Source organism: Zalophus californianus, chromosome 17, assembly GCF_009762305.2.
Source record: "Zalophus californianus isolate mZalCal1 chromosome 17, mZalCal1.pri.v2, whole genome shotgun sequence".
Lineage (NCBI taxonomy): Eukaryota > Metazoa > Chordata > Mammalia > Carnivora > Otariidae > Zalophus > Zalophus californianus.
In genome coordinates, this window is record NC_045611.1 from 58,273,027 (window position 1) to 58,345,115 (window position 72,089).

Consider the following 72,089-nt stretch of genomic DNA (forward strand, 5'->3'; position numbering starts at 1 on the left):
TTTGTAATAGAGATTGAATCCCGGAATTGTGATGCCACCAGCTTTGTTTTTCTTTTTTAACATTCCTCTGGCTATTCGGGGTCTTTTTCTGGTTCCATACAAATTTTAGGATTGTTCCAGCTCTGTGAAAAATGTCAATGGTATTTTGATAGGGATTGCTTTGAATGTGTAGATTGTTCTGGGCAGCATAGACATTTTTTATTGTTATGTTAATCACCATATATTACATAATTTGTTTTGGTGTAGTGTTCCATGATTCATTGTTTGTTCATAACACCCAGTGCTCCATGCAGAATGTGCCCTCTTTAATACCCATCACCAGGCTAACCCATCCCCCTACCCTCCTCCCCTCTAGAAACCTCAGTTTGTTTTTCAGAGTCCATCATCTCTCCTGGTTCGTCTCCCCCTCTGACTTACTCCCCTTCATTCTTCCTCTCCTGCTATCTTCTTCTTTTTCTTTTTTCTTAAAATGTGTTGCGTTATTTGTTTCAGATCTGTGATTCAACAGTCTTACACAATTCACAGCGCTCACCGTAGCACATATGTTCCCCAATGTCTATCACCCAGCCACCCCATCCCTCCCACCCCCCACCACTCCAGCAACCCTCAGTTTGTTCCTGAGATTAAGAATTCCTCATATCAGTGAGGTCGTATGATACATGTCTTTCTGATTGACTTATTTCACTCAGCATAACACCCTCCAGTTCCATCCACGTCGTTGCAAATGGCAAGATCTCATTCCTTTCGATGGCTGCATAATATTCCATTGTGTATATATACCACTTCTTCTTTATCCATTCATCTGTCGGTGGACATCTTGGCTCTTTCCACAGTTTGGCTATTGTGGACATTGCTGCTATAAACATTGGGGTGCACGTACCTCTTCGGGTCCCTACATTTGTATCTTTGGGGTAAATACCCAGTAGTGCAATTGCTGGATCGAATGGTAGCTCTAATTTCAACTGTTTGAGGAACCTCCATACTGTTTTCCAGAGTGGTTGCACCAGCTTGCATTCACACCAACAGTGTAGGAGGGTTCCCCTTTCTCCGCATCCCCGCCAACATCTGTCGTTTCCTGACTTGTTAATTTTAGCCATTCTGACGGGTGTGAGGTGGTATCTCATTGAGGTTTTGATTTGGATTTCCCTGATGCCGAGCGATGTTGAGCACTTTTTCATGTGCCTGTTGGCCATTTGGATGTCTTCTTTGGAAAAATGTTTGTTCATGTCTTCTGCCCATTTCTTGATTGGATTATTTGTTCTTTGGGTGTTGAGTTTGATAAGTTCTTTATAGATTTTGGATACTAGTCCCTTATCTGACATGTCATTTGCAAATATTTTCTCCCATTCTGTCGGTTGTCTTTTGGTTTTGTGGACTGTTTCTTTTGCTGTGCAAAAGCTTTTTATCTTGATGAAATCCCAATAGTTCATTTTTGCCCTGGCTTCCTGTGCCTTTGGTGATGTTTCTAGGAAGAAGTTGCTGCGGCTGAGGTCGAAGAGGTTGCTACCTGTGTTGTCCTTTAGGATTTGGATGGACTCCTGTCTCACGTTTAGGTCTTTCAACCATTTGGAGTCTATTTTTGTGTGTGGTGTAAGGAAATGGTCCAGTTTCATTCTTCTGCATGTGGCTGTCCAATTTTCCCAACACCATTTGTTGAAGAGACTGTCTTTTTTCCACTGGACATTCTTTCCTGCTTTGTCAAAGATCAGTTGACCATAGAGTTGAGGGTCCATTTCTGGGCTCTCGATTCTGTTCCATTGATCTATGTGTCTGTTTTTGTGCCAGTACCATACTGTCTTGATGATGACAGCTTTGTAATAGAGCTGGAAGTCCGGAATTGTGATGCCGCCAGCTTTGCTTTTCTTTTTCAATATTCCTCTGGCTATTCGGGGTCTCTTCTGGTTCCATACAAATTTTAGGATTATTTGTTCCATTTCTTTGAAAAAAGTGAATGGTATTTTGATGGGGATTGCATTGAATGTGTAGATTGCTCTAGGTAGCATTGACATCTTCACAATGTTGGTTCTCCCAATCCATGAGCATGGAACGTTTTTCCATTTCTTTGTGTCTTCTTCAATTTCTTTCCTGAGTATTTTATAGTTTTCTGAGTATAGATCCTTTGCCTCTTTGGTTAAATTTATTCCTAGGTATCTAATGGTTTTGGGTGCAATTGTGAATGGGATCAACTCCTTGATTTGTCTCTCTTCTGTCTTGTTGTTGGTGTATAGGAATGCCACTGATTTCTGTGCATTGATTTTATAGCCTGCTACTTGACTGAATTCCTGTATGAGTTCTAGCAGTTTGGGGGTGGAGTCTTTTGGGTTTTCCACATAAAGTATCATATCATCTGCAAAGAGTGAGAGTTTGACTTCCTCTTTGCCGATTTGGATGCCTTTGATTTCTTTTTGTTGTTTGATTGCTGTGGCTAGGACTTCTAATACTATGTGGAATAGCAGTGGTGAGAGTGGACATCCCTGCCGCGTTCCTGACCTTAGGGGAAAAGCTCTCAGCCTTTCCCCATTGAGAATGATATTCGCTGTAGGTTTTTCATAGATGGCTTTTATGATATTGAGGTATGTACCCTCTATCCCTATACTCTGAAGAGTTTTGATCAAGAAAGGATGCTGTACTTTGTCAAATGCTTTTTCTGCATCTATTGAGAGGATCATATGATTCTTGTTCTTTCTTTTGTTAATGTATTGTATCACGTTGATTGATTTGCGGATGTTGAACCAGCCTTGCAGCCCAGGGATAAATCCCACTTGGTCGTGGTGAATAATCCTTTTAATGTACTGTTGGATCCTATTGGCTAGTATTTTGGTGAGAATTTTTGCATCCATGTTCATCAAGGATATTGGTCTGTAATTCTCCTTTTTGATGGGATCTTTGGTTTTGGGATCAAGGTAATGGTGGCCTCATAAAATGAATTTGGAAGTTTTCCTTCCATTTCTATTTTTTGGAACAGTTTCAGGAGAATAGGTATTAATTCTTCTTGAAATGTCTGATAGAATTCCCCTGGGAAGCCATCTGGCCCTGGGCTTTTGTTTGTTGGGAGATTTTTGATGACTGCTTCAATTTCCTTAGTGGTTATAGGTCTCTTCAGGTTTTCTATTTCTTCCTGGTTCAATTTTGGTAATTGATACATCTCTAGGAATGCACCCATTTCTTCCAGGTTATCTAATTTGCTGGCATAGAGTTGCTCATAATATGTTTGTATAATTGTTTGTATTTCTTTGGTGTTGGTTGTGATCTCTCCTCTTTCATTCATGATTTTGTTGATTTGGGTCATTTCTCTTTTCTTTTTGATAAGTCTGGCCAGGGGTTTATCAATCTTGTTAATTCTTTCAAAGAACCAGCTCCTAATTTCGTTGATCTGTTCTACTGTTCTTTTGGTTTCTATTTCATTGATTTCTGCTCTGATCCTTATTATTTCTCTTCTCCTGCTGGGTTTAGGCTTTATTTGCTGTTCTTTCTCCAGCTCCTTTAGGTGTAGGGTTAGATTGTGTATTTGAGACCTTTCTTGTTTCTTGAGAAGGGCTTGTATTGCTATATACTTTCCTCTCAGGACTGCCTTTGCTGTATCCCAAAGATTTTGGACAGTTGTTTTGATTTTCATTGGTTTCCATGAATTTTTTTAATTCTTCTTTAATTTCCTGGTTGACCCATTCATTCTTTAGTAGGATGCTCTGTAGCCTCCATGTATTTGAGTTCCTTCCGACTTTCCTCTTGTGATTGAGTTCTAGTTTCAAAGCATTTTGGTCTGAAAATATGCAGGAAATGATCCCAGTCTTTTGGTACCGGTTGAGACCTGATTTGTGACCTAGGATGTGATCAATTCTGGAAAATGTTCCATGGGCACTAGAGAAGAATGTGTATTCCGTTGCTTTGGGATGGAATGTTCTGAATATGTCTGTGAAGTCCATTTGGTCCAGTGTGTCATTTAAAGTCTTTATTTCCTTGTTGATCTTTTGCTTAGATGATCTGTCCATTTCCGTCAGGGGGATGTTAAAGTCCCCCACTATTATTGTATTGTTGCCAATGTGTTTCTTTGCTTTTGTTATTAATTGCCTTATATATTTGGCTGCTCCCATGTTCGGGGCATAGATATTTACAATTGTTAGATCTTCTTGTTGGATAGACCCTTTAAGTAGGATATAGTGTCCTTCCTCATCTCTTATTACAGTCTTTGTTTTAAAATCTAGTTTGTCTGATATAAGGATTGCCACCCCAGCTTTCTTTTGGTGTCCATTAGCATGGTAAATGGTTTTCCACCCCCTCACTTTCAATCTGGGGGTGTCTTTGGGTCTAAAATGAGTCTCCTGCAAACAGCACATGGATGGGTCTTGTTTTTTAATCCAATCTGATAGCCTGTGTCTTTTGATTGGGGCATTGAGCCCATTTACATTCAGGGTAACTATTGAAAGGTATGAATTTAGTGCCATTGTATTGCCTGTAAGGTGACTGTTACTGTATGTTGTCCCTGTTTCTTTCTAATCTTTGCTGCTTTTAGGTTCTCTCTTTGCTTAGAGGACCCCTTTCAATATTTCTTGGAGGGCTGGTTTTGTGTTTGCAAATTCCTTTAGTTTTTGTTTGTTCTGGAAGCTTTTTATCTCTCCTTCTATTTTCAATGACAGCCTAGCTGGATATAGTATTCTTGGCTGCATATTTTTCTCGTTTAGTGCTCTGAAGATATCTTGCCAGTCCTTTCTGGCCTGCCAGGTCTCTGTGGATAGGTCTGTTGCCAATCTAATATTTTTACCATTGTAGGTTACATATCTCTTCTCCCGAGCTGCTTTCAGGATTTTCTTTGTCTCTGAGACTCGTAAGTTTTACTATTAGATGTCGGGGTGTTGACCTATTTTTATTGATTTTGAGAGGGGTTCTCTGTGCCTCCTGGATTTTGATGCCTGTTTCCTTCCTCACATTAGGGAAGTTCTCTGCTATTATTTGCTCCAATATACCTTCTGCCCCTCTCTCTCTTTCTTCTTCTGGGATCCCAATTATTCTAATGTTGTTTCGTCTTATCAAAGGGCAGCATAGACATTTTAACAATATTCTTCCAATCCATGAGCATGGGCTGTTTTTCCATTTCTTTGTGTCTTCCTCCATTTCCTTCATAAGTGTTCTGTAGTTTTTAGAGTACAGATATTTTACCTCTTCGATTAGGTTTATTCCTAGGTATCTTATGGTTTTGGGTGCAATTGTAAATGAGATTGACTCCTTAATTTCTCTTTCTTCTGTTTCATTATTAGTGTACAGGAATGCAACTGATTTCTGTGCATTGATTCCATATCCTTTTATTTTATTTATGTTAATCACCATACATTACATCATTAGTTTTGGATGTAGTGTTCCATGATTCATTGTTTGTGCATAACACCCAGTGCTCCATGCAGAATGTGCCCTCTTTAATACCCATTACCAGGCTAACCCATCCCCCCACCCTCCTCCCCTCTAGAACCCTCAGTTTGTTTCTCAGAGTCCACAGTCTCTCATGGTTAGTCTCCCCATCCGATTTCCTCCCCTTCATTTTTCCCTTATTGCTATCACGTGGCTGAATTCCTGTATGAGTTCTAGCCATTTTGGGGTGGGTCTTTTGGGTTTTCCCCATAAAGTATCATGTCAGCTGCAAAGAGTGAGAGTGACTTCTTTGCCTATTCAGATGCCTTTTATTTCTTTTTGTCGTCTGATTGCGAGGCTGGGACGTCTAGTACTATGTTGAACAGCAGAGGTGAGAGTGGGCATCCCTGCCACGTTCCTTGTTCGTTTATTTCTACCCACGAGAATTCCATCCCGTTTCTTGTTTTCTGCCGTATCCTAGGAACCTAGCACAATGCCTGAAGTACAGTAGACAGTACTAGGTAGTTGAAGGTACAGTGGTCAGCAAAGTCCTCATTAAAGAGGTGAACTTTAAGAGACAGGCTGATGAAGTGAGATAGCTAACTACGCAGATATCTGGGGAAAACGTGTTAAGCAGAGATGAGGGCAAGAGCACAGGTGCTAAAGCAGGAATGTGCTTGGAGGATTTGAGGAAGACTGAAGAGATTAGGGAGGATGGTATAGAGTGAGCCACGAGTAGCAAGTTGGACAAAGTCAGGAAGTCAAGGGCCAGGTCATGTGGGGCATCAGAGGCTGTAGGAAAACGAAGTCATTGCAAGTGTGACGGCAAGCGCGGTTGTCTTGATCAGGTGGGTCGCCTGACGCCTGACTTAGATCTGTGACACACGGTAATGAGTGCTGGTGAAGGTGGGTCCACTCACAACCCTTCCTGAATCTTCACATGGACCCACATGTGACCTTTGAGAACTGGAGTAGGGCAGGATCAGAAGCATGGAGACCCATTTATTGCCTGTTTTAAGTAGTTGTCCTCTGACTTGGTTGGGTCTAGTTTTACCTAAAAGAGGGACGGCTTGAAAACCTGGGCATCCTCAATTTGCATGACTGCCTCTTACGCTGGGAGGTGTGAGTTGCAAGCTAGTGCGTGTGAAGAAATTGCCTCACTCCCCTCCTGAGCAGCAAGACACTGGAAAAAGTGACCTTCTGTAAGAACCTACTGAGCAATGATGTGATGAAAATACTGTGTGATGCTTTGCTCCATCCAGATTTTTTTCTTGAGTCACGGGTGCAAGTCGGTTTAGACAAGCCTGTCATATAGAAGTTTTGACCTGAGTATGTTGTCAAAACACACCTGAAGGGGAAAGTACAGCAAAGCATAATAGCTGAAGGCATGGTATTTGGAGTCAGATACATCTGGGTTATTATTCTGGACGGACAACTTTTGCCCCACAATGGTGGCCCAATTCTCTAGATTTTTTTCAACTTGTATTTCACAGTCTGGGGAATGAGGTCATAACACTCTCAACCTTATGGTTTTGAGTTAAATATGGAAGTTCCAGACTCATCTGGGCCAGAGCGACTGACTCGATAAGAGCAAGGAACTTCTAATTACTTTAACAATAAGCAGCTATGCTAGGTGTCATGTCAGATGTGATGTTCTTGAGAACACAAGGAAAAAAATCTCAGAAAAGGAGGTTTACTACTCATGTTTTCTGGTCTACTTCTTTCAAGATGGCAGACGATGAGTTCTTGTATCTCTATTTCTCATTTGTTCCAATGATATAAGATCTTTTTCACCATTCTGGAGAATTTGCTAGAAAAACAGTATTTCAGATGGTTGAGATATGGCAAAAGATGGGGATATATATCAAAAGTAAGGCATAAAACTACAAAAAGGTGGAGATGGGCAGAAATAGTCAGAAAAAACAAAGTAGCTCAATATACGATTGAAGACTGTAGTTTTTTTAGAACTCGATAAATTTCAACACATGACAACTAGAACTAAAACAACTCTTTATAGTCTATTCATATATTTTTCTGTAGAAATATTCATTGTAATACTAACCCCCTTAGTATTACATAAAATTCTATTCTAGAATTGTCTGTAAAATCTCAAGTTGTTCTGGGATATATCTGGCCCCAGAGGAATCCAGTAAGCGATTGCCAGCATGAACAAAGTTTATATTCTAGAAGAAGGAGTCATGAAAAAAGGGGTAGGGAGGAACATCCATACTATTTTCTAGAGTGGCTATACCAGTTTGCATACCCACCCAACAGTGTAAGAGGGCTCCCCTTTCTCCGCATCCTCACCAACACCTGTTGTTTCCTGTGGTGTTAATTCTAGCCATTCTGACTGGTGGGAGGTGACATCTCATTGTAGTTTTGATTTGTATTTTTTCCCTGATAATCAGTGATGTTGAGCATCTTGTCTTGTGTCTGGAACCATCTGTATGTCTTTTTTGGAAAATGTGTATTCATGTCTTCTGCCCATTTGTTAACTGGAATATTTGTTTTGGGGGTGTTAAGTTTTAGAAGTTCTTTATATATTTTGGATATTAACCCTTTATCAGATAGGTCATTTGCAAATATCTTCTCCCATTCTGTAGGTTGCCTTTTGGTTTTGTTGATTGTTTCCTTCACGGTGCAGAAGCTTTTCATTTACATATATATGATGGAATATTATTTAACCACAAAAAGGAATGAAAGCTTGCCATTTGCAATGACATGGATAGAGCTATAAAGTACTGTGCTAAGTGAGATAAGTCAGAGAAAGACGAATACCATATGATTTTACTCATATGTGGAATTTAAGAAACAAAACAAATGAACATGGTGGGGGGGAGAGGCAAACGAAGAACTCTTTCATTTGCCCAAGATTGCACAGCTGGAGTGGCAGAGCCAGCATCCAAGGACAGAAGGGTCTGGTAGCAACTAGTAAACATAGAAGGAATGATGGAATTAGAATATCATCAATTGTCAACCACCATAGAAAAAAATGATTTCATAGTGGTTTTTTTTTTTTCTAATTCTCTGACATTTTCTTGTGGCCAGATCTAGAAGGATCCATTTTACTTCAGCCCCAAAGTAGTTTTTGGTGGGAGTTCATTTCAGCCCTCACATCTGGCCATCCAATGGCCAAGACAGTTTCTGCCCTGACTTCCACCCCCTCCCGTATCCCACACTTTCCAATCCACAGAACACACAGCTTTGAACCATCCAAGGACAGGTCTTGGGCTCAGCATTTTCATGTGGCTGTGATGGGCAGGGTCCTCTTGGTTCCACACACAATTTTACTGGAACAAGAGGTCTTAACTCCAGATTCTTCTAGTTTTGGCACTTGAGAGAACCTCCAAGTTCAAACACCTGTGAGCCCTCTAGGGGAAGTGTACATGGAGATCACCAAATCTTTGGCACGAGTAAATGATTGGATAATAAGTCTCTGCAACTGACACCAAATCCTATCTCCGTAAGTAATTGGCTCTGTAGAAGGAAAATGTGATGAGCGTAGCTCTCTGGAAAGCAAGCGAAGGGAACTAAGGGAGATGGTGGGTCTGACCACATCAAATGTTACCACAGGCAAAAGGACATCTGCAGAACCGAAATCATTGCTATTGACCCAGATAAGCACAGGTCCACAATTATTGGGGAAATTGTTCTTGTTATAGTGACTGTAACAGATTACCCATATGTTTCTCCTTTTTATTAAAGCATACAAATTTACCTCTGGGCTATGAGATCTTACGTTCCTGACAGTAAAATACACAATCCGTTAGGTCATTCAACATTTTATGAATCAGAGCAGAGATCCAACCACATCAACCACGGTGCCATTTTCTAACATTTCTGCTTTATTCATGCTCTCAAATGATCATTATCTTCTTTATAATGCTTGTACTTGATGCTTAATTAGTTTCCCTGTACAATTGGAGTGAGGAGGTTTGAAGTGGTCGACTGGGACATTCCAAAAGGCAACATAGAAGCGATGATGTGACACTCCTATGGTGAGCTCTCCCCAGTTGTTCATTCCTCTTTGAATGCATTAACTGATAAAGGTTTTCATCCCATGAATGCATCATCATAGCGATGTCTGTTAACAGGAACAGCCAAGAGAGTATAATCATTCTCCAGGGGAAGGAAATATAAGGGAGATACAGATGAAACTAGATCTGCTCAGTGTAAATGATGGTTTAAGTAGACAAGGTGTTCCTGAAGGGTGTGTGTGTAAGGGGAGGTTGTGATACCATTGTCTACAGTTTTGCGTGCTTGAAAACGTCCATTAAAATTTGTATTTTATTTTTTTAAATGTATTAATTTTGTCCATTTTTGCCATTCTAACTGGTGTAAGGTGGTATCTCAATGGGGTTTTGATTTGAATTTCCCTGATGGCTAATGATGATGAACATTTTTTCCTGTGTCTGTTAGGTATTTATATGTCTTTTGAGAAGTGTCTGGTCATGTCTTCTGTTGGAGAGGTTGTGGAGAAAGGGGAACCCTCTTACACTGTTGGTGGGAATGCAACTTGGTACAGCCACTTTGGAAAACTGTGGAGGTTCCTCAAAAAAGTCAATTATCATATGGTTTCACTTCTTTGCGGAACATAAGGAATAGCAAGGAGGACATAAGGAGAAGGAAGGGAAAAATGAAGGGGGGGAAATCGGAGGGGGAGACGAACCATGAGAGACTATGGACTCTGAGAAACAAACTGAGGATTTTAGAGGGGAGGGTGGTGGGGAGATGGGTTAGCCCGGTGATGGGTATTAAGGAGGGCACGTACTGCATGGAGCACTGGGTGTTATAAGAAAACAATCATGGATCACTACATCAAAAACTAATGATGTACTTGCTATATGGTGACTAACATAACATAATAAAATTAAATTTAAAGATAATTCTTTTTAGAAGACAAAAAACAGTGTTTTAATTTTTAAAAAATATTTAAGTAGGCACCTGGGTGGCTCAGTTGTGTCTGCTTCGGCTCAGGTCATGGTCCCTGGGTCCTGGGATCGAGCCCTGCATCGGGCTCCCTGCTCGGCGGGAAGCCTGCTTCTCCCTCTCCCACTCCCCCTGCTTGTGTTCCCTCTCTTGCTGTGTCTCTCACTGTCAAATAAATAAATAAAATGTTAAAAATATATATTTAAGTAATCTCTACACCCAATGTGGGGCTTGAACGCCCGACCCCAAGATCAAGAGTTGCAAGTTCCTCCGACTGAGCCAGCCAGGGGTCCCTAAAATTTGTATTTTGTTTTATTTTATTTTATTTTTTAAAGATTTATTATTTATTTGAGAGAGACTGAGAGAAAGACCACGAGCAGGGGGAGGGGCAGAGGGAGAGGGAGAAGCAGACTCCCCGCTGAGCAGGGAGCCTGATGCGGGGCTGGATCCCAGGACCCTGAGATCATGACCTGAGCCAAAGGCAGCCGCTTAACCGACTGAGCCATCCAGGTTCCCCTAAAATTTATATTTTAATGGACAAATGTTAGTGTTTGAAATTATAAATGTTCAAACTGATATAAAATATTGTGGGTGAAATATAGTATTAAAGAATTAGCCCTAAAAGTAGAATAAAAAAACATGAGGTAAGCAGGGAGCCTGATGGGGGACTTGATCCCAGGACCCCAGAATCACAATCTGAGCCAAAGGCAGACGCTTAATCTAGACTCATCCAGGCACACCCCCTTCTCCTTTTAAAAAATATTTCATTTATTGATTTGAGAGACAGAGAGCAAGAGCTAGAGAGAGAGCATGAGCGGAGTGGTCACATCTTGTTCCCCGAGTCCTTGAGGTGCCTTTCCGTGTCCCTTTAACTCCTGATTACAACTTTGATTCTGAATATGGTTTTCCACAGGGAGCTAGAAAACATTTTTATGCCAGCTCTTTGGCTACCCCCACCCCAATCTTCTTGTTAATTGCCAACAACTGTCCTTAATCATCTGAAGAGAGTGATGGTGATTTGCACTGGGGATTAAATTAGCTCCTCACTGGAGATGCCCCAGGCTCTCCATGCAGAGGGTCACCAAGTCTACAGCTGACATGGTAAGGGCATCTCTGTGGGGAGATTGGGTCCAGGAACCCTGTCCCTGTAACTGTGGCTCGTTGTGATTGACACTTCCCTGCACAGAGCTCTGGAGCAAAGACCAGCCAGGTGAGTGGTTCCTTCTGTTCAGGGCAAAACCCAGGAGAGCAGGAACTTGGGGATGTGGTTGGGCACCAACATGGATTGGGCAGGATGCACGCCAACACTGCCTCACTCTGAGCAGCTGCATCTATGCCACAGCTGGGTGGAGGTGTGAATTAGGGAGCACAGAGTAGGGTTTCTAGAGGAGTCATAGGAGGACTTACTGCATGAGACTCAAGTCAAAACTTTTGCCAGTAAGGAAGGTTCCATGGGATCCGTTGAGGCTACAGTAAAACCCAGCACCCTGGAGTGCCAGGGTGCCAGGGAATTTGCAGGTCATTATAATTCAAAGGAGAGACCAGCATAACCTTGCTGTATTTCCTCCTGCTGTTGTTGGAGGTGATACGGAACAGTAGGAGGTGCTGTTTGCTCCCTGTGTCCAGACACTATGGCTGAAGTATCTACCAGTGGATCAGGAGACGACTCCTCACCCAGCTCAGTGTAGGGGGAAGAGAAAAGCTGTAGGAGTAAAGAAACAAACAGGGATATGATGATGGAGAATGGCGGTCAGGCGTCTGTGAGCAGGTGCAGCTGGGTGGGCTGGAGCTGGAGAAGGTGTGAGACATGGGAGGTGATGGGAGGAGGGGCTTCCAGGAGGAGAATGAACGTGGGTTGTGTGATGACGTGAAAACACGTCTCTGGTTCTTTGTAGGGAAGTGAATTCAGCTGACTATAGGAATGGATGGGAGAGGAGTGGGAAACGCAGTTGGCTGCCTGACCGTGGATGTCCCGCCTCACGCTCCTGCCAGTGGTGAGTAGAGAAATGAGAATCTCTTCCAAAAGCCAGCTCTTTTGGGTTGCACCAACCGTTTCTATTTTTCTGGTTTGTTTCATTATTTCTGCTCTGACATTTGTTACTTCCCTCTAAGTACTGTGGGCTGAGTTCTTTTTTTATTCCTTGAGGTATAAACTGAGGTGGTTTGTTGAGATCATTGTTTCTTCTCCCCTTCCTCCTCCTCCTCTTTTTTTTTTTTTTTGGTAAAGATTTTAAGTAATCAATACACCCAACACAGGGCTCGAACTTACACACTGGAGACCAAGTGTTGTGTGCTCCACCGTCTAAGCCAGCCAGGTGCAGATATCTTTCTTCTTTCTTAAGGTAGGTGTTTATCGCTGTAAACATTCCTCTTAGAATGGTTTTTGCTGAATCCCCTACGTTTAGTGTGTTGTGTTTCCCCTTAAGCTTGTCTCAGAGTATTTCGTGGTTTCCCTTTGATTTCTTCTTTGCCCCATGGGTTGTTCAGGAGTGTGTTGTTGAATCTGTGCATGTTTGTGAATTTTCCGGTTTTCCTGCTGTTACCGATCACTAGTTTCATGCCATTGTGGCCAGAAGATACTCGATATGATGTCAGTCTTCGTAAATCTGTTAAGACGTGTTTTGGGACCTAACCTATGATCTTTCCTGTACTCTGTGTGTGCGTGGAAGCAGGTGTACTCTGCCACTGTTGGACGTATGGTCAGGATGTCTGTAGGTCGAGGGGGTCTATTGTGCGTTTTGGGGGCAATGCTTCCTTACTGAAACTCTGTCTGATGATCTGTCCAGTGTTGAAAGTTGGGGTATTGCTCATACTTTAAATAAGTAGAAAAGGGCCCTTCTATTTTTGTTTAACTTCATGCAGCAAGTGCAGAGAGAAAATTTTAGTAAGATGAACTCTGGTTCATTTTCAAGGCACACAAAATAGTGTGAGTGTTGGAATGCAGCTAGCCTGTTCTTCCCATTTTACGTGTCATCATTCTTCCCTTTAATCCCTGGTAGTGGCAGGTAATCAAAACAAGGCAACAACCCCTATCATACAAATAATTCTTCTCACCACTTAATGAGAACTTTGTTCTAGCCATTGTGATCAATAATCGACATGAAATCCACCGTGCGTATCCACATGAGGTTTGAGTGGTGTTCCATATTAAAGCAAACTTTACTTTTCAATGAGAAGACAGATGCACAGAGTGGTGACTGACGCTCCCCAGGTGGGACTAAGCTTGTAAGTGGATGATTGTAACCCACAGTAAGAGCTTTCAGGATGCAGAGGATGGAATCTTCGTCTGCTCAAGGATTAAGCCTCTGACCCACGGTTCCACTGTCATTGCCATGTCACAAATGAGAGAACAGGTTCTCAGAGCTCAAGGATGTGTCCTAATGTCCCAGCACCATTAATTATCATTGAAGAGTGGGGAATACGAAACAAAACCCGTACTGGGTGAGTCCAGAGCCGATGGTCACAAGGTACTCACTGTGCTGTTTCCTGTCTTGTCTACACAACAGTCGCCTAACATGGACCCAGTTTTCCCAAAGAGCAAGAAACTCGGAGATGTTTTGCTCAATATCATTTATTTTTCCTTTCTCACTGTGGCTTCTGATTCCTACAGTAACAGTTAGGGTTATTGCCTTTGGAAGGCTTCACACCTTTTACCAGAATAGGTCCGTCTTTCTCTTGTATGTCACAGAACCTTCTTTTTCACTCATAAGGGCTCAGAGCAGTCTTTATTTTAATGGTCCACCCAAATGTGCTATGGTTGCTTTTGAGCTAAGGTATCTAGTTTAATTGGTTCTGGATTCTATAAATGAGAATCAAAGACTCAGAAAATGTAGAAACTCAAAAGCTCAAAGAGATGTAACTCAATCTGTGCAATGCTTTAATGATAGACCAGTTTTACTAGCTTTATTGAGGTGTAATTGACTAGTAAAATTGTTTATAGTGAAGGTGTACAACTTGATAGGTTTTTAAAAAAAATTGTTACTTCACATACAGTGTAATACTGGTTTCAGGAGTAGAATTCAGTCATCACTTACATACAACACCCAGTGCTCATCACAAGAAGTGCTCTCTTTCCTTCTTTCTTTCTTTCTTTTTTTTTTTTTTTTGAGGCAATTCAGTAGGTTATTTTTTCTCATGGAAATAGAAGTTGATTTTTTTTCTTTTTAAAATTATCTTATGTTAGTCACCATACAGTACCTCATTAGTTTTTGATGTAGTGTTCCATGATTCATTGTTTGTGCATAACACCCAGTGCTCCACGCAGAACATGCCCTCTTTAGTACCCATCACCAGGCTAACCCATCCCCTCACCCCCCTCCCCTCCAGAACCCTCAGTTTGTTTCTCAGAGTCCATAGTCTCTCATGGTTCGTCTCCCCCTCCGATTTCCCCCCTTCATTCTTCCCTTCCTGCTATCTTTTTTTTTGACATATAATGTATTGTTTGTTTCAGAAGTACAAGTCTGTGATTCAACAGTCTTACACAATTCACAGCGCTCACCATAGCACATACCTCCCCAATGTCTGTCACCCAGCCACACCATCCCTCCCACCCCCCCCCAACTCCAGAAACCCTCAGTTTGTTTCCTGAGATTAAGAATTCCTCATATCTGTGAGGTCATATAATACATGTCTTTCTCTGATTGACTTATTTCGCTCAGCATAATACCCTCCAGTTTCATCCACGTTGTTGCAAATGGCAAGACTTCATTCCTTTTGATGGCTGCATACTATTCTATTGTATATATATACACCACATCTTCTTTATGCATTCATCTGTCCTTGGACATCTTGGCTCTTTCCATAGTTTGGCTATTGTGGACATTGCTGCTATAAACATCGGGGTGCACGTACCCCTTCGTATCCCTACATTTGTATCTTTGGGGTAAATACCCAGGAGTGCAATTGCTGGGTCATATGGTAGCTCTATTTTCAACTTTTTGAGGAACCTCCATACTGTTTGTTGGATGTAGTGATCCATGATTCATTGTTTGCACATAACACCCAGTGGTCCATGCAGTACGTGCCCTCCTTAATACCCATCACAGGGCTCACACATCCCGCCAGCCCCCTTCCCTCTAAAACCCTCAGTTTGTTTCTCAGAGTCCATAGTCTCTCATGGTTCATCTCCCCCTCCGATTTCCCCCCCTTCATTTTCCCTTCCTTCTCCTAATGTCCTCCCTGCTATTCCTGATGTTCCACAAATAAGTGAAACCATATGATCATTGACTTTCTCTGCTTGACTTATTTCACTTAGCATCATCCCCTCCAGTTCCATCCATGTGGATGTACAAGTTGGGAATTCATCCTTTCTGACGGCTGAGTAATATTCCATTGTATATATGGACCATATCTTCTTTATCCATTCGTCTGTTGAAGGGCATCTCGGCTCTTTCCAGAGTTTGGCTGTTGCGGACATTGCTGCTATGAACACTGGGGAGCGTATGGCCCTTCTTTTCACTACATTTGTGTCTTTGGGGTAAATACCCAGGAGTGCAATTGCTGGGTCATAGGGTAGCTCTATTTTTAACTTTTTGAGGAACCTCCACACTGTTTTCCAAAGTAAGAAGTGCCCTCTTTAGTACCTGTCTTGATTGGTGGTTTTGAGTAGTGTTTACTTTTTTGTGTGGCCTGAGGTGGGTGGGAGACCACTTTGAAAAACCTCTCTGGGAACTGACTTCTCAACAAGTTACAGTCTGTGGAATTATTAATAAATGGAATTCTTTGGCCAGTAGGGATATTTTCTCTACTGAATGGAATATCTGAACACATTGGAGGGGCATGTTGTGTATTGAAATGGCTACTGATTTTTTGAAAAGCGTTTTGTGTCCTGTCACTCTAATATATAATATCGAGTCCTCAGGAGCAGAGAGATTAGAGGCAAGGTAGTTAAGAGGTATTGCCATAATGAAAGCAAATTGACTTAAAAATAGCAATCAAATGGAGATGTGAGAGATAATGGAAAAGGATGAATCAAGGATAATTATCTGGCTTAAGTAAATGAGTAGATGGTGACACCATTTACAGGACAGATTCAAATGGAGGATCAGATTTGGGGATGTCATACAAGTCCGGTAGGAGGAGGGTAATACAGGGTGCATTCAGTTCAGGTATATTGGGTTTAAAACGCCGGTGGGATGTAAGGAGGTAAAGATGTATGCAGTTGAATATATAGGTCTAGAACTGAGAGCTATAGGTAGGGCTTTGGGAATTACCAGTCTTTCCTTGTGACCTAGCAATAGGATGTGCACTTCCAGTCGATGTGCTAAGTGTAAATAAAGAGGAATATCCATAATTCAAAAGTTGAATATGTATTCCTTGCAATATTAGTTAATCTTATAACATGTGTGTTGTTTTTTGCATTTCCATATAACTTTATTAATGCGTTATAATGGCAGACAGGATGGCAATGAATTATAAAGAGGGTACACTGTATTATTGTCTCCTTCCACATATTCATTTATAAAATACATATTCATTTTATACCCATTATGTGTCAACTGTATTTTTGACCAAGACAGGCGTGCTTCCTAAGTTCGTGGACTTCATATTCTGATGGGGAGTCAGAACATAAAAGTCAATAGAAATACAAAATAATAATATGAAATTTGTGTCCACGACGTGCTCTCCGAGTCGAGTCTCCTGTGGAATGTGACTGTTTCTCCCTTTTCAGAAGAAAAGGTCCTAGAACTAAGAAGAGTCCTTATGCTGGGACTAACAGCCTACTCTTCACTCCAGGCCCCTCTGAAGCCCTTTTCAGAACAACGCCCTAAGAACCACAGGGGAAGAGGCTCTGAAAATGGTCTTGTTCGTACAGATTGGGGTTGGGTCTTTGCCAGTGTCCTCTTCTCCCGTAAGGTCCCTCCAGTCTGGCACGGACACAAGCAGAGGCTCTTCAACATGATGCTCACCCACATGGCTGTAGCCAATCTCTTGGTTCTTCTCTCCACTGAGATTCCATTCCACTCACAGTGGCGGCTTTTGTCTTTAGGCAACCCCTGTCCACTCTTGGGTGTACACTTGTCCATTACATCCACCAAATGGCTTGCAGCACCACCTTGTGCTCCACCGGTGTCCTGAGCACCTTTCAGTATGTTGTTGTCTTCCCCAGGACAGCGGGAGGGATGAACCCCCAAGGTCATTGGTCCTTCCTGATCATCTGGTGGATCTCCAGTGTCTTGATTAATATCTATGTTCCTGTGAAAGTTACTGGTCTACAGGACACATACAACCATACCCAAGGCAAATGGTTTTGCTCATCCTTAGGTCCTAATACAAGTCTTGTCTTCTTGTGGTGCATCTCTGATGCCATGTTTATTGGCCTCATGGTCTGATCCAGTGGTCCCACGGTGCTGCTCCTGCACAGGCACCACCAGAGAGCGCCGTGTATTCACACCCCCAATGGTTACTGCAAATTCCCCCAGAGACCAGAGCTACCCATACCGTCCTGATGCTGGAGACCACATGTGTTGTCTTCTACATGCTGAATTCCGTTTTTGCTTTTTATGTCATTACTTTAATAGGCTCTTATTTATGGTTGATGCATACCTCTTATATTTTAGCTTCATGTTTTCCTACTGTTGGTCTCTACTGCTGATCCTTAGGGATTCTATAGCTCCCAATTTTGCTTTTGAAATTTTTAAAAAAATTTTATTATGTTAGTCACCATAAAACTCATCATTACTTTTTGAGGTGTTGATCCATGATACACTGTTTTCGTATAACACCCAGTGCTCCATGCAGTACGTGCCCTCCTTAATACCCATCACCGGGCTAACCCATCCCCCTACCCCCTCCCCTCTAGAACCCACAGTTTGTTCCTCAGAGTCCATAGTCTCTCATGGTTCATCTCTCCCTCCACTTCCCCCCCAACTTTTCCCTTCCTTCTCCTAATGTCCTCCCTGCTATTCCTGATGTTCCACAAATAAGTGAAACCATATGATAATTGACTTTCTCTGCTTGACTTACTTCACGTAGCATCATCTCCTCCAGTCCCATCCATGTTGATGTAGAAGTGGGGTATTCATCCTTTCTGATGGCTGAGTAATATTCCATTGTATATATGGACCACATCTTCTTTATCCATTCATCTGTTGAAGGGCATCTCGGCTCTTTCCACAGTTTGGCTATTGAGGACATTGCTGCTATGAACATTGGGGTGCATATGGCCCTTCTTTTCACTACGTCTGTGTCTTTGGGGTAAATACCCAGGAGTGCAAGTGCTGGGTCATAGGGTAGCTCTATTATTAACTTTTGAAGGAACCTCCACACTTTTCCAAAATGGCTGTACCAACTTGCATTCCCACCAACAGTGTAAGAGGGTTCCCCTTTCTCCCCAACCTCTCCAACATTTGTTGTTTCTTTCCCTGTCCATTTTTGCCATTCTAACGGGTGTAAGGTGGTATCTCAATGTGGTTTTGATTTGAAATTCCCTGATGGCTAATGATAATTAACATTTTTTCATGTATCTGTTAGCTATTTGTATGTCTTCTTTGGAGAAGTGTCGGTTCATATCCTCTGCCCATGTTTTGACTTGAATATTTGTTTTTTGGGTTTTGAGTTTGAGAAATTCTTTATAGGTCTTGAATACCTGCCCTTTATCTGTGGTGTCATTTGCAAATATCTTCTCCCATTCTGTGGGTTGCCTCTTTGTTTTGTTGACTGTTTCCTTTGCTGTGCAAAAGCTTTTTATCTTGACGAAGTCCCAAAAGTTCCATATTTGCTTTTGTTTCACTAGCTTTTGGAGATGTATCTTGAAAGAAGTTGCTGTGGCCGATGTCAAAGAGGCTACTGCCTATGTTCCCTTCTAGGATTTTGATAGAGTCCTGTCTCACATTAAAGTCTTTCATCCATTTTATCTTTGTGGATGGTGATAGAGAATGGTCGAGTTTCCTTCTTCTCCGTGTGGCTGTCCAGTTTTCCCAGCACCATTTATTGAAGAGGCTTTTTTCCATTGCATGTTTTTTCCTGCTTTGTCAAAGATTATTTGACCATAGAGTTGAGGGTCCATATCTGGGCTCTCTATTCTGTTCCACTGGTCTATATGTCTGTTTTTGTGTGAGTACCATGCTGTCTTCGTGATCACAGCTTTGTAATATAGCTTGAAATCGGGCAACATGATGCCCCCAGCTTTGTTTTTCTTTTTCAACATTTCTTGGTGATTCAGGGTCTTTTCTGATTCCATACAAATTTTAGGATTGTTTGTTCCAGCACTTTGAAAAATGTCAGTGGAAGTTTGATCGGGATGGCATTGAAGGTATAGATTGCTCTGGGTAGCATAGACATTTTAACAATGTTTCTTCTTCCGATCCATGAGCATGGAATATTTTTCCATCTTTTTGTGTCTTCAGTTTCTTTCATGAGTGTTCTGTAGCTCCTAGAGTAGAGATCCTTTACCTCTTTGGTTAGGTTTATTCTGAGGTATCTTATGGTTTTTGGTGCTATTGTAAACGGAATCGTTTCTCAAATTTCTCTTTTTACAGTTGCATTGTTAATGTATAAGAAAGCAACTGATTTCTGTGCATTGATTCTGTATCCTGTCACATTACTGAATTGCTGTATAAGTTCTAGTAATTTGGGGGTGGAGTCTTTTGGGTTTTCTGCATAAAGTATCATGTCTGCGAAAAGAGAGAGTTTGACTTCTTCTTTGCCAGTTTGAATACCTTTTATTTCTTTTTGTTGTCTGATTGCTGTTGCTAGGACTTCTAGTACTCTGTTGAACAATAATGGCGAGAGTGGTCATCCTTGAAGTGTTCCTGATCTTAATGGAAAGGCTCTCAGCTTTTCCCCATTAAGGATGATATTCGCTGTGGGTTTTTCATAGATGGATGTTATGAACTTGAGGAATGTTCCCTCTATCCGTATACTCTGAAGAGTTTTAATCAGGAAAGGATGTTGTATTTTGTCAAATGCTTTTTCTGCATCAATTGAGAGGACCATATGGTTCTTCTCCCTCCTCTTATTAACGTGATCTATCACACTGATTGATTTGCGAATGTTGAACCACCCTTGCATCCCAGGGATAAATCCCACTCGGTCATGGTGGGTCATCCTTTTAATGTATTGTGGGATCCTATTAGCTAGGATTTTGCTGAGGATTTTGGAATCCATATTCATCACGGTTATTGGTCTGAAATTCTCCTTTTTGATGGGGTCTTTGCCTGGTTTGGGGATTAAGGTAACGCTGGCCTCATAGAATGAGTTTGGAAGTTTTCCCTGTTTCTATTTTTTGAAACAGCTTCAGTAGAATAGGTATTATTTCTTCTTTGAATGTTTGGTAGAATTCCCCAGGAAATCCGTCAGGCCCTGGACTCTTGTTTTTTGGGGAGGTTTTTGATCACTGTTTCAATCTCGTTGCTGGTTATTGGCCTGTTCAGGTTGTCAGTTTCTTCCTGTTTCAGTCTTGGCAGCTTATAGGTTTCCAGGAAGGCATCCATTTTATCCAGATTGCTCAGTTTATTGACATATAGTTGTTGATAATAATTTCTAATAATTTTTTTTCTATTTCCTTCGTGTAAGATATGATCTCTCCCCTTTCATTCATAATTTTATTAATTTGGGTCCTTTTTTGGATAAGTCTGGCTGGTGGTTTATCGATCTTATTCTTTCAAAGAACCGACTTCTAGTTTCGTTGAGCTGATCTACTGTTTCTGGTTTCTAATTCATTGACCTCTGCTCTAATTTTATTATTTCTCTTCTAATGTGTGGCTTAGGCATTGTTTGTTCCTTTTTCTCTAGTTCTTTAAGTTGTAGAGTTGGTGAATTTGGGATTTTTCTGTTTTTTTGAGTGAGGCTTGGATGGCTATATATTTCCCCCTTAGGACCGCCTTTGCAGTATCACACAGGTTTTGGACCAATGTGTTTTTGTTCTCATTGATTTCCATGAATTGTTTAAGTTCTTTGATTTCCTGGTTGGCCCAAACATTCTTGAGCAGAGTGGTCTTTAGCTTCCAAGTGTTTAAATTTCTGCCAAATTTTTTCTTGTGATTGAGTTCCAGTTTTAAAGCATTGTGGTCTGAGAATAGGCAGGGAATAATCTCCATCTTTTGGTATTGGTTGAGACCTGATTTGTGACCCAGGAGGTGGTCTATTCTGGAGAAAGTTCCATGTGCGCTCGAGAAGAATGAGTATTCTGTTGTTTTAGGGTGGAATGTTCAGTATATATCTATGAGGCCCATCTGGTCCAGTGTGTCATTCAAAGGTCTTGTTTCCTTGTTGATTTTCTGCTTAGATGATCTGTCCATTGCTGAGAGTGGAGTATTGAGGTCTCCTACAATTAACGTATTGTTATCAATATGACTCTATTTTTTTTTTAAGATTTTATTTATTTATCTGACAGAGACACGGTGAGAGAGGGAACACAAGCAGGGGGAGTGGGAGAGGGAGAAGCAGGCTTCCCACGCAGCAGGGAGCCTGATGTTCGGCTTGATCCCAGGACCCTGGGATCATAACCTGAGCCGAAGGCAGACACTTAACGACTGAGCCACCCAGGCGCCCCAATATGACTCTTTATTTTAACAGTTGGCTTATGTAGATGGCTGCTCCCATGTTAGGGGCATAGATATTTACAATTGTTTAATCTTCTTGTTGGATAGACCCTTTAAGAATGATATAGTGTCCTTCTGTGTCTCTAATACAGACTTCAGTTTAAAATCTAATTTGTCTGATAGAAGAATTGCTACCCCAGCTTTCTTTTGAGGTCCGCTGGCATGGAAGATGAATCTCCATCTCTTTACTTTCAGTCTGGATGTATCTTTAGGTTCCAAATGGGTCTCTTGTAGACAGCATATGGATGGGTCCTCTCTTTTTATCCAATCTGCAACCCTGTGCCATTTTATGGGAGCATTTAGGCCATTCATTCATGTTCAAGTGGTTATTGAAAGATATGAATTGTCATCATGTTGCCTGTGAAGACGTTGTTTTTATAGATTGTCCCTATAAATTTCTGTTGTATATCACTCTTGGAGTCTTTCTTCTTTTATAGAACCCCCCTTAATATTTCTTGGAGGGCCGGCCTAATGGTCACATATTCTTTCAGTTTCTGCTGGTCTTGGAAGCTCTGCATCTCTTCATCCATTCTAAATGACAGCCTTGCCAGATAAAGTATTCTTAGCTGCATGTTCTTCTCGTTTAGTACCCTGAATATGTCTTGCCAGGCCTTCTGGCAAGACATATTCTCTCTCTGTACTGCCTCTGTACTGAAGGAATCCCTTCCCCCTAACTGCCCGTAAGATGGTTTCCTTGGTTCTAAGATTTGCAAGTTTTACTATCACATGCCGGGGTGTTGGTCTGTTTTCCTTGATCTTGGGAGGGGTGCTCTCTGCCTCTAGGATGCAAATGTTTTTTTCATTCCCCAGATTAGGGAAGTTCTCAGCTATGATTTGCTCAAGTACATCTTCTAGTCCTCTCTCTCTCTCTCTCCACTCCCTCCGGGATTCCAGTTTTTCTGACATTGGAACTCTTCATGGTGTCGCTTATTTCTTTGATTCCATTTTCATCGATTCTGAGTTGTTTTTCCCTGGCGTACTCTTTTCCCTTTTTATCTATTAAATTGTCTTCCAGGTTGCTTATTCGTTCTTCTGCCTCACTTACCCTAGCTGTTAGATTATCTAGATTGGATTGGATCTCACTGAAAGCATTTTTAAGTTCTGCCAATTCAGCTTTCATTTCTACCCTTAGAGACTCTATGTTGGCATTAATCGATTTCTCCATTCTAGCTATTGTCTTCACAATTGCTAGCCTGAATTCCATCTCTGACATCTTGGTTATAGCTGCATCCATTTGTAAATCTGCGGCATAGGTCATAATCTCTGAGTCTTTTCTATTTTGGGGGTTCCTCCTCCTAGTCATTCTGTTGATGGGTGGTTGAGGGAATGTATAGAGTCCAAATTATTGACCAGAACCCAAGTAAGATGCACCTGGTTTCTAGGGACCTTAGGGTTGCTGGCCTCTTGTTTTCCCAGCCTGTCTTCTGGGGGAAGGGCCTGCCGTGCTGTTACTCAGGCAACCCTGTTTGGGCAGAGTTGCCCTGCCCCCCCTGTGGTGGGGAATGGGCTCAGTGGGAATCAGTTTTTTGGGGCTTTTGTACTCTGGTGCCCTTCCCTGGCGGCTTTCCACGTCTCTTCTGAGAGAGCAGAATAGACCGTTTCCAACTCTCTGCCTCAGAACAGAGAGATCTCAGTCTGTTCTTCAGGGAGCTCTCCAGGCCACACTGTCTCCGTTTCTGTCTGTGCTGCTATAAACTGCAGCGTTCTGGGTTGTGCGCCCCTCCACAGCGCTCCCAGTTCTCACCTCCAGGTCGGGGCATGTCTCTGCCCTTTGTGCTTCTAAAACCACCAGCCACTATGGTCAAATAATCTTTGACAAAGCAGGAAAAAACATACAATGGAAAAGAGACAGTCTCTTCAATAAATGGGTGTTGGAAAATTGGACAGCCACATGCAGAAGAATGAAACTCGACCATTCTCTGTCACCATCCACAAAGATAAACTCAAAATGGGTGAAAGACCTCAATGTGAGACAGGAATCCATCAAAATCCTAGAGGAGAACATAGGCAGTAACCTCTTTGACATCGGCCACAGCAACTTCTTTCAAGATACTTCTCCAAAAGGTAGTGAAACAAAAGCAAAAATGAGCTTTTGGGACTTCATCAAGATAAAAAGCTTCTGCACAGCAAAGGAAACAGTCAACAAAAGAAAGAGGCAACCCACAGAATGGGAGAAGATATTTGCAAATGACACTACAGATAAAGGGCTGGTATCCAAGATCTATAAAGAACTTCTCAAACTCAACACCCCAAAAACAAGTCAAAAAGTGGGCAGAAGATATGAAAAGACACTTCTCTGAAGAAGACATACGAATGGCTAACAGACACATGAAAAAATGTTCATCATCATTAGCCATCAGGGAATTTGAAATCAAAACCACATTGAGATACCACCTTACCCCCGTTAGAATGGCAAAAATGGACAGGGCAAGAAACAACAAATGTTAGAGAGGTTGTGGAGAAAAGGGAACCCTCTTACACTGTTGGTGGGAATGAAAGTTGGTTCAGCCACTTTGGAAGAGTGGAGGTTCCTCAAAAAGTTAAAAATAGAGCTACCCTATGACCTAGCACTTGCACTCCTGGGTATTTACCCCAAAGACAGAGATGTAGTGAAAAGAAGGGCCATATGCTCCCCAATGTTCATAGCAGCAATGTCTGCAATAGCCAAACTGTGTAAGGAACCGAGATGCCCTTCAACAGAAGAATGGATAAAGAAGATGTGGTCCATATATACGATGGAATATTAGCCATCAGGACGGTGAATACCCACCTTTTACATCCACATGGATGGGACTGGAGGAGATGATGCTAAGTGAAATAAGTCAAGCAGAGAAAGTCAATTATCACATGGTTTCACTTATATGTGGAACATAAGGAATAGCAGGGAGGACATTAGGAGAAGGAAGGGAAAAATGAAGGGGGGGAAATCGGAGGGAAAGATGAACCATGAGAGACTTGGACTCTGAGAAACAGTGTTTTAGAGGGGAGGTGGGGGGGGGATGGGTTAGCCCGGTGATGGGTATTAAGGAGGGCACGTACTGCATGGCGCATGGGTGTTTTATGAAAACAATGGATCATGGATCACCACATCAAAAACTAATGATGTATGGTGACTAACATAATAAAATTTTAAAAAAGAATTAAAAAATAAAAATAAAACGAACAGCCACTCCCAGTCCGCACGCGCTACCTCGCCGCTCCAGGTTCCGCCCTGAGGGCTGCCCTAAAGTCCTTTCCGCGCTGCTACCGGTCTGTGAGTCTGTGCCCCGTCCCCAACGCGCAAGACTGTCGCTCACTGGCGTTGTAGGATCCCCACGGCCAGGCTCCCCCCCACTGCCATTTAGCCTCCGATATCTCCCTGCAGACTCACAGCTCCCCGCTTCATACCTCCAAACCAACAGTCCACGATATTCTGTTTGTAGAGATCCAGATCTTCTTAGATCTCAGGCTGATTTCGTGGGTGCTCAGAGTGTCTGGTAGATATCCAGCTCAATTCTGGGGACCAGTTGAAATAGGGTCCCCTACTCCTCCGCCATCTTTTCTTCTCTGCTTTTGAATGTTGAAAATGACTGTTAAGAACCTAAATTTATAGAAGTCAGCTTCGACAGTAGCCATGATTATACTGTTCAGTAATCATTCACTGAATACCAATTTTTTTAGAGGAAATACACAATGATTTTTTTTTACATCTTTATTTGAAATTGACATATAACATTATGTGAGTATAAGGTGTGCAACATGTTAATTTGATATATTTACATATTGTAATATGATTAGCATTAGCTAACACCTCTATCACATCATGTAATTATAACTAAAAGTTTGTACCTTTTGACCCCCTCCCCACCTACCAACCACCACTATGTTACATCTGTTCTCTGTATGAGCTCATTTTTATTTATTTATTTTTTATTTTTATTTTTTAAAAATCTATTTTATTTATTTATTTGACAGAGAGACACAGCAAGAGCAGGAACACAGCAGGGGGAGTGGGAGAGGGAGAAGCAGGCTCCCCGCCGAGCAGGGAGCCCGATGCAGGACTCGATCCCAGGATCCCGGGATCATGACCTGAGCCGAAGGCAGACGCTTAACGACTGAGCCACCTAGGTTCCCTGAGCTCATTTTTATTTTAAAATTCTACATATGAGTTCATACAATTTCTTTTGTCTTTGACATATTTCATTTAGTACAATAACCTCAAAATTCATCCATGTTGTTGCATATGGATAAACTGCTTTTTAAAAAAATTTTATTTATTTATTTGACAGAGACAGAGTGAGAGAGGGAACACAGCAGGCGGAGTGGGAGTGGGAGAGCAAGAAACAGGCTTTCTGCTGAGCAGGGAGTCCAGTGCAGGGCTCGATCCCAGGATCCTGGGATCGTGACCCGAGCCCAAGGCAGATGCTTAACAGCTGAGCCACACAGGCGCCCCACACAATTGCTTTTTTGACCAAATAATATTCCATTGTATATACATACCACATCTTGTCTGTCCATTTGCCCATGGACACTTAGGTTATTTCCATATCGTGGCTTTGGTATCAGGGTACATCTCACCTCATAAAAGGGGTTTGGATGTGTTCCTTCCCCTTTAGTTTTTTGGAAGAGTTTGAGAAGTGTTGGTATTCATTTTTTAAACAATTGAAAGAATTCAGCAGTTGTGTCATCTTGTTGTGGGCTTTTCACTTTTAGATCTTTGATTACTGATTTAATCCTCTTGCTAGTTATAGATATGTTCAAACTTTCTTTTGAAGTAAGTCTTGTAGGTCTCTAGGAAATTATTCATTTCTTCTCGGTTATCCAATTTTTTTGGCAAGCAATTGTTCCTTCTATTTTCTTGTGATCCTTTTTATTTCTGTGACATCAGTTGTAATGTCCTCACTTTAATTTCTGATTTTACTTACCTTTCCAAAAAACCCACTCTCATTGTTGGTTTTTCTATTTTTCTCTTCTCTGATTTGTTTATATCTGCTCTCATCTTTATTTTCTTCCTCCTGCTAAATTTGAATTTATTTTATTTATTATGTTAATCACCATACATTGCATCATTAGTTTTTGATGTAGTGTTCCATGATTCATTGTTTGCATATAACACCCAGTGCTCCATGCAGAATGTACCCTCTTTAATACCCATCACCAGGCTAACCCATTCCCCTATCCCCCTCCCCTCTAGAACCCTCAGTTTGTTACTCAGAGTCCATAGTCTCTCATGGTTCGTCTCCCCCTCCAATTCCCCCCCCTTTCATTTTCCCTTCCTACAATCTTCTTTTTTTTAACATATAATGTATTGTTTGTTTCAGAGGTACAGGTCTGTGATTCAACACTCTTACACAATTCACAGTGCTCACCATAGCACGTACTGTCCCCAATGTCTATCACCCAGCCACCCCATGCCTACCACTCCCCCACCACTCCAGCAACTGTTTGTTTCCTAAGATTAAGAATTCCTCATATCAGTGAGATCATATGATACATGTCTTTCTCTGATTGACTTATTTCGCTCAGCATAATCCTCCAGTTCCATCCACATCATTGCAAATGGCAAACTTTCATTCCTTTTGATGGCTGCATAATATTACATTGTGTGTGTGTGTGTGTGTGTATCACATCTTTATCCATTCGTCTGTTGATGGACATCTTGGCTCTTTCCGTAGTTTGGCTATTGTGGACATTGCTGCTATAAACACCAGGGTGCACATTCCCCTTTGGATCCCTACATTTGTATCTTTGGGGTAAATACCCAGTAGTGCAATTGCTGGTCGCATGGTAGCTCTATTTTCAACTTTTTGAGGAACCTCCATACTGGTTTCCAGAGTGGCTGCACCAGCTTGCGTTCCCACCAACAGTGTAGGAGGGCTCCCCTTTCTCCACATCCTTGCCAACATCTGTCATTTCCTGACTTGTTAATTTTAGCCATTCTGACTGGTGTGAGGTGGTGTATCATTGCGGTTTTGATTTGGATTTCCCTGATGCTTAGTGATGTTGAGCACTTATTCATGAGTCTGTTGGCCATTTGGATTTCTTCTTTGGAAAACTGTTCATGTCTTCTGCCCATTTCTTGATTGAATTACTTGTTCTTTGGGTGTTGAGTTTGATAAGTTCTTTATAGATTTTGGATACTAGCCCTTTATCTGATATGTCATGATCGTCACCACCACAGTGTGGTACTGGCACAAAAACAGACACATAGATCAATGGAACAGAATACAGAGCCCAGAAATGGACCCTTAACTCTATGGTCAACTAATCTTCGAAAAAGCAGGAAAGAAAAAAAATAATAAAAATAAAAATAAAAAAAAGAAAAAACAGGAAAGAATGTCCAATGGAAAAAAGACAGTCTCTTCAAAAAATGGTGCTGGGAAAATTGGACAGCCACATGCAGAAGAATGAAACTGGACCATTTCCTTACACCACACACAAAAATAGACTCAAAGTGGTTGAAAGAACTAAATGTGAGCTAGGAGTCCATCAAAATCCTAAATTTGAATTTAGTTGTAATTTTTATAATCCCTTGAGGTGTAAAGTTAGATTATTTATCGATTTCTTTCTCTTTTTTAATGTAGGTGATTATCATTATAAACTTGCCTCTTAGCACTGCTTTTACTATATCCCATAAGGTTTTTTTTTTAGAGATTTTGTTTATTTGAGAGAGAGAGAAAGCACAAGCAGGGGGAGCAGTGGGCAGAGGGGGAGGGAGAAGCAGACTCCCTGCTGAGCAAGGAGCCCAACCTGGGACTCGATCCCAGGACCCTGGGATCATAACCTGAGCTGAAGGCAGATGTTTAACCGACTGAGCCACCCAGGTGCCCCTGCAGCATCCCATAAATTTTGATATGTGGTGTTTTCGTTTTCTTTCTTTTTAAATTTTTATTTAAATTCTAGCGAGTTAGCGTACAGTGCAGTATTGGTCTCAGGAGTAGAATTCAGTGATTTATCACTTACATCCAACACCCAGTGCTCATCACAAGTGACCGTCCTTAATCTCTGTCACCCATCTAGCCCATCCCCAGTGATTTCGTTTTCATTTGTCTTACGATATTTAAGAAAATTCTCTTAGCTTTTGTTTGACGTTTTTGTTCAAGAGTGCGTTGTTTAGGGGGCGCCTGGGTGGCTCAGTCATTAAGCGTCTGCCTTCAGCTCAGGTCATGATCCCAGGGTCCTCAGAATGAGCCCAACTTCGGGCTCACTGCTCAGCGGGAAGCCTGCTTCTCCCTCTCCCACTCCCCCTGCTTGTGCTCCTGCTCTCGCTGTCTCTGTCAAATAAATAAATAAAACCTTAAAAAAAAAAAAAAAGAGTGTTGTTTAATTTCCCCATATTTGTGAATTCTGGAGCTTTCCTTCTGTTATTGATTCCTAGTTTTATTCCACTGTGGTCAGAAAAGATACTTGGTAGGATTTCAATCCTCCTAAATGTTTCATACTTGCTTTGTGATATAATATGGGATCCGTCATGGAGACTGTTCTGTGTACAGTGGAGAAGTGTCTTTTGCTATTGGGCAAAGTGTTCTACGTTGGCTCCACTTGGTCTATAGTGTTGTGCAAGTTTGCTGTTTCCTTACTGATGTTCTGTCTGGATGTTCTATCCGTTATTGAAAGTGGAATACTGAAGTCACTAATATTCTGTTGCTATATATTTCTTCATTCAGATCTGTCAGTGTTTGCTTTATATATCTAAGCCCTCTGGTGTTGGGTGCATATACGTTTATAATTGTAATATCTTCCTAGCAGATTGACCCTATTACTATGTAATCAACTTCTTTGTCTACTATGACCATTAGTGAATTTAAAATCTATATTATCTGATAAAAATATAACCACCTCTTCTCTCTTTGTTACCACTTGGATGGAGTATCTTTTTCCATGCCTTCACTCGCAGCCTACGTGTGTCTTTAAATCTATAGTGCGACTCTTGAACACAGCATATAGTTGGATCTTATTTTATTTTGTATTTTTGACTGATGTGGGTCTCTTTATCGGCACAGGGGCCTACGGAACCCTCCCTCTCCCTCTCCACCCTCTTCCCTGTACAAATAAACTCTATCTTTCCCCCCCCTGCTCTGTCTGTTTTTCTGCTTGGGCCAGGGAGGCTCAGTCAGCCCCTAAGACTTGTGCCCCAGGACACAAAGAACCAGCATCCCCTATGCATACACACCATACACACTCGCCTATGAGTCGAGGGAAACTAGGAGGCAGCAGGAGGGCTTGTAGAGGCCCTCAGGCTTCCACTAAGAGCTGAGCACAGTTGGTCAGTGAAGGTTGACTGCAGTATTGGGAGGAGCAGTGTGAGGAGCATGGGGTCGGGGGGCAGCTCCTAAAGGTGGGGCTGAAAGGAGCTGAGTCCACTGAGTGGGCCTCGGGGAGAAGTAGGGGAGGCAACCACCCAGGCCCTGTGTGGTCAGAGTGGGCAGGACAGGAACCCCCAAAGCCACCAAATTAAGTGATCTTAGGGCTGGAAGAGGCAGACTCCTTCCTGTGGGAGCTGGTTCCCCCGCCCAGCCCCCTCCAGGCAGGGTGACCTGGAAGGATGTGACAGTGAATGGTGGGGGCTCTGCTGGAGGTAGGGGTACACCCAAAGCAGAGGGACGATGTGGTGTTTGAGGGCAGACCAGGACTTGCATCACCTATGGTGTGGGGGGTTGGACCCACCCAGCTGTCATTTGCCTTCTCTAATCCTGGAACAACTAACCCTGCTGGGCAAGCTGCCCCAGGTCCTGGCAACAGCCAGCCATTTCTCCTCAGCCCCAGGTCTACCACCCCTCATACAGCCTCCTGGGTTCATGGGGGAGCCAACAGTGCAGCTGAAGTCCTGCAGGAAGTCATGGGATTTGGAGAGGGTGCCTAGCACAAGTGGTCACTCACCAGCCCCTCGTGAGAACTCTCAGGTGTGCAGACTGAGCACCACACCTGAGCAGATCCACAAAGAAGAGCTGGTGATGGGCAGGCCCTACGCTGGGCAAGCACGGCTCCTCCTGGTGCTTTCTCAGCCACGCTTTGAAAGTGTTACAGGCAGCCTCAAGCTCCCTGTTGTTAGTGATGTTCTCCCCCAACAGCTGGTGGCCGGTGAGCCTCTCCCAGTTGACCGGGTACTGGCTGTACATACCGCTCCTCCATGCAGGATTCTGAAATGCTGCCCGTGATTCATTCTGCCACAGGTTCCCTTCCTTGTCGTATTCACGCCCTGGGTCATCAGAGGTGTCAGTCATGGCCCATCACCATGCCAACGACACCAAAGTTCAGGTCCTTGGGGTGGTTATGGGTGTAGAAGGGGACCTGCAGGATGCTGGCAAGGAAGACGATTTCATTCTTGGTAGGAAGGTAGTAGGCATTCACTGTCTGGGAGGTCATGCTCCACTGGGCCTGGATGGGAGTCTTGCTGAGCTGATCGGCCATTACTTTAGCAGAAAAATGGTGCAAATTCCACACATTCTGGAAGAAGGACTCTTCAGAGACTTCCTACCCGTCATAAACATCATGCAGATCTTTAGGCTCCAGGATGAAGTTCAGGAAGCCAATTCTGTCAAAGATGGTGTCTACTTTCTCCTTGGCTTCCTGATCGGTCTTCTCATCCATCCAAACCTGCTGTCCCAGGGCCTCCTCAAGGTGGTCCAGATGCTCACTGATCATCTCTTTAGCAATTTCCTTGCTTTGCCAGTCAAATGAGGCTTTCACAAGAAGGAGCCTGAAGCGAAGCCAAGTGCAGCATCCATGTTGGAGACACAGGTCTGCTCCTTGAAGGACTTCTTGGTGCCATGGAGCAGCTTCTCTTGTGTAGACTCAAAGCAATGTCCAGGCTCCAGGCTGTCTTCTGTCCCAGATTCCAAATTAGGTAACTGTTAGGATGCTTGGCTCTGTGAGATTGAGGAGCTCTGACACTTGCTGCAAATAATCTGTCCCAGGGGCGCCTGGGTGGCTCAATCGTTAAGTGTCTGCCTTCGGCTCAGGTCATGGTCCCAGGGTCCTGGGATCGAGCCCCGCGTCAGGCTCCCTGCTCAGCGGGAAGCCTGGTTCTCCCTCTCCCACTCCCCCTGCTTGTGTTCCCTCTCCCGTTGTGTCTCTTTCTGTCAAATAAATAAATAAAAAATCTTAAAAAAAAATAATCTGTCCCATACACCACCATGGGCTCAGAGTCCCCCAACTCCAGTGGTGAAAGCAAGAAAGGCAGAAACTCCTGCCAGTCTGTGGAGGGTGCCAGACGTGTAGCTATTCCTTAAGTTCCACATATGTGTGAAACCATATGATAATTGATTTTCTCTGCTTGACTTATTTCACTTAGCATCATCTCCTCCAGTCCCATCCATGTTGAGGCAAAAGTTGGGTATTCATCCTTTCTGATGGCTGAGTAATATTCCATTGTATATATGGACCACATCTTCTTTATCCATTCATCTGTGGAAACACATCTCAGCTCTTTCCATAGTTTGGCTGTTGCGGACATTGCTGCTATGAACATTGGGGTGCATATGGCCCTTTTCAGTACATCTGTTTTTGGGGTAAATACCCAGGAGTGCAATTGCTTGGTCATAGGGTAGCTATTTTTTTAAATTTTATTTTATTATGTTACGTTAGTCACCATACATTACATCATTCATTTTTGATGTAGTGTTCCACGATTCATTCCCTGTGTATACGTGCCCTCTTTAATACCCATCACCAGGTTAACCCATACCCCCACACCCCTCCTCTCCAAAACCCTCAGTTTGTTTCTCAGAGTCCATAGTCTCTCATGGTTTGTCTCCCATTCCAATTCCCCCCCTTCATTTTTCCCTTCGTGCTTTTTTTTTTTTTTTTTTAACATATAATGTATTATTTGTTTCAGAGGTACAGGTCTGTGATTCATGAGTCCTATACAATTCACGGAGCTCACCATAGCACATACCCTCCCCAATGTCTATCACCCAGCCACCCCATCCCTCCCACCCCTCACCACTCCAGCAACCCTCAGTTTGTGTCCTGAGGTTAAGAATTCCTCATCAGTGAGATCATATACATGTCTTTCTCTGATTGACTTATTTTGCTTAGCATAATATGCTTTAGTTCCATCTACATCATTGCAAATGGCAAGATTTCAGGGGTTTTTGATGGCTGCATAATATTCCATTGTATATATATACCACTTCTTTATCCACTCATCTGATGATGGACATAGTGGCTCTTTCCATAGTTTGGCTATTGTGAACGTTGCTGCTATAAACATTGGGGTGCACGTACTCCTTCAGATCCCTACATTTGTATCTTTGGGGTAAATACCCAGGAGTGCAATTGCTAGGTAGTAGGGTAGCTCTATTTTCAACTTTTGAGGGACCTCCATACTGGTTTCCAGAGTGGCTGCACAAGCTTGCATTCCCACCAACAGTGTAGGAGGGTTCCCCTTTCTCCACATCCTCACCAACATCTGTCGTTTCCTGACTTGTTAATTTTAGCCATTCTGACTGGTGTGAGGTGGTATCTCATTGAGGTTTTGATTTGGATTTCCCTGATGCTGAGGGATGTTGAGCACTTTTTCATAAGTCTGTTGGCCATTTGAATGTTCTTTGGAAAAATGTCTGTTCGTGTATTCTGCCCATTTCTTAGTTGGATTATTTGTTCTTTAGGTATTGAGTTTGATAAGTTCTTTATAGATGTTGGATACTAGCCCTTTATCTGATATGTCATTTGCAAATATTTTCTCTCATTCTGTCGACTGTCTTTGGTTTTGTTGACTGTTTCCTTTGTTATTCAAAAGCTTTTTATCTTGATGAAGTCCCAATAATTCATTTTGCCCTTGCGTCCCTTCCCTTTGGCGATGTTTCTAGGAAGAAGTTGCTGTGCCTGAGGTCGAAGAAGTTGAGGGTAGCTCTATTTGTAATTTTTTGAGGAACCTCCACACTGTTTTCCAAAGTGGCGGTACCAACTTGCATTCCCACCAACAGTGTAAGAGGGTTCCCTTTTCTCCACAACCTCTCCAACATTTGTTGTTTCTTCCCGTGTCAATTCTAACTGGTGTAAAGTAGTATCTCGATGTGGTTTTGATTTGAATTTCCCTGATGGCTAATGATGATGAACATTGTTTTCATGTGTCTGTTAGCCATTTATATGTCTTCTTTGGAGAAGTGTCTGTTCATGTCTTCTGCCCATTTTTTGACTTGATTATTTGTTTTTTGGGTGTTGAACTTGACAAGTTCTTTATAGATCTTGGATATCAGCCCTTTATCTGTAGTGTCATTTGCAAGTATATTCTCCCATTCTGTGGGTTGCCCCTTTGTTTTATTGACTGTTTCCATTGCTGTGCAGAAGCTTTTTATTTTGATGAAGTTCCAAAAGTTCATTTTTGCTTTTGTTTCACTAGACAAGAGATGTATCTTGAAAGAAGTTGCTGTGGCCAATGTCGAAGGGGTTACTGCCTATGTTCTCTTCTAGGATTTTGATGGATTCCTGTCTCACATTGAGGTCTTTCATCCATTTTGAGTTTATCTTTGTGGATGGTGATAGAGAATGGTCAAGTTTCATTCTTCTGCATGTGGCTGTCCAATTTTCCCAACACCCATTTATTGAAGAGACTGTCTTTTATCCATTGCATATTTTTTCCTGCTTTGTCAAAGATTATTTGACCATAGAGTTGAGGGTCCATATTTGGGTTCTCTATTCTGTCCATTGGTCAATGCTGTCTTGGTGATCACAGCTTTGTAATATAGCTTGAAATTGGGCAACGTGATGCCCCCAGCTTTCTCTTTTTCAACATTTCCTTGGTGATTCAGGGTCTTTTCTGATTCCATACAAATTTTAGGATTGTTTGTTCCAGCACTTTGAAAAATGTCATTGGAATTTTGATCGGGATGTCGTTGAAGGTATAGATTGCTCTGGGCAGCATAGACATTTTAACAATGTTTATTCTTATCCATGAGCATGGAATGTTTTTCCATCTTTTTGTGTCTTCTTCAATTTCTTTCATGAGCGTTCTGTAGTTCCTAGAGTATAGATCCTTTACCTCTTTGGTTAGGTTTATTCTGAGGTATCTTGTGGTTTTTGGTACTACTGTAAATGGAATCGATTGTCTAATTTCTCTTTCTATAGTTGCCTTCTTAGTGTATAAGAAAGCAACTGACTTCTGTGCATTGATTTTGTATCCTGCCATATTACTGAATTGTTGTATGAGTTCTAGTAATTTGGGGGTGGAGTCTTTGGGGTTTTCCACATTAAGTATCATGTCATCTGCAAAGAGCGAGTTTGACTTCTTCTTTGCCTATTTGAATACCTTTTATTTCTTGTTGTCTGATTGCTGTTTCTAGGACTTCTACTACTATGTTGAACAATAGTGGCGAGAGTGGGTATTCTTGTCGTGTTCCTGATCTTAAGGGAAAAGCTCTCAGCTTTTCCCCATTGAGGATGATATTTGCTGTGGGTTTTTCATAGATGGATTTTATGAACTTGGGGAATGTTCCCTCTATCCCTATACTCTGAGGAGTTTTAATTAGGAAAGGATGTTGTATTTTGTCAAATGCTTTTTCTGCATCAATTGAGAGGACCATATGGTTCTCTCTCCTTATTAATATGTTCTATCACATTGATTGATTTCCGAATGCTGAACTACCCTTGCATCCCAGGGATGAATCCCACTTGGTCATGGTGGATGACCCTTTTAATGTATTGTTGGATCCTATTAGCTAGAATTTTGTTGAGGATTTTGGAATCCATATTCATCAGGGATTTCGGTCTGAAATTCTCCTTTTTGATGGGGTCTTTGCCTGGTTTGGGGATTAAGGTAATGCTGGCCTCATAGAATGAGTCTGGAAGCACTCCTGTTTCTGTTTTTTTAAACAACTTCAGGAGAATAGGTATTATTTCTTCTTTGAACGTTTGGAAGAATTCCCCCAGGAAATCCATCAGGCCCTGGACTCTTGTTTTTTGGGAGGTTTTTGATCACTGCTTCAATCTCATTGCTGGTTATTGGCCTATTCAGGTTGTCAATTTCTTCCTGTTTCAGCCTTGGGATTTTATATGTTTCCAGGAAGGCATCCATTTCTTCCAGGTTGCTTAATTTATTAGCATATTGTTGTTGATAATAATTTCTGATAATTGTTTCTATTTCCTTGGTGTTAGTCGTGATCTCTCCCCTTCATTCATAATTTTATTAATTTGGGTCCTTTCTCTTTTCTTTTGGATAAGTCTGGCCAGTTGTTTATCGATCTTATTCTTTCAAAGAACCAGCTTCTAGCTTTGTTTGTGTGTTCTACTGTATTTCTGGTTTCTAATTTATTGATCTCTGATCTTAATTATTTCCCTTGTGCATGGGTTAGGCTTAATTTGTTGATTCTCCATTTTTTAATTTTTTTTTATTTTTTATTGTTATGTTAATCACTATATTACATAATTTGTTTTGGTGTAGTGTTCCTGATTCTCCATTTTTTAAGGTGAAGTATAGTTTGTATATTCAGGATTTTTCTATTATTATTATTATTTTTTTTGAATGAGGCTTGGATGGCTCTGTATTTCCCCCTTAGGGCAACCTTTGCCCTATCCCATACGTTTTGAAGCAATGTGTTTTCATTCTCATTGGTTTCCATGAATTGTTTAAGTTCTTCTTTGATTTCCTGGTTGACCCAAACATTCTGGAGCAGGATGGTCTTTATCTTCCAAGTGTTTGAATTTCTGCCAAACTTTTTCTTGTGATTGAGTTCCAGTTTCAAAGCACTGTGGTCTGAAAATATGCAGGGAATAATCTCAACCTTTTGGTATCGGTTGAGACCTGATTTGTGACCCAGTATGTGGTCTATTCTGGAGACAATTCCACGTGTGTTCGAGAAGAAGGAGTATTCTATTGTTTTAGGGTGGGATGTTTTGTATATATCTATGAGGTCAATCTGGTCTAGTGTGTCATTCAAAGCTCTTGTTTTTGTTGATTTTCTGCTTAGATGATCTGTCCATTGCTGAGAGTGGAGTGTTGAGGTCTCCTACTATTAGCATATTATCAATATGTCTCTTTATTTGGTTAACAGTTGGCTTATGTAGTTGGCTGCTCCTATGTTAGGGGGGCATAGATATTTACAATTGTTAGATCCTCTTGTTGGATAGACCTTTTAAGAATGATATAGTGTTGGGCGCCTGGCTGGCTCAGTTGGTTAAGTGACTGCCTTTGGCTCAGGTCATGATCCTGGAGTCCCAGGATCAAGTCCTGTGTCGGGCTCCCTGCTCAGCAGGGAGTCTGCTTCTCCCTCTGACCCTCTTCCCTCTCGTGCTCTCTATCTCTCATTCTCTCTGAAATAAATAAATAAAATCTTAAAAAAAAAGAATGATATAGTGTCCTTCTGTGTCTCTAACTATAGTCTTTACCTTAAAATCTAATTTGTCTGATCGAGAATTGCTACCCCAGCTTTCTTTTGAGGTCCATTGACATGAAAGATGGTTCTTCATCCCTTCACTTTCAGTCTGGATGTATCTTTAGGTTCCAAATGAGTCTCTTGTAGATAGCATATGGATGGGTCCTGTCTTTTTATCCAATCTGCAACTCTGTGCCATTTTATGGGAGCATTTAGGCCATTCACGTTGAGAGTGATTATTGAAAGATATGAATTTATTGTCATCATGTTGCCTGTGAAGTCCATGTTTCTGTAGATTGTCTCTGTAAATTTCTGTTCTATATCACTCTTGGGGTCTTTCTCCTTTAGAACCCCTCCCCCTTAATATTTCTTGCAGGGCTGGCTTAGTGGTCACATATTCTTTCAGTTTCTGCCAGTCTTGGAAGCTCTGCTTCTCTCCATCCATTCTAAATGACAGCCTTGCTGGATAAAGTATTCTTGGCTGCATGTTCTTCTCATTTATTACCCTGAATATGTCTTGCCAGCCGTTTCTGGCTTGCCAGGTCTCTGTGGACAGGTCTGATGTTTTTTGGTTGTTCCCCCCTCTGTATGTAAGGAATCTCTTCCCCCTAACTGCCCTTAAGGTGGTTTCCTTGGTTCTAAGATTTGTGAGTTTTATTATTACATGCCAGGGCGTTGGGGTCTGGTCTCCTCGATCTTGGGAGGGGTCCTCTCTGCCTCTAGGACATGAATGCTTATTTCATTCTCCAGATTAGGGAACTTCTCAACTACAGTTTGCTGAAATATATCTTCTGGTTCTCTCTCTCTCTCTCTCTCTCTCTCTCTCTCTCTCTCTCTCTCTCTCTCTCTCTCTCTCTCTCTCTCTCTCCACCCCCTCAGGGCTCCCAATAATTCTGACATTGGAATGTTTCATGGCGTCATTTATTTCTCTAATTCTGTTTTCATGGATATTAAGCTGTTTGTTCCAGGCCTCCTCCTGTTCCTTCTTTTCCATCAGTTTGTCTTCTAGATCATTAATTTGTTCCTCTGTCTCGTTTATCCTAGCTGTTAGAGTATCTAGATTAGATTGGATCTTATTGATAGCGTTTTTAAGTTCTGCCAGATCAGCTCTCACTTATGCCCTTAGAGACTCTATGTTGCCATTAATTGTTTTCTCCATCCTAGCTATCATCTTCATAACTGTTACCCTGAAGTCTATTTCTGACATCTTGCTTATATCCATATCCATTGGTTCTGTGGCAGAAGTCACAGTCTGTGTCTTTCCTATTTTGGGGGTTCCTCCTCTTATTACATTCTGTTGAGGGGTGGTTGAGGGAATGTACAGAGTCCAAATTATTGACCACAACCCACGCAAGATGTACCTGTTTTATAGGGATCTTAGGGTTGTTGGCCTCTTGTTCTTCCAGCCTGTCCCTAACCCTAACCCTGTCTTCGGGGGGAGGTGCCTGTCGCACTGTTACTCAGGCAACCCTGTTTGGGCAGAGTTGCCCTGTCCCCTGTGGGGGGGTGGTGATAGGCTCAGTGAAAACCGGTTTTTGGGGGCTTTTTTTCTCTCCCAGCTTTCCCTGGCAGCTTTCTGCATCTCTTTTTCTCTTCCGAGAGTCAGAGCAGAAGTGACTGTATCCAAACCTCTGCCTCAGAACAGATCACAGTCTGTTCTTCAGTGAGCTGTCCAGGCCACACTGTCTCCGTTTCTATCCGTGCTGCTATAAACTGCAGCGTCCTGTGTTGTGTGCCCCTCAGCAGGGCTCCCAGCCCTTACTTCCAGGTCCAGGCATGTCTCTGCCCTTTGTGCTTCTAAAACTGCTAGCCACCCCCAATTCGTATTCCTGCCCCGGCAGCTCGAAGTTTCAGTCTGGGGGGGCTGCCCTAAACTTTCCCCGCTGCTACCTGCAAGTCTGTGCCCAGTCCCCAGTGCTGATGCTTTTGCAGGATCCCAGAGTCTCCCTCCCGCTTCCGTTTATCTTCTGATACCTGCCTGCGGAATCATGGCTCCCCGCTTCATACCTCGAAACCAACCACCGGGGATATTCTGTTTGTAGAGATCCAGATATATCTTCTTACATCCAGGCTGATTTCATGGGTGTTCAGAGTGGTCTGGTAGATATCCAGCTCAATTCAGGGGAACGGCTGAAATAGGGTCCACTACTCCTCTACCATCTTTTTTCTTCTCCTATCCTCCATTTTTTTTTAAAGATTTTATTTATTTATTTGACAGAGACATAGCGAGAGAGGGAACACAAGCAGGGGGAGTGTGAGAGGGAGAAGCAGGCTTCCCGCGGAGCAGGGAGCCCAATGTGGGGCTCGATCCCAGGACACTGCGATCATGACCTGAGCTTACCTAGATATTTATTTTCTTACCTAGATATTTATCTCAGAACTCTTACAGTTTAAATAAAAAACTTCCGTGCTTGGAACCCCACAATAAGCTCTTTTCCCTTATCTTCTCCAAATGATACTTTCCCATAAATATGGATATTAAGTGATTCTTTAAGATACAAAGAAAGGTCCACTCAAACACTGCAAACTCCCTATATCCCTTTATGCTCTTTATTTTTCCCTAAAGCTTTTCTCATCTTATAATATACCATATAATTTTTCTGCCTGTTGTCTCATTCCACTAGAATATAACCCCATGATGGCAGAGATTTTTTCCCTTCAAAGTTGTATCCTAATACCTATGTACTCAATAAAAGTAAATTGGAGATATTTGTCTTTCAGATTTATTTCACTTAGCACAATACCCTCTAGGTTCATCCATCTTGTCACAAATGGTACAATCTCATGCTTTTTTATGGCTGAGTAACATCCATTACATCCATTTTTATTTTTATATATTTTTGTGTTTCTATTTATGTATTTTTGTACATTTTATGTATGTGTATGTATGTTTTTTGTGTATGTGTATTGTGTCTATGTTTATATTTATTAAATATATATATACACACACACAAATACACACACACACACACACACACACACACCACATCTTTATCCATTCATCTATCAATGGACCTTGGGTTGCTTCCATATCTTGGCTGTTTTAAATAATGTTGCAATGAACGTGGGGATGGATGCGTATGTCTTTTTGAATGGGTGTTTCTGTTTAAGTAAATATCCAGTAGTGGAATTATTGGATCATATGGTATTTGTATTTTTAATTTTTTGAGGAAACTCTAAACTGTTTTTCACAGCGGCTGTACCAATTTACATTTTCACCAACAGTAAACGAGGGTTCCCTTTTCTCCACATCCTTGCCAGTGCTTTTGTCTTTCTGATTCCAGTCATTCTGACAGGTGTAAGGTAATACCTCATTGTAGTTTCAATTTGCATTTCCCTGATGATAAGTGATGTTGAGCACCTTTTCATGTATCTGTTGGGCATTTGTATGTCATTTTTTGAGAAATGTCTATTCAGGTCCTTTGCCCATTTTTAAATTAGTTTATTTGGGGGGTTTTTTTGCTACTGAGTTGGAGTTCTTTATATCTATTTTGGATATTAACCCTTTATCAAATACATGGTTTGCAAATATTTTCTTCCATTCCGTAGGTTGCCTTTTCACTCTGTTCATTGTTCCCTTGGCTGTGCAAAAGCTTTTTTAGTTTGCACTCCCATTGTTTGTTTTTCCTTTTGTTGCCTGTGCTTTTGGTGTCATAACCAAAAAATCATTGCCAAGACCAGTGTCAAGGAGCTTTTATCCCCTATGTTTTTTTCTAGTAGTTCTACAGTTTCAGGTCTTACATTTAAGTCTTTAAACCATTTTGAGTTGACTTTTGTATGTGGTGTGAAATAAAGAGTCCAATTTCATTTTTCCATTTTCCCATCACCATTTATTGAGGAGACAACCCTTCCTCTACTGTGTGTTCTTGGTGCTCTTGTGGAAAATCAGTCCCATAAATGTGTGGCTTTATTTTCTGGGCTCTATATTCTGTTCCATTGGTCTTGTAGGTCTGTTTTAATGTCTGTACCATACTGTTTTAATTGTAGTAGCTTTGTAATATCTTTTGAAATGAAGTGTGATGACTGCAGCTTTGTTCTATATTGATTGCTTGGGCTCTTCAGGGTCTTTTATAGTATCACACCAATTTTAGGATTGTTTTTTCTATTTCTGTAAAGAATGCCATTGAGTGTTTTTTGTTGGTTGGTTTTTACAGTTTACAGGGAATCTTTGATCACATTGGGTAGTATGGAAATTAAAAATATTCTTCCAATCAATGAATATAGAATGTCTTTCCATTTACCTTCATTAGTGTTTTATAATTTTCAGTGTACAAATCATTCACTTCCTGGTTAAGTTTATTCCTAAGTATTTTTTTCTCACTAGGGTGAATGGGGTTGTTGTGTTAATTTCCTTTTTGGAGAGTTCATTGTGTATAGAATTGAAACTGACTTTTGTATGTTGGTTTTGTGTTGTGCAATTTTATTGAATTCACTTTAGTTTTTTTTTAATTTTTAAAATTTTATTATGTTAGTCACCATACAATACATCATTAGTTTTTGATGTGGTGATCCATGATCCATTGTTTTCGTATAACACCCAGTGCTCCATGCAGTATGTGCCCTCCTTAATACCCATCACTAGGCTAACCCATCCCCCTCCCCTCTAAAACCCTTTTTGTTTCTCGGAGTCCATAGTTTGTTTCTCATGGTTCGTCTCTCCCTCCGATATCCCCCCCTTCATTCTTCCCTTCCTTCTCCTAATGTCCTCCCTGCTATTCCTTATGTTCCACAAATAAGTGAAATCATATGATAATTGTCTTTCTCTACTTGACTTATTTCACTTAGCATAATCTCCTCCAGTCCCATCCATATTGATGCAAAAGTTGGGTATTCATCCTTTCTGATGGCTGAGTAATATTCCATTGTATATATGGACCACGTCTTCTTTATCCCTTCATCTGTTGAAGGGCATCTCAGTTCTTTCCAGTTTGGCTATTGCAGACATTGCTGCTATGAACATTGGGGTGCATATGGCCCTTCTTTTCACTACATCTGTGTCTTTGGGGTAGATACCCAGGAGTGCAATTGCTGGGTCATAGGGTAGCTCTATTTTTAACATCTTTAGGCAGCTCCACACTGTTTTCCAAAGTGGCTGTACCAGCTTGCATTCCCACCAACAGTGTAAGAGGGTTCCCCTTTCTCCACAACCTCTCCAACATTTGTTGTTTCTTTCCCTGTCCATTTTTGCCATTCTAACTTGTGTAAGGTGGTATCTCAATGTGGTTTTGATTTAAATTTCCCTGATGGCTAGTGATGATGAACATTTTTTCATGTGTCTGTTAGCCATTTGTATGTCTTTTTCAGAGAAGTGTCTTTTCATGTCTTCTGCCCATTTTTTGACTTATTTGTTTTTTGGGTGTTGAGTTTGAGGAGTTCTTTATAGATCTTGGATACCAGCCCCTGGTCTGTAGTGTCATTTGCAAATATCTTCTCCCATTCTGTGGGTTGCCTCTTTGTTTTGTGGATTGTTTCCTTTGCTGTGCAGAAGCTTTTTATCTTGATGAAGTCCAAAAAGTTCATTTTTGCTTTTGTTTCACTAGCTTTCGGAGACGTATCTTGAAAGAAGTTGCTGTGGCCGATGTCAAAGAGGTTACTGCCTACGTTCTCCTCTAGGATTTTGATGGATTCCTGTCTCACATCGAGGTCTTTCATCCATTTTGAGTTTATCTTTGTGGATGGTGTTAGAGAATGGTCGAGTTTCATTCTTCTGCATTATGGCTGTCCAATTTTCCCAGCACCATTTATTGAAGAGACTGTCAGGTTTTGAGTCTTCAGAGTTTTCTATATGTATGATCTTGTCATCTGCAAACAGAGATAATTTTACTTCTTTCCAATTTGGGTGCCTTTTCTTTTTCTTGTCCAATTGCTCTGTCTAGGACTTCTAGGAATTCCAGGACTGTGTTGAAGTGGTAAGGGTGTGCATTTTTGCCTATACTAGAACTAGAGGAAAATAAAACCACTAGACACTGGTTATGATAGCTTTGGGCTTTTAATATATGTCTTTGATTGAAATTTTGAGCGTTTTTATCATTAATGGATGCTGAATTTTTGGGAAATGCTTTTTCTGCATCTATTGAGATGATCACGTGCTTTTAAATCTTTCATTTTGTTAATGTGGTGCATCACAGCGATTGGTTCATGTTGAACCATCCTTGCATCCCAGGGTTAAATCCCACTTGGTTATGGTGTATAATCCTTTTAATATGCTATTAGATTTAGTTTTTTTAGTATTGAGGATTTTTGCATTTGTAGTCACTAGAGCTATAGGTTTTAAGATTTTTTTTGCTTGTAATGTCTCTATTTGGCTTTGGTATCCGGGTGATGCTGGCATCATCACATGAGTATCGAAGTATTTCCTCTTTCATATGTTGGATGTGTGTAAGAAAGATTGGTATTGATTCTTCTTTGAATGTTTGGTAGAATTCACCCATGAAGCCATTTGGTCCTGGGATTGTCTTTCTTGGGAAGTTTCAATTACTGATTCAGTCTCTTTATTGGTTGTTTGACTCTTCAGACTTTCTATTTCTTTTTTCAGTCAGTCTTGGTATGTTATATTTTTAGGAATTTATCCATTTTTTTCTAGGTTATCCAATTTGTTAGCATATAATTGTTCACAATAGTTTCTTATGATCCTTTTTATATCTGAGGCATCTATTGCAATGTCTCCTTTTTCATTTTATTTTTTTTTTAAGATTTTATTTATTTATTTGAGAGAGAGTGAGAGTGAATAAGTGACAAGCAGGGGGAGCTGCAGAGGGTGAGGTAGAAGCAGGTTCCCCACTGAGCAGGGAGCCCTACATGGGGCTTGATCCCTGGACTTTGGGATCATGACCTGAGCTGAAGGCAGAAACTTAACCAACCGAGCCACCCAGACGCCCCCTCTCCTTTTTCATTTCTGATTTTGAGTCTTTCCTCATTTTCTTAGTCGAAGGGTTTATCTTTTCAAAACACAATTCTCAGTTTTGTGGGGGTTTTTTTCTGATTTTTAAAATGTAAGATTTTTTTAATGCTGTGCCGTACATATCACATAAATGGAATCAAAGTGTTACTAGCTTCTCATTGATAATGAAGTTGAGGTTAAACCAAGTTAAATCTCTTGTCCAAGAATGTACAGCATGTTCATGAAGGGATAGGAAGTTTAAAGTTTTTCCATCCTACCATGGTGCTTTTCAGTAAAACCAACTAGTGGTGGTGGCACAATATGTTTTTATGTACCTACTATATATAGAAACTAACAGATGAATGAGATACTTGATATTTTCCCATGTTAAGATTGACAAAATTTAAGTGCGGAGAGCAGGTCACTTGTCCGAGGCTCGTCATTTTGGAATGATATAACAGTTCTTTTTGTATTGGGAAAATTCTCAATCCTGTCTTTAAGGTACTTTAAGGTACTTTCAGGCAAAACCAGAATTGAGACCTTGTTTGTCAGATGTCTCACTAGCCAAAGTAGGTAGAGAAGCAGAGATTCAAAGTTGTATCTGTTCTTAACCACTACATACATTTACACTTGATATGGTTTGGGGAAAAGTATTCTCTACCATCACTGGGGCTATAGACGTGAGGTCACAACAGAGGAAATACAGAAGACCATGTTTCTCAGTAGAAAATAGAATGTGTACTTTTGGTGCCAGGTCTTCCTGGAAGTAGTTGAAACAAGGGTTTCTAGGACTTGGGGACAATGTCTCTATTCATTGTGAGTGCCCCTAAGACAAGAAGGTGGAATTGATTGTCTTAAAGCTATGGATGTATGGAAAAAATCTGTCTTTTCTGTAGGGAGGAATCCAGGCTTGACTCTGTTGACAAATCTGTGTCAGGCACTGTTATCGGTGCTTTGCAGTCCTTGCCAACAAAGGTAGTCTTTCTGGGGCACCTGGGTGGCTCAGTTGTTAAGCGTCTGCCTTCGGCTCAGGCCATGGTCCCAGGGTCTTGGGATCGAGCCCCGCATCCGGCTCCCTCCTCGGCGGGAGGCCTGCTTCTCCCTCTCCACTCCCCCTGCTTGTGTTCCCTCTCTCGCTGTCTCTCTTTGTCAAATAAATAAATAAAACCTCAAAGGCAGTCTTTCTGCAAAGCCCTATTCCTTAACTTCAAAACATTCTGGTTTGAGGGCTTGGCATCTCAAAGGCAAAAAGAAACCACTGGACTGTAGATTCCTGAGCTAGATCCAGGCTTGGGGAATAGGTCCATGAATTTGGGGATTTGTTATGAAGAAGCTTTCAGCTTTTAACTGTGGGATCTAAATCAAGGCCTCTCAACCTCAGTACTATTGACACTTGTGACAAGATCATTTTTTGTTGCGGGAGGATGTCCTGTGCATTGTGGGATGTTGAGCATCCCTGCCTTTTACCCTGCCTTTTACCCACTAGATGCCAGTAGCAGCAACCCTTCCTCCAGTTGTGACAACTAAAAATATCTTCAGACAGGGCCAGATGTCCCCTGGGGGATAAAATCAACCACTGGCCTAGAAATGGCATTGCATACCCAGTGTCAGCAGTGTGAGCTGAGGTGTCTACAACCAGGAGCAGTGGGTTTTCTGTGGGTGTAATTGAGAAAGGATCTGCATGTAAGATGACTCTAGGTAAGTATTAGTTGGATAAGTGAGTGGAGAATTCCAACAAAGGCTGAAAAGATTTGTCTCTTTCACCTTGTCAAAGGGGTATGTTAAACCAATTAAGCTTGGGGGGCATTATGTTAAAATGCTGTATGTCACAGAAATAACTAAATTTACTTGTCAAATGAACTCTCATTGGATCTTTAATCTTGGCCATTTTGCATCTTTTGTCATCCACAGATTGTTTTACTCTGAATTTTTTTAAAGATTTTATTTATTTTGACAGCGAGAGAGGGAACACAGGCAGGGGAAGTGGGAGAGGGAGAAGCAGTCTTCCCAGTGAGCAGAGAGCCCGATGCAGGGCTCAATCCCAGGACCCTGGGATCATGACCTGAGCCGAAGGCAGATGCTTGACGACTGAGCCACCCAGGCGCCCCTGATTCTTTACTGAAAACATTTAAAATTGGTTCCAGGAAAGCATGCTCCATAATGGCATTGCTTGAACATCTTAGAGACCAAGCCAGTGGACTGAGAATTTTCAGAACTAATGAAGAAGCTGATGGATTCAAAATAACTGCTAACCCAAGACTAAGCAGAAGAATTAATTACATGGGACAGATGAGGATGATTGTAACTTTTATGACTCTGTTTGAAACACTGCTGGTTATTTAATGTTTTGATTTCCAGATAAAAAAAACCTTTTTCTTTTAAGCTATCTACAACTTAGAGCAATTTGATAAATTATTCATTGTAAACAGATGTGAAGCATTTATCTTTTCTCCCTACCTGATTCCGTCCAGAATTTGGAAACTGAGTGAGTATTCTAATTTTCATGGCAACACAGTTATTTGCAAAAGTTCAATAAAAAAATCTCTTCTCCTTGGAACCGGACATAATGGGAAACCAACTGGTTAAAGTACCAAGGCTTTGACTAGAATGTCGTATTAGAGAATGATGTGCATCGAATCAGATATGGCCAGACAACTTGAAGGAAACAAAGCTGACTTTAAGGAGGCAATGCTTATAAAGTCCTGCTTGGAAAAACCAGCTTCTGCCTGGTTAATGGGGTTCCCTGCCTTACGGGTCAGTAAGGAACCTCAGGATATTTGGAAACCTTGAGAAAAGAGGAATTCACCGAAATCTATAGGTGAAGTCTCATGGCAAATTCTTGATTTGGCTTCCTAGCCTTGAAAGGCTATTAAAAATCCAATTTGAGGGGCACCTGAGTGGCTTAGTTGGTTAAGCATCTGCCTTCTGCTCAGTCTTGATCCCAGGGTCCTGGGATTGGACCCCACGGGTCGGGCTCCCTGCTCAATGGGCAGCCTGCTTCTCCCTCTGCCCCTCCCCCCACTTGGGCTCTCTCCCTCCCTCCCTCTCTCTCTCTGATAAATAAAATCTTAAGAAACAACCAATCTGAGATTCCTACGAAAACTTCCAGCAGAGCAAACTCAAAAAAAAAAAAAAAAAAGTTATATGATTCACTCTTCTTGTTGCACTTACGTAAATAATCAGTTAAAGTTTTCTGAAACCAGACTTACTTTGCAAACAAACTAGACTAACCTCGATTATCTTCGATAGAAACACAGGTATTTGTAGAGAGAGGTTCTGCTTTGTTTTGTTTAATGGAAAGCAGTAATGCCTCCCTGTGGGTTCTGTCTGGAGCATTCTGCCAGTCCTTACCAAATCCTGAATTCTAGTTTTCCCCAATATCCAGCTACAACTCTGTTCTGAGGACTAAAGTATTTTTCAGGCAAAACCAGAGCTGAAACGCTGTTTTTCAGGTCTGAGTTTTTAATGTCTCTTTTTCCTTTTTGTCTTAGAATTATGAGAACTAAAACTGTTCTTTTTCTGAAGTTCTGCATGTTTAAGCTCAACAACTTAATATAAACTTAAAAATTACTACCACGGCTTACGTATGGGCAAGCTTCCTGCTGCCCACTGTATGAACTGCTCAGAAAGTTCATCGGAATATAGAACGGCATCAGGAGACACTCTAAATGCAAACCAGGAAAATTCTTTAGATGGCCACTGCCATCCCCACTGCACCATTTGAAGATGTGTCAAGCTTGTTTAAAAATCTCACTGGCTGCCCTGTGGACTCAGAAACTGGGTTTTTTGTTAATCTTTTATGGTCCTAGAAACTCCCCTCATTAAAAATGCCTGACTGTTAGTAGCATCCAGGAAATATCCTCTATTACCCAGTCCCAGCAGATGGTTCAGCTGGTCCTTAACAGAAGATAACTGAATGAGAAACTGGACTCTCTTTTTTCAGAGGAAAGAATATTTTTTTTTCCTTGAACAAGAGGGGGGACTGACAAAGATTCTTTGACCTTTTCAAGCTCCTGAACCTCCTCCTATACCCTTCTTGTAAATTCTTAACAAGAACCCCCACTCTGGGTATCTTGATCACCTTCATACCTGATCACCTTCATACCTGTACTAACCCCCCATCATCTTCCAGGTGATGTCTGACCAACCTTGCCTGCCTTCAACAAGAATCTTATTTAGTAGGTTTAGTCAGAACCCCTCTTACCACAGATCTTTCCACTTAGTAATTTCTACCTACTTCTCCCCCACCCCCACCCCGGGCCCCTTGGCTGTACATACCCACTTGCTTGTGTTGTATGCAGAGTTCAGATCAATCTCTCCCCCCCACTGCAAAATCCCATTCCAGTGGTACCTCTACCCACCGTGAGGGTCCTGATCAAAGCCTGCTTTACCATCTTTAACGAATGTCATCAAATATGTCTTTCTTCAACAGATCTGCTGGCAGTGAATTCCCTCGGTTTCTGTTGGAGCAGTGGATGTGCACCGATGCCCCAAGGTCAGTCGTGGTGCCCCTCTCCCCAAGATCAAGGGTTTGTTTTTTTCTTCCCTTAGTTGAGCTAGAAAAGAACGATAGGATTTTTCTGTGATAAATCATTATGGTTCAAAGGAAAGTGAAAGAAAATAAACATCTCGGTAGCCCAGTCTTGTGTTTCTCACCGGAGCACAGATGCAGCTACTCCTTCCGGTCCACTGGCCACAGGGGGCACGACTGGGAAAACTGGGAAGAGATACTTCCCTCAGCAGATGCTGCCAGAAGCTGCTGTCCCCTCATCAGCCTTGCTTACCTGGGTCAGGGCCATTCTGGAGGGGAGAGAGAGCTGGTGAGGTGCACTCTGAGTAGGAGGTAGCTGTGCGTCCACTAACCACGTCCACAGGCGGGTCTTCCAAGATTCGATCTCCACCCGACCACACTCGGACGCCGGGGCTTCTGAGATTCGATCTTCATCCCGAAGCCCATCCTACGTGACTGCTGTTTCCATCCCCCAGGGGGTACCACAAAGGACACTTCTTAGGGCTCTCCTAGTTCTTTTCCATGGGTTTCTGGTGGGGTTTTGTGGAGAATAAGCCTGAAGCCAGGGGTAGACTTCATTTTTCCATTCCCAACACGCACCCCCAGGGTTTTCGCATCACCCACCAGTCCGTACGCTCTGCCTTCACAGGTTGGTTAGCTGTTCTAGCTTCGCTCTCCTAACAGGTACCCAGTTGTGTTGACCCAGGTGAGTGCATTTTGACATCCCTTCTTCCCTTTCAGACGAGGTCCCCTTAGATTTTGGATTAGTTGTTTACTCTGCAACCCCAGCTCTCTGATGGGTTCCAAAAAGGAATGAAATTTGAAGTTTGTACAGCTTTTTCATCACAAGGGAGGGGGTGGGAGCAATGTTCTTTCTACTGCTCTATAATGCAGAGCTAAAGCCAGAAGTCCCAGAACTCCTGTATCTATGAGGTAGCAATCAACCATTTTGAACTCTTACTGCACCAGAAATACCCTACCATGGGGGCTGGGAGAAGACAAGGCAGAGGGGGCATCAGGGAGGCTCTGCCAGTGCTCCCAACCTGCAGAGAGGTCCAAGAGAGTCTCCCTTGGAGAGATCATTGTTTTCCTCTATTGGAAAACACTCTCTCTCCTCCCTCACATGCTTTCCCCTGTCCTTAGTCCAGTTACACACACCCCTTTTTATTTCTCTTTCCATTTTTCAAGGCTTGTCCAAGTCTAAGTGCTTGGCTGTCTGTCAAGCTTCCTCCACCTTAGTACCCACTCTTGAGTTAAGACCTGCTCTGAGGTGCAAAAGACTGCACTTTACCCTTAGTTGCTAAGCTGAGCTGTTCTGGCAACTTCTATGGTTAATTTAAAGGGATCATTCCATCCAAATTCCAGACTCGAAGCCAGCAGTCTGGGAAGCTTCACTGAAAAACAGGACTGTGTTGAGATGTCTGGTCCACCCTTATTCGAGGGGATCCAAGCACACTCCAGTTATACCAATATGGAGTCTTTGTGCTTTGCCTGGCATGAGTTCTTGGTGAGATATGATGATGCCTTTATGTCCAGCTACCTCAGATCAGGTAGGAAGAGTGTATATGTGTGAGGGTAGGCACATGTGTGCGCTTGTATGTGTTCTTGAAGTGAGGCTGTTCTTATGGGGTCCTCTTATGTATTTCATGCAGGAAAATATCTTTCTGCAGAAACCAGAAGATGATGATCGTGATATTATCTCTGATAATAAGTAACAGGTTATACCTGCCTAGATCTTGAAATGTATAAAGAACTGTTTTGAGGTCTTTATATGCTTTATGTAATTCAGTCCTTACATGAAATGGATGAAATTACTAACAATAAACTAAGAAAAAAATTAAGACAAGAAAGTTAATATTTTTAAAAAAGTTAATATTTTTCCAAATTCTGAAAAGTAGGGATTTTTCTATGATTATGCTAACATAATAAAAAGTATTTTATAAAAATTTTCCTCAAGCACATAAGAAAACCGATTAAAACTCCAATTGTTTTCAAATGAGAATGACCTTCATGAATTTACATAATGGCAATTGTTTGATATTACAGTAATCAGATGAATCAAAATTAAAGCACTACAGTATTCTCACATTATTTTTAAAAAGATTTTATTTATTTTTTGAGAGAGAACATGCAGAGGGGAGAGGGAGAAGGAGAAGCAGACTCCCTGCTGAGCAGGGACCCTGATGTGGGACTTAATCCCAGGACCCTGGGATCATGACCTGAGCAGAAGGAAGATGCTTAACTGACTGAGCCACCCAGGCTCCCCTCACATAAATTTTGATATGCCTTTCAGGACAATTGCTTAAGTGTCTGATGCTGAAGACTGAGAAGGCACATCGGTATCTGGAATACAGGTGTTGCATATATTAATAAAAGTAAGTATGGTCACCCAAGGGATGCATATGGAAAGAAGAATAACTGTTTCTCCTGTTATGAAAATCATACCATTAAAGACAGGGCCTGTGTCATAATCATTTTTCTATATTCAGCTCAGAAATAAAGGGGTGGATTAAACAGAAGGGGATCAGTGTGGGATATGTATGGGGCATGTAATCTGTGAGCTTGGAGAGCAATTGGATGTGCATGAGGGTGAGAGCTAAGAGGAGGTGAAGACAGTGCACTAATCTGATAAGTACTATGTCTACTTGGGTGGAGATTTGAAAAGCAGCAGGCACAGAGAAAAACTGATTTTGGTTTTACACACAGTGAGCTAGTGGGACTCACTAATGAAAAAATTCTAAGGGTCTAAATTTTATTTTTAAATCAATTAGTCAACATGTACATCATAAATTTCAGATGTAGTGTTCAATGATGCATCAGTTTTGTATAACACCCAGTGCTCATCACATCACCCAGTTACCCATCCCCCCACTCACCTCCCCTCCCGCAACCGTTTCCCAGAGTCTCTCATGGTTTGTCTCCCTCTCTGATTTCTTCCCATTCAGTTTTCCCTCCCTTCCCCTGTGGTCCTCCATGCTGTTTCTTATGTTTCACACAAAAGTGAAACCATATGATAATTGACTTTCTCTGCTTGACTTATTTCACTTAGCATCATCCCCTCCAGTTCCATCCATGTCGATGTAAAAGTTGGGTATTCATCCTTTCTGACGGCTGAGTAATATTCCATTGTACATATGGACCACATCTTCTTTATCCAGTCATCTGTTGAAGGGCATCTCGGCTCCTTCCAGTTTGGCTATTGCAGACATTGCTGCTATGAACTGAAAAACAGTATGGAGGTTCCGCAAGATGTAAAAAATAGAGCTACCCTACAACCCAGCAATTACACTACTAGGTATTTACCCCAAAGATACAGATGTAGTGAAAAGAAGCTTTTATCTGGATGAGGTCCCAATAGTTCATTTTTCCTTTTGTTTCTAAGGGTCTAACTTTGAACTTAGAAAACCAAAGCACAGGGAGTACCTGGCCTGGAGGTAGGGATTTTGGATTCTTCAACTTTCCGGTGTCTTTCAGCTAAAAACTGCGTCACCCTGGAGGTGGAGTGTGCAGGGAGAAGAGAACAGAGAACAGATATTATAGAAATGATAGTCAAGATTATAGTGGCCCATCTCAGATTAATGAATTCTGGGCACTTGTGAAACATCTTCACCATGTTAAGGTAACGCACAAAAACTGATTGTCCCCTTTATTTCACAACCAGGAGCACAATGAGTGACTGAGATTGTCCATTTGATGAACACTGTGGGGGAGGCTAGTTGGGGCCGTACTGTCCCAAACTTTGCCAGGTCCCCATGGATAGAGTCTACATCTTGGCAGAGAGTCCAAAGGGACCGGGATGGACCATATCTCATGATTACAGAAATCTTCCCCAAGTCCTAGTTCACCTCCAATGCCAAGGTGAGATGGTGCTCGTCGCTTTGAAGGAAGCTGAGGATGTTCTATCATTTGAAAAAATGATGAATCTAACAAGTATCCCAGGTGCACAGCACAGCTGCCACTCTTCCCTGCTCCTCCATCCGTGGCAGCCATGACTGACTGATCATGACATTTTATCTTGTGAACACAGAGGGCAGCTCAGAATTGTTAATGTAGTGAAACATGGCAGCCATTACCAATCAACAAAACTTACCCGAGGATCAATTTACCAACCTTAAAAGTAAAGGAGATGGTGTAGGGGGAGGAGAGCTTGCACTGAAGGAATAGATCGACAGTGAGGATTCACGTTTTCTAACCCCACTTGCGTCTGAACAAATGAGCAGTTTGTGGGAATGAGGAAATGTGCAGCCCTGAGAAGAGCAGAGACAAATGTCGATATTGCATGTTCATAAAATCCCTTTTTGTTTCAGATCATTTATATCCTCAGGAATCCAAGAGATCCTGACACCTTATCACTTATTGCATGGATTACCCACTCAGAGGACACCAGAAGATTTTGAATGAATAACTGGTTTATGCAAGGTGATGGTGAGAGAAATCTAGACCTCTTATTTTTAAATTTGGAATGAAAACAATTATGGTATATCAGAAATTCAACTCATGTCTGCATTTTTTTAAAAGAGTAAATCTATGATCCATGATTGTTTAACATTTGCCTAATGTCACAAAAAGAGTTTAGTGGGAAGGCAGAGATAATCTCATTCTCATTTAATTTTTATTCAAAGAATCATTGCATATGTGAAGGGCTTACTTTAAATGACTGAATGAACATATATTTTTCTATATTTTTCAATTCTTTGTGGTCTCATCTTCTCCCTGAACTTTTATATGCCTGACTTGAATTCTTTCTTCATAGATGTCATTGCTTTATAAAAGTTTTTTATTCAGGACTTATTAAATTTTGCCCTTCTCTTTGGCATTTTTCTGTTGAGAAGTTGTCAGAGGCCATTAATTACCCTGGTTTTCTTTTTATTTTGGATAACTGTGTAGTTCTGGGGCTGGTTTGTTTTTGACCATTGGGGTGGAAAGAGGCTTTTTGTCATCTAGATCTATCAGAAGGTTTTCATAAGGGCCTGGAAGCTGTGTTCTTATGACTGGAGGATTTCTGTAAAAGTTGTTAGCCTTTATCCACAGCCAGTTTCCTTAATGGGTAGTTCAAAATTCAAGGGGACTCTTCTCTTTGACACACTACCCCTTATACAGAGTGCTTCCTGCAAATATGATTGACCTGTGTGTTTCTTTGTTCAGCTAGGACTCCTTTATTTTTGGAAATCACTGTAGAATGCCTCTACCACCATCAATCATGTTGCCTCTGTTGCCAGCAAGGCGTTATGGCTTTGTTTCTCAGGTGTGGATTTCACCCTCAATAAATGTAATTTGCTAATTTTTTTCTGTTAGTCACCATGCAGTACATCATTAGTTTTTAATATAGTGTTCCATGATTCATTGTTTGCGTATAATACACAGTGCTAATGTTTCTTATTTTTTACATTTCTGGAATATTTTCAGACACAAATTTGTAATTGAATACCCAGATAAAGCAAATATTAACATATTTCATAAGGATATGATGATCATAGAAATTAACATTTAAATATGGATACCATGCTATTATCTAAAGACTACTCATTTTACCAATTTACACTAATGCTCTATTTCTAATGGATCCAGTCCAAGATCCTACATTGTATTTATTCTGTCTCTGTAGCACTCTTTAATCTGAAATAGGGCTTGTTTTTTTAGCATCTTGACACTTTTACAGGGTACTATCTAGTTATGTTGTAGAATGTCCCTCAATCTGGGTGTCTCTGATAATTCCTCAGTGAAATTCAAGATAGGCCCTTTTGGCAAGATGTGAGTATGTTCTTAATGTCTATTTTACTCCTTACAAGTGAAGTTAACTGTTCATTTGGTTAAGATGTTACCTGTGATGTTTCTCCACTATTAAGATTGTCTGTTTTAAGATTAATGTGTCTGATGCAGAGTTACTTTGTCACTATCTTGTCACTATTAGAATCTGTTGAAGTTTCTTCTCTAAAACAATTATGACCATGATGTATGCCTAATGGTTCTAGACCCATTATTCATATAAATATCCTTTATTTCCTATTTATATCAGTATTAGTTTTGTTTATAAATTTGTCTCATTTGGCATTTTCATCAGTAACGTGTGAGGGTGCTCATTTTCCCCTATCTTGCTACCCGAATGTGGTTTTGTTTGTTTTGAATCAGTCTGATAGGTCAATAATGGTATCCTTTAGAGGTGGCGGAGGGACAGTAAAAATGTCCTCCAGAGTGAGAAGACACTTGGATACCGAAAGATGATACACGCTACTCCATACTATTTACAGAGTTTTATTTATTTAAATTCAATTAGCCAAGGTATAATACATCGTTTTTTGATATATTGAACTGATATATCATTGAACATTATAACACCCAGTGCTCATCGAATCACATGCCCTTAATGCCCATCACCCAGTCATCCCATCCCCCCACTCATCTGCCCTCCTCGACCCTCACTTTGTTTCCCTGGAGTCAAGACTCTCATATGGTTTGTCTCTCTGATTTCTTCCCATTTGGTTTTTCCTCCCTTCCCCTATTGTCCTATGCACTCTTCCTTATATTCCACAAATGAGTGAAACCATATGATAATTGTCTTTCTCTGCTTGACTTATTTCACTTAGCATAATCTCCTCCAGTTCTATCCATGTCGATGTAAATGGTGGGTCTTCATCTTTTCTGATGGCTGAGGAATATTCCATTGTATCATTGTATACATGGACCACATCTTCTTTATCCATTCATCTGTCGATGGACATCTTGGCTTTTTCCATAGTTTGGCTATTGTGGACATTGCTGCTATAAACATTGGGGTGCACGTGCCCCTTTGGATCCCTACATTTGTATCTTTGGGTAAATACCCAGTAGTGTAATTGCTAGGTCATAGGGTACCTCTATTTTCAACTTTTTGAGGAACCTCCATACTGTTTTCCAGAGTGGCTGCACCAGCTTGCATTCCCACCAACAGAGCAGGAGGGTTCCCCTTTCTCTGCATCCTCGCCAACATCTGTCATTTCCTGAGTGTTAATTTTAGCCATTCTGACCAATGTGAGGTGGTATCTCATTGTGGTTTTGATCTGTATTTCCCTGATGCCAAGTGATGTGGAGCATTTTTTCATGTGTCTGTTAGCCATTTGTAGGTGGTCTTTGGAGAAGTGTCTGTTCATGTTTTCTGCCCATTTTTTGACTTTTTCTCAGTGTTGAATTTGAGAAGTTCTTTATAGATCTTGGATACCAGCCCTTTATCTGAAATGTCCTTTGCAGATATCTTCTCCTATTCCATGGGTTGCCTCTTAATTGACTGTTTCCTTTGCTGTGCAGAAGTTTTTTATCTTGATGAAGTCCCAAAAGTTCATTTTTGCTTTTGTTTCCCTTGCCTTTGGAGACGTGTCTTGAAGTTGCTGTGGCCAATGTCGAAGAGGTTACTATGTTCTCCTCTAGGATTTTGATGGATTCCTGTCTCCCGCTGAGGTCTTTCATCCATTTTGAGTTTATCTTTGTGTATGGTGTAAGAGAAAGGCCCAATTTCATTCTTCTGCATGCAGCTGTCCAATTACCCTAGCACCATTTATTGAAGACACCGTTTTTTTTTTCCATTGGATATTCTTTCCTGCTTTGTCAAAGATTAGTTGACCATAGAGTTGAGGGTCCATTTCTGGAGTCTCTATACAGTTCCATTGATCTAGGTGTCAGTTTTTGTGCCAGTACCATGCTGTCTTGATGATCACAGCTCTGTAATATAGCTTGAAGTAGGGGATTTTGATGCCCCAGCTTTGTTTTTCTTTTCCAACATTCCCCTGGCGATTTGGGGCCCTTTCTGGTTCCATACACATTTTAGGATTGTTTGTTCCACCTCTGAAAAATGTCAATGGTATTTTGATAGGGATTGCATTGAATGTGTAGATTGCTCTGGGCAGCAAACATTTTAATGATGTTTATTCTTCCAGTCACGTTGTGTATAGAAATGCAACTGATTTCTGTGCATTGATTTTGTATCCTGCCACGTTGCTGAATTGCTGTATGAGTTCTAGCCATTTTGGGGTGGAGTCTTTTGGATTTTCCACACAAAGTGTCATGTCATCTGCGAAGAGAGAGTTTGACTTCTTTGCCAATTTGAATGCCTTTTATTTCTTTTTCTGATTGCTGTTGTTAGGACTTCTAGTACTATGTTGAACCACAGTGGTAAGAGTGGGCATCCTTGTCATGTTCCTGACCTTAAGGGAAAAGCTCTGTTTTTCCCCATTGAGAATGATACTTGCTGTGGGCTTTTCACAGATGGCTTTTAAGATTTTGAGGTATGTTCCTCTATCCCCATACTTTGAAGAGTTTTAATCAGGAAGGGATGCTGTATTTTATCAAATGCTTTTTCTGCATAATTGAGAGGATCATATGGTTCTTGTCTTTTATTAACGTGCTCTATCACATCGAGTTTGCAAATGTTGAACCATCCTTGCACCCTAGGAATAAAGCCCACCTGGTCGTGGTGAATAATCCTTTTAATGTACTGTTGGAGCCTAAGGCTAGGATCTTGTTGAGTATCTTGGCCTCCATGTTCAGCAGGGATATGGGTCTGTAATTCTTTTTGATGGGGTCTTTGTGTGGGTTCGGGGTCAAGGTAATGCCTCATAGGACGAGTTTGGAAGTTTTGAAACAATTAGTATTTCTTCAAATGTCTGGTAGAATTCCCCTGGGAAGCCATCTGGCCCTGGACTCCTGTTTTTTGGGGGAGGGTTTTTTAATTACTGCTTCAATTTCCTTGCTGGTTATGGGTGTTAAAATCTTTTTTTTAAATCTTATTATGGATATTCCTGTTGGTCTTGGATGCATTCCTGGAAACTTATAAATTACCATTTCTTCCAGCTTGCCTAGTTTGTTGGCATATAGCTGCTGGTTTTCGTCGTGATGTCTCCCCTTTCATTCATGATTTTAATTTGGGTTCTTTCTCTTTTCTTTTGGATAAGTCTGGGCCGAGGTTTATCGATCTTACTAATTGTTTCAGAGAACTTGCTTCTAGTTTCTATTTGATTTATTTTAGCTCTAATATTTATTGCTCTTCTGCTTGATTTAGGCTTTATTTGCTGTTCTTTCTCCAGGTCCTTTAGGTATAAGTTTAGCTTGTGCAATTGGGATTTTTCTAATTTTTTGGGAGACGCTTGGATGGCTATGTACTTCCCTCTAAGAACCACCTTTGCAGTATCCCAGAGGTTTTGAACCAGTTAGAATGGCTAAAATTAACAAAATGGGGAACAAATGTTGGCGAGGATGTGGAGAAAGGGGAACCCTCTTACACTCTTGGGGGGAATGCAAGCTGGTGCAGCCACTCTGGAAAACAGTATGGAGGTTCCTCAAGATGTTAAAAATAGAGCTACCCTATGACCCAGCAATTGCACTAGGTATTTACCCCAAAGATACAGATACAGTGAAACAAAGGGGCAGCTGCACCCCAATGTTCATAGCAGCAATGTCCACAATAGCCAAACTGTGGAAGGAGCTGAGATGCCCTTCAACAGATGAATGGATAAAGAAGAGTGGTCCATATATACAGTGGAATAATACTCAGCCATCGGAAAGGATGAATACCCACCATTTGCTTCAACATGGATGGAACTGGAGGGGATTATGCTAAGTGAAGTCAAGCAGACAAATATAATTATCATATGGTTTCACTCAGTGCAGAGGACAATAAGGGAAGGGAGGGAAAACATGAATGGGGAGAAATCAGAGAGGGAGACAAACCATGATAGACTCTGGCTGGACTATTTGTTTCCTGGAGGGTTACAGAAAAGTGAGGGGATGGGGTAACTGGGTGATGGGTGTTAAAACTGATGAATACTATATGTTGGCTCATTGAACATAATAAAAAGGGACATAGATCAGTGGAGAATAGAGAGTGCAGAAATAAACTCACCTTTATTTGGCCAATTAATCTATGACAAATTAGGCAAAAATATACAATGTGGAAAAGACTGCCTTCAATAAATGGTGCTGGAAACTGGACCATTTTATTATACCATACACAAAAAGTAAACTCAAAATGGATAAAAACCTAGCAGAAAATGTAGGCAGTAATCTCTTGAACATCACCCTTCGCAACATAGTAATGGATGTGGCTCCTCAGGCAAGGGAAACAAAAGCAAAAATAAACTATTGGGACTAGCCCAAAATACAAAGCTTTCACGCAGCAAAGGAAACCAAAACAAAAAGGTAAGCTACTGCATGGGAGAAGATATTTGCAAATAATACATCTGATAAGGGGTTAATATCCAAAATATAACTTGTACAATACCAAAAAATGAACAATCTGATTTAAAAAGGGGCAGCGCACCTGAATAGACATTTTTCCAAAGAAGACCTACAGATGGCCAACAGACATGAAAAGAGGCTCAGCATCACTAATCATCACATCAGGGACATGCAAAAGGGCTAGCATCTTAAAAACAAGTGTTGGCAAGGATGCGGAAAAGAGGAAACCTTCCTATATGGTTGGTGGGGATGTAAAGTAGTGCTGTGACTGTGTAAAACAGTATGGAGGTTCCTTAAAATACTTTTTTAAAAACCCCATATGATGGAGTGATCCCACCACTAGGTATTTGCCCAAAGAAAACACTAATTTGAAAAAATACATGCACCCCTCTGTTTATTACATTATTTACAATAGCCAAGATGAGCAAGTAACCCAAGTGTCTATCAATAGATGAATGGATAGAAATGTAGGTGGGTGTACATACACACCCAGTGGAATATTCAGCTATAATAAAAGCTTACCCTTTGCAACATGGATAGACCTATAATGGTACTATGCAGTGGTATTTGCAAATGATATTAAGTGAAAAAAGAGAAAGACAAATACCATACGATCTTACTTTTATATTGACTCTAAAAAAAAAGCAGAAGCAGACCCATAAATACAGAGAACAAACTGGTGGTTGCTAGAAGAGAGGGATGGAAGATGGGCAAAATGGGGGAAGAGGAGTGGATTCCCAGTTATGGAGTAAGTCACACGGATAAAAGGTATAGGGAATTTAGTCAATGGTATAATAGCATTGTATGGTCACAGAAGGTAGCTACAGTTGTGGTGAGCACAGCATAATGTAGAGTTGTCAAATCACTATCTGGTACACCTGAAACTAGTGTAACATTGTGTGTCAACTAGACTGAAAGAAAAGCTTGTGGAATAGTGGAAATGAACTCCAAAGAATTTGAGTGGTTGTATATTCTTTTGACCAAGAAAGGACACCTGTAGCAGAGAAATGTCTCTTATAAACAGTTGCTCGGATATACAGTGAAGACTATAAAGTGTGCACAAAGATAAGTCCCATAGGTGAAAGTTTTCCTAACAAAACTGTCCAATTTTGGAATACCCTCTTGCCTTTATTGATGGTAAACTCCACCACAAAGGATATTTAAAGGCAGAAATAATTTGATAAGGATATTGCAGATGGTGTTCACTGGGGCAGTGCCTTAAAGATCCTATCCTTTGGTAAGAGTTCTACACCAATCCCTCCATTATTGAGAAACCATACAGGATAATAGGTAAGGTAGTTAAGGCCAGTGGGTATGGAACCAAGAAAGTGTGTTTTCACCTTGCCACTGCCTTTAAGTCTCTGACCTTGTATGAGTCCACAGGAAATTGTGGCAAGAATATACAAGGGGGAAAAGACAGTCTCTTCAACAAATGGTGTTGGGAAAATTGGACAGCCCCATGCATAATGAAACTGGACCATTTTCTTACACCATACACAAACTCAAAATGGATGAAAGACCTCAATGTGAGACAAAGGATTCATCAAAATCCTAGAGGAGAACATAGGCAGTAACCTCTTCGACATTGGCCACAGCAACTTCAATAAACGTCTCCAAAGGCAAGAGAAACTAAAGCAAAAATGAACTTTTGGGACTTCATCAAGATAAAAAGCTTCTGCACAAAGGAAACAGTCAACTAAGAGGCAACCCAGAGAATGGGAGAATATATTTGCAAAGGACATTTCAGATAAAGGGCTGGCATCCAAGTTATACAAAGAACTTTTCAAACTCAACACCTAAAAAAAAAATCCAGTCAAGGAACGGGCAGAAGACATGAACAGACACTTCTCTAAAGGAGACACATGAATGACTAACAGACACATGAAAAAATGCTCCACATCACTTGGCATCAGGGAAATACAGATCAAAACCACAATGAGATACCACCTCACACTGGTCAGAATGGCTAACATTAACAGGTCAGGAAATGACAGATGTTGGCGAGGATGTGGAGAAAGAGGAACCCTCCTACACTGTTGGAATGCAATCTGGTGCAGCCGCTTTGGAAAACAGCACAAATAGTTCCTCAGAAAGTTACAAATAGAGCTATCCTACAACCCAGCAATTGCACCACTGGGTATTTACCCCAAAGATAAAAATGTAGTGAAACGAAGGGGCACCTGCATCCCAATGTTTATAGCAGCAATGTCCACAATAGCCAAACTATGGAAAGAGCCTAGATGTCCAGGAACAGATGAATGGATAAAGAAGATGTGGTCCATATATACAATGGATATTATGCAGCCATCAAAAAAATGAAATCTTGTCATTTGCAACGATGTGGATGGAACTAGAGGGTATTATGCTAAGCGAAATAAGTCAATCAGAGAAAGACAACCTATGATCTCACTGATATGAGGAGTTTGAGAAATAAGACAGAGGACCATAGGGGTAGGGAGGGAAAAATGAAACAAGATGAAACCAGAGAGGGAGACAAACCATAAAAGACTCAATCTCAGGAAACAAACTGAGGGTTGCTGGAGAGGAGGGGGGTGGGAGGGATGGGGTGATGGACATTGGGGAGGGTATGTGCTATGGTGAGCCCTGTGAATTGTATAAGACTGAGGAACCACAGACCTGTACCCATGAAACAATATGTTAATAAAATATTTTAAAAATATTTGTTAATTTAAAAAAAACAGTACGGAGCTTCCTCAAAAAGTTGAAAATAGAGCTACCCTATCATCCAGCAGTTGCACCACTGGGCCTTTACCCCAAAGCTACAGATGTAGGGAAAGGAAGGGCCATATGCACCGCAATGTTCATAACAGCAATGTCCACAATAGCCACGCGGGGGAAAGAGCTGAGATGTCCACTGATGGATGAATGAATAAAGAAGATGTGGTGTATATACATATACAATGTACTATTACTCAGCCATCAGAAAGGATGAATAATTAACATTTTCATCAACATGGAGGGAAACTGGAGATACTGTGCTGAGTGAAATAAGTCAATCAGAGAAACACAATTATCATATGGTTTCACTCACGTGGAATATAAGGAAGCACGGAGGACCGTAGGGAAGGGATTAAAGCTGGGAAGTCATCAGAGAGAAAAACCATGAGAGACTCTTAACTACAGGAAATAAACTGAGAGTTACTGGAGGGAGGGGGGTGGGGTTATTGAGTGATAGGCATTAAGGAGAGCACGTGATTTGATGAGCACTGGATATTATATGCAACTGATAAATTGACCACTGCATCTGAAACTAATGTACTATATGTTGGCTAATTAAATTTTTAAAAATCTCCGTATGGGGGATGGAGCAAGATGGCAGAGGCGTACCAGACCTAAATTTTGTCTGGTCCCAGGAATTCAGCTGGATAGGGATCAAACCATTCTGAACACCTACGAACTCAAAAGGAGATCGAAGAAAAGAATAGCAACAACTCTCTGAACAGAAAAGCGACCACTTTCTGGAAGGTAGGACGTGCAGAGAAGTGAATCCGAGGCGATATTCAGGAAGATAGACGCGGGGCTGGGAGGGGGCCTCCATCAACTGCTTCTGGCAAGTGCTAGAGCCGCAGAGCACAAAATCAGAACTTTTAGAAGTCGGCTCCTCTGAGGGACATCGCTCCAGTGGCTAAGCGGGGGGTGGAACCCTCGCAGGACAGTGTGGTCTCAGGACCCTCGGGGTCACAGAAAGACCGGGGGTGCCTGAGTGCACCAGAGCTCCCAGGTATCGGAGCGGGGAAGCCGGCTGCAGAGACGGAGTCGAGGCACAGGCTCTCAGCTCGGGGTGGCCATAAACTGTGATCCGCGGCCCAGTCGGGCCACTGCTCCTCCAGCAGGGACCCAACAAGCGGCAGATCCGGGGAGACTCCCCTTCCTCCCCTGGGAGGAGCGGCGCGGGAGCGCACCGCAGGGATCTGCTGGGTTTGGAGACTCCACACGGGGTCGGGTGCCAGAGATAGAAACGCTCGGTCACAGGCCGGGTGAGCACGGAGTGCGGCCGGAGACCGGGGATACGGGAGTGACTGCTTTTCTCTGGGGGCGCACTAAGGAGCGGGGCCCCGAGTTCTCGGCTCCTCTAGGGTGGAGATTGGGAGGCCGCCATTTTCACTCTCATCCTCCAAAACTGTAGGGAAAGCTTGCGGGGAACAAAAGCTCCCGAAAGCAAACCCGAGCAGCTTGCTTAGCCCGGACCGACAAGGGCGGGGCAATTCCGCCTCCGGCAAAGACATTTGGGAACCACGGCAACAGGCCCCGCCCCCAGAAGATCAGCACAAACAGCCAGCAAGCCAAGACCAAGTTTACCGATCAAGGAGAACGGGAGAACTCCAGCGCTAGGGGAATACTGCACATAGAATTCATGGCTTTTTTTCCCCATGATTCTTTAGTCCTTCAAAGTTAATTTTTTAAATTTTCTTAATTTCTTTTTTCCTTTTTCAACCAACATCTTATCAATCCCTTTTTAAAAAAAGTCTATTTTTCATTTTCAGAGTCATATTCTATCCCTTTATAGTAGTTAACCTTATTTTTGGTGTGTATATATGTTCTCTCTTTAAAATTTTGGGATACAGTTTCTTCTAACAGACCAAAATATACCCTAAATCTCTAGTGTATGGCTTTGTTCTAGTCTCCTGCCTGATCACTTTTTTTTTTTAAATCCTCTTCTTTCTTTTTTCAACCAACTTCTTACCTTATCAATTCCTGTCATAAAATCTTTTATAATTTTCACCTTTACAATCATATTCCATCCCTTCATATTTACCGTTATTTTTGTACATATGTTTTTCTTTAAAATTTTGGGAGGCACTTTCTTAGACAAAAATACGCCCAAAATCTAATGTGTGGCACTGATCTATGCACCAGCCTGATCATATTTGATCATATTCTGTTTTGTTTTGTTTTTGGTTTTTAACTTTTTTCTTTCTGTCCCTTTCTTTTCCCCCAGTTTCAGGTCTCTTCTGGTTTGTTTAGTGTATATTTTTCTGGGGTCGTTGTTACCCTCTTAGCATTTTGTTCTCTCATTCATCTATTCTCCTCTGGACAAAATGACAAGACAGAAAAAATCACCTCAAAAAAAAAAAAAGAGGCAGTACTAACTGCCAGGGACCTAATCAATATGGACATTAGTATGATGTCAGAACTAGACTTCAAAATGACGATTTTAAAGATACTAGCTGGGCTTGAAAAAAGCATGGAAGATATTAGAGAAACTCTTTCTAAAAGAACTAAAATCTAACCAAGTTGACATCAAAAAGGCTATTAATGAGGTGCAATAAAAAATGGAGACTCTAACTGCTAGGATAAATGAGGCAGAAGAGAGCATTAGTGATATAGAAGACCAAATAATGGGAAATAAGCTGAGAAGATAAACAACTACTGGATCACAAGGCAGAATTCGAGAAATAAGTGATACCATAAGACGAAACAACATTAGAACAATTGGGATCCCAGAAATGAAGAAAGAGAGGGGCAGAAGGTATATTGGAGCAAATCATAGCAGAGAACTTCCCTAATTTGGGGACGGTAACAGGCATCAAAATCCAGGAGGCACAGAGAACCCCTCTCAAAAATCAAAAATAGGTCAACACCCCGACATCTAACAGTAAAACTTACGAGTCTCAGAGACAAAGAGAAAATCCTGAAAGCAGCTCAGGAGAAGAGATATGTAACCTACAATGGTAGAAACATTAGATTGGCAACAGACCTATCCACAGAGACCTGGCAGGCCAGAAAGGACTGGCATGATATCTTCAGAGCAATAAGAAAAATATGCAGCCAAGAATACTATAATCCAGCTAGGCTGTCACTGAAAATAGAAGGAGAGATAAAAAGCTTCCAGGACAAACAAAAACTAAAGGAATATGCAAACATGAAACCAGCCCTACAAGAAATATTAAAAGGGGTCCTCTAAGCAAAGAGAGAGCCTAAAAGTAACAGAGACCAGAAAGGAACACAGATAATATACAGTAACAGTCACCTTACAGGCAATACAATGGCACTAAATTCTTATCTTTCAATAGTTACCCTGAATGTAAATGGGCTAAATGCCCCAATCAAAAGACACAGGGTATCGGATTGGATAAAAAGACCCATCGATATGCTGTCTGCAAGAGACTCATTTTAGACCCAAAGACACCCCCAGATTGAAAGTGAGGGGGTGGAAAACCATATACCATGCTAATAGACACCAAAAGAAAGCTGGGGTGGCAATCCTTATATGAGACAAATTAGATTTTAAACCAGACTATAATAAGAGATGAGGAAGGACACTATATCCTACTTAAAGGGTCTATCCAACAAGAAGATCTAACAATTGTAAATATCTATGCCCCTAACATGGGAGCAGCCAATTATATAAGGCAATTAATAACAAAAGCAAAGAAACACATTGACAACAATACAGTAATAGTGGGGGACTTTGACACCCCCCCTCACTGAAATGGACAGATCACCTAAGCAAAAGATCAACAAGGAAATAAAGACTTTAAATGAGACACTAGACCAAATGGACTTCACAGACATATTCAGAACATTCCACCCCAAAGCAACGGAATACACATTCTTCTCTAGTGCCCATGGAACATTCTCCAGAATAGATCACATCCTAGGTCACAAATCAGGTCTCAACCGGTACCAAAAGATTGGGATTATTCCCTGCATACTTTCAGACCACAATGCTTTGAAACTAGAACTCAATCACAAGAGGAAAGTCGGAAAGAACTCAAATACATGGAGGCTAAAGAGCTGCCTACTAAAGAATGAATGGGTCAACCAGGAAATTAAAGAATTAAAAAAATTCATGGAAACCAATGAAAATGAAAACACAACTGTTCAAAATCTTTGGGATACAGGAAAGGCAGTCCTGAGAGGAAAGTATATAGCAATACAAGCCTTTCTCAAACAAGAAAGGTCTCAAATACACAACCTAACCCTACACCTAAAGGAGCTGGAGAAAAAACAGTAAATAAAGCCTAAACCCAGCAGGAAAAGAGAAATAATAAAGATCAGAGCAGAAATCAATGAAATAGAAACCAAAAGAACAGTAGAACAGATCAACGAAACTAGGAGCTGGTTCTTTGAAAGAATTAACAAGATTGATAAACCCCTGGCCAGACTGATCAAAAAGAAAAGAGAAATGACCCAAATCAACAAAATCATGAATGAAAGAGGAGAGATCACAACCAACACCAAAGAAATACAAACAATTATACAAACATATTATGAGCAACTCTATGCCAGCAAATTAGATAACCTGGAAGAAATGGATGCATTCCTAGAGATGTATCAACTACCAAAATTGAACCAGGAAGAAATAGAAAACCTGAACAGACCTATAACCACTAAGGAAATTGAAGCAGTCATCAAAAATCTCCCAACAAACAAAAGCCCAGGGCCAGATGGCTTCCCAGGGGAATTCTACCAAACATTTAAAGAAGAATTAATACCTATTCTCCTGAAACTGTTCCAAAAAAATAGAAATGGAAGGAAAACTTCCAAACTCGTTTTATGAGCCCACCATTACCTTGATCCCAAAACCAGACAAAGACCCCATCAAAAAGGAGAATTACAGACCAATATTTACCTGAGGAACATGGATGCCAAAATTCTCACCAAAATACCAGCCAATAGGATCCATTAAAAGGATTATTCACCACGACCAAGTGGGATTTATCCCTGGGCTGCAAGGTTGGTTAAACTTCCGCAAATCAATCAACATGATACAATACATTAACAAAAGAACAAGAATCATATGATCCTCTCAATAGATGCAAAAAAAAACATTTGACAAAGTACAGCATCGTTTCTTGATCAAAACTCTTCAGAGTACAGGGATAGAGGGTACATACCTCAATATCATAAAAGCCATCTATGAAAAACCCACAGCAAATATCATTCTCAATGGGGAAAAACTGAGAGCTTTCCCCCTAAGGTCAGGAGCGTGGCAGGGATGTACACTATCACCACTGCTATTCAACATAATATTAGAAGTCCTAGCCACAGCAATCAGACAACGAAAAGAAATGAAAGGCATCCAAATCGGCAAAGAAGTCAAACTCCCACTGTTTGCAGATGATACGATACTTTATGTGGAAAACCCAAAAGACACCACCCCAAAACTGCTAAAACTCATACAGGAATTCAGTAAAGTGGCAGGATATAAAATCAATGCACAGAAATCAGTGGCATTCCTATACACCACCACCAAGACAGAAGAAAGAGAAATTAAGGAGTTGATCCCATTTACAATTGCACCCAAAACCATAAGATACCTAGGAAGAAATCTAACCAAAGAGGCAAAGGATCTGTACTCAGAAAACTATAAAATACTCATGAAACAAATTGAGCAAGACACAAAGAAATGGAAAAACGTTCCATGCTCATGGATTGAAAGAACAAATATTGTGAAGATGTCAATGCTACCTAGAGCAATCTACACATTCAACGCAATCCCCATCAAAATACCATCCACTTTTTTCAAAGAAATGGAACAAATAATCCTAAAATTTGTATGGAACCAGAAGAGACCCCGAATAGCCAAAGGAATGTTGAAAAAGAAAAGCAAAGCTGGTGGCATCACAATTCCAGACTTCCAGCTCTATTACAAAGCTGTCATCATCAAGACAGTACGGTACTGGCACAAAAAAAAAAAAAACAAAAAAACAAAAAAACCCAAAAAAAACAGACTCAAAATGTTTGAAAGATCTAAATGTGAGACAGGAGTCCATCAAAATCTTAAAGGAGAATATAGGTAGCAACCTCTTCGACCTCAGCTACAGCAGCTTCTTCCTAGAAACATTGCCAAAGGCAAGGGAAACAAGGGTAAAAATGAACTATTGGGACTTCATCAAGATAAAAATCTTTTGCACAGCAAAAGAAATAGTCAACAAAACCAAAAGACAACCAACAAAATGGGAAAGGATATTTGCAAATGGCATATCAGATAAAGGGCTAGTATCCAAAATCTATAAAGAACTTCTTAAACTCAACACCCAAAGAACAAATGATCCAATCAGGAAATGGGCAGAAGACACGAAGAGACATTTTTCCAAAGAAGACATCCAAATGGCCAACAGACACATGAAAAAGTGCTCAACATCGCTCGGCATCAGGGAAATCCAAATCAAAACCTCCATGAGATACCACCTCACACCAGTCAGAATGGCTAAAATTAACAAGTCAGGAAATGACAGATGTTGGGGAGGATGCGGAGAAAGGGCAACCCTCCTGCTCTGTTGGTGGGAATACAAGCTGGTGCAGCCACTCTGGAAAACAGTATGGAGGTTCCTCAAAAAGTTGAAAATAGAGCTACCCTATGACCTAGCAATTACACTACTGGGTATTTACCCAAAGATACAAATGTAGGGATCCAAAGGGGCACGTGCACCCCAATGTTTATAGCAGCAATGTCCACAATAGCCAAACTATGGAAAAAGCCAAGATGTCCATCGACAGATGAATGGATAAAGAAATGGTGGTATATATATACAATGGAATATTATGCAGCCATCAAAAGGAATGAAAGTTTGCCATTTGCAACGACATAGATGGAACTGGAGGGTATTATGCTGAATGAAATAAGTCAATCAGAGAAAGACATGTATCATATGATCTCATGGATATGAGAAATTCTTAATCTCAGGAAACAAACTGAATGTTGCTGGAGTGGTGGAGGGTGGGAGGGATGGGGTGGCTGGGTGATGGACATTGCGGAGGGTATGTGCTATGATGAGCACTGTGAATTGTCTAAGACTGTTGAATCACAGTCTTGTACCTCTGAAAGAAATAATACATTATATGTTAAAAAAAAAAAAGAAGATAGCAGGAAGGGAAGAATGAAGAGGGGAAATCAGAGGGGGAGACGAACCATGAGAGACTATGGATTCTGAGAAACAAACTAAGGGTTCTAGAGGGGAGGGGGGTGGGGAGATGGGTTAGCGTGGTGATGGGTATTAAAGAGGGCACATACTCCATGGAGCACTGGGTGTTATGCACAAACAATGAATCATGGAACACTACATCAAAAACTAATGATGTAATGTATGGTGATTTACGTCACATAATAAAAAAAAATCTCCACATGGATCTCCAAAATCTCCAGCAATCCCAATTGTGGGTATATATCCAAAAAAATGAAAATCAGGTTCTCAAAATGATATCTGCATTCCCATGTTCATTGCAGTAATATTTACAATTGCCAGGATATGGAAACAGCTTAAATATTTTTCAACAGATGAATGAAGAAAAAGTGGTATATACTTACAACAGATTGTTTAGACTTAAAAAGGAAATTCTGGATATGGGACAAAATGATGAATCTGAAGGACATTATGCTAGGTGAAATAAGCCAGTTAGAGGAAGACAAATACTGTATAATTTCTCTTTTATGAGATATATAGAAGAGTCAAACTTGCCATTGGCATTTTTCAAGGAGCTGAATAATCTTAAAATTTGTATGGAAGCAGAAAAGACCCTGAATTGCCAAGGGAATGTTGGAAAAGAAAAACAAAGCAGGGGGCATCACGTTGCCTGACTTCAAGCTATATTACAAAGCTGTGATCACCAAGACACAGACACAGAAACACACATGGCACAGAAACAGACATAGATCAATAGAACAGAATGGAGATTCCAGATATGGGCCCTCAACTCTATGGTCAACTAATTTTTGACAAAGCAGGAAAGAATATCCAATGGAAAAAAACAAAACAAAACGTCTCTTCAATAAATGGTGCTGGGCAAATTGGACAGCTATATAGAGAAGAATGAAACTGGACCATTCTGTTACACCATACACCAAGATAAACTCAAAATGGATGAAAGACTTCAGTGTGAGACAAGAATCCATCAAAATCCTAGAGGAGAACATAGGCAGTAACCTTTTCAACATCAGCCACAGCAACTTCTTTCAAGACACGTCTCCACAGGCAAGGGAAACAAAACAAAAATGAACTTTTGGGACTTCAAGATAAAAAGCTTCTGCACATCAAAGGAAACAGTCAACTAAGAGGCAACCCACGGAATGGGAGAAGATATTTGCAAAGGACATTTCAGATAAAGGGCTGGTATCCAAGATCTATAAAGAGCTTCTCAAACTCAACACCCAAAAAACAAAGAATCCAGTCAAGGAATGGGTAGAAGACATGAAAAGACACTTCTCCAAAGGAGACATACGAATGACTAACAGACACATGAAAAAATGTTCAACATCACTAGCCAACAGGGAAATACAGATCAAAACCACAATGAGATACCACCTGACGCCAGTTAGAATGGCAAAAATTAACAAGAGAGCAAACAACAAATGTCGAGGATGTGGAGAAAGGGGAACCCTCTTACATTCTTGGTGGGAATGCAAGTTGGTGCAGCCACTCTGGAAAACAGTATGGGGGTTCCTCAAGATGTTAAAAAATAAAGCTACCTACCCTATGACCCAGCAATTGCACCATTGGGTATTTACCACAACGATACAGATATAATGGGCGCCTGGGTAGCTCTGTTGGTTAAGCGACTGCCTTCGGCTCAGGTCATGATCCTGGAGTCCCAGGTTCGAGTCCTGCATTGGGCTCCCTGATTGGCAGGGAGTCTGTTTCTCCCTCTGGCCCACCCCCCTCTCATGCTCTCTTTCTCATTCTCTCTCTCTCAAATAAATAAATAAAATCGTTTAAAAAAATACAGATATAGTGAAACGAAGGGGCAGCTGCACCCCAATGTTCATAGCAGTAATGTCCACAATAGCCAAACTGTGGAAAGAGCCGAGATGCCCTTCAACAGATGAATGGATAAAGAAGATGTGGTCCATATATACAATGGAATATTACTCAGCCATCAGAAAGGATGGATGCCCACCATTTGCATCGACATGGATGGGACTGGAGGGGATGATGCTGAGTGAAATAAGTCAAGCAGAGAAAATCAATTATCATATGTGGACCATAAGGAATAGCACAGAGGAGCACAGGGGAAGGGAGGGAAAACTGAAGGGGGGGAAATCGGAGGGAGACAAACCATGAGAGACTATGGACTCCAGGAAACAAACTGAGGGTTTCAGAGGAGAGGGGCGTGGGGGAGGGGGTAGCCAGGTGATGGGTATTGAGGAGGACAAATGTGATGAGCACTGGGTGTTATATGCAACTAATGAATCATTGAACACCACATCAAAAACTAATGATGTACTATACGGTGGCCAACTGAACATAATAAGAGTCAAACTTGGAAAAACAGAACATTGACTGGCAGTTACCAGGGGCTGTGGGGATGGGCAAACTCGGAGTTACTGCTTAACAGGTACAAAATTTTAGTTATACAAGACAATTAAGTTGTAGCTATCTGTTCAACATTGTGCCTACAGATAACGTAAGTTTTTAAATCTGAGATTTTTGGGTAGATAGTGGAGGGAGAGGATCCTGTGCTCACCTCATCCCATGGACACATTGAGAAAACTATCTATACAACTAACTGTGAAGATGACCTGAAGACTGCAGAACAGATCTTCCACAGCTAATCATATAGAGAAACCACATTGAAAAGGGTGGAGGGGTGGAGATGCCTTGGGAACTAAAACCTTGGCACAACTAGCCACAACTAGGAGAGACATCACAAGCATGGGGAAGTGGATCAGATCCCACCCCAGGTACCCCAGATACCCCAGGCACTGGGGACCCACAATGAAAAAATAAGTTCCCGTAACATTTGACTTTGAAACCCAGCAGGGCTTAACCTTGAGAGCTTTAAAAAATTAGCAGGCTAACACATTGTACTTTAAGTCCTGCCACAGCAATCAGACCAAAAAAAAAAAAAAAAAACAACAAAAAAAAACAAAAAAAACCACGCACCCTATTGGTAAAGAAATTCAACTGTCACTATTTGCTGATGACACAATTCTATACATAGAAAATCCTAAAGACTCCTCCCCATTAAACTGCTAAAAGGAATAAATAAAACTTCAGGATACAAATTTAATACCCAGAAGTCAGTAGCATTTCTGCACACTAATAAGTAGCATAAAGAGAAATTAAGAAAATAACTCCATTTGCAATAGCACCAAAAAGAATAAAATACCTAGGAATAAACTTAACTGAAGAGGTGAAAGACTTGTACTCTGTAGACTATAAAACATTGATGAAAGAAGTTGAAGATGCCACAAAGGTAAAGATATTCCATGCTCATGGCTTGAAAAAAAATACTATTAAAATGTCCATATTACTGCAAACAATCTACAGATTCAAGGCAACCCCTGTCAAAACACCAACAGCATTTTTCACAAAACTAGAACAAACAGTACTAAAATTTGTATGGAACCACAAAACACATCAAATAGCCAAAGCAATCTTGAGAAAGAAGAACAAAGCTGCAGGTAGGTATCACAATCCCAGATT

At 41.2% G+C, this 72,089-nt stretch overlaps 2 pseudogenes; one reads left to right on the plus strand and one right to left on the minus strand.

The window, feature by feature from the left end:
* Positions 1–12,236: 12,236 nt before the first annotated feature.
* On the plus strand, positions 12,237–17,863 carry LOC118355944 (annotated as a pseudogene).
* A 10,068-nt stretch (positions 17,864–27,931) lies between these two features.
* On the minus strand, positions 27,932–48,942 carry LOC113936265 (annotated as a pseudogene).
* Positions 48,943–72,089: the final 23,147 nt, after the last annotated feature.